This window comes from Dipodomys merriami, unplaced genomic scaffold (assembly GCF_024711535.1).
Source record: "Dipodomys merriami isolate MVZ:Mamm:240054 unplaced genomic scaffold, mDipMer1.0.p SCAF_1067, whole genome shotgun sequence".
Classification (NCBI taxonomy): domain Eukaryota; kingdom Metazoa; phylum Chordata; class Mammalia; order Rodentia; family Heteromyidae; genus Dipodomys; species Dipodomys merriami.
In genome coordinates, this window is record NW_027202346.1 from 8,719 (window position 1) to 80,807 (window position 72,089).

General features: G+C 37.6%; 1 pseudogene; it reads left to right on the plus strand.

Annotated features, from left to right (window-relative positions):
- Positions 1–6,119: 6,119 nt before the first annotated feature.
- LOC138814765 (GATA zinc finger domain-containing protein 1 pseudogene) lies at positions 6,120–58,293 on the plus strand (annotated as a pseudogene).
- Positions 58,294–72,089: the final 13,796 nt, after the last annotated feature.

A 72,089-nucleotide genomic window follows, 5' to 3' on the forward strand; every position in this document is an offset into this window, starting at 1 on the left:
CTTAGCTGTCCCAGTCAGGTCCAGGTGGCCCTGGCTTGTACAAGACTCTGTGAGCCTGGTCCAGGCCAGTCCATATGGGGCTGCCTTAGACAGGGCCCTGTTAGACTGGTCCGGTCCAGTCCAGGAGGAGCTGGCTTAGACAAGTCTCTGTGAGGTTGGTCCATTCCAGTCTAGCAGGAACTGCCTTGGACAGGGCTCTGTGATGGTGGCCCGGGCCAATCCATGTGGCACTGGCTTGGACAATACTCTGTTAGCTTGGCCCGGTCCAGACCAGGTGGTGCTGTCTTGGACAGGATTCTGTGAACCTGGCCTGTGCTGGTCCAAGTGGTGCTGGCTTGGACAGGGCTTTTGCAGCTGGCCCCGGGCTGGTCCAGGAAGAGCTGACTTGGACAGGGCTCTGTGAGGCTGGCCCGGCCCATTCTAGGAGGAGCTGGCTTGGACAGGGATCTTTGAGGCTGGCCCCCATCTGTCCAGGTGGCTCTGGCTGGGACAGGGATTGAAAGGCTGTCCCCAATCTGGTCCAGGCAGTGCTGGCTTGGACAGGGCTCTGTGAGGCTGGTGCAGTCTAGTCTAGTTGACCCTGGCTTTGACAGGGCTCTGTGAGCCTGGCTCAGGCCGGTCAAGGAGCAGCTGGCTTGGACAAGACTCTGTGAGGTTGGCCCCGGCCAGTCTAGGAGGAGCTGTCTTGGACAGGGCTCTGTGAGGCTGGCCCAGGCTGGTGCAGGTGTGGCTGGCTTGGACAGGACATTGAGAGACTGTCCCGCGCCAGTCCAGGCAGTACTGACATGGACAGGGCTTTGTGAGCCTGGCCTGCGTCGGTCCAGTTGGCGCTAGCTCTGTGAGGCTGGTGCAGGCCGGTCCAGGAGGAGCTGGCTTGGACAGGGCTTTGTGAGCCTGTCCTGGGCCACTTCAGGCAGAGCTGGCTTGGACAGGGCTCTGTGAAGCTGGCCCTGGCCACTCCAGTTGGGGCTGCCATGGACAGGGCCCTGTTAGGATGGCCCGGTCAGGTCTAGGAGCAGCTGGCTTAAACAAGTCTCTGTGAGGTTGCTCCATTCCAGTCTAGGAGAAGCTGGCTTGGACAGGGCTCTGTGAGTCTGGCGCAGGATGGTCCAGGTGTCACTGGCTTGGACAGGGCTTGTGAGGCTGGCCTGGTCAGATAGAGGAGCAGCTGGCTTGAACAAGACTCTGTGAGGCTGGCCAGCCCCACTCTAGGAAAAACTGGCTTGGACAGGGATCTGTGAGGCTGATTGGGCCTGTCCAGGCAGTGCTGGATTGGGCAGGACTCTATGAGCCTGGCCTGGGCTGCTTCAGTTGGAGCTGGCTTGGACAGGGCTCTGTGAGTCTGGTGCAGGCTGGTCCAGGTGGCACTGTGTTGGACAGGGCTTGTGGTGCTGGCCTGGACCGGTCACGTAACAGCTGGCTTGGACAAGACTTTGAGGCTGGCACGGCCCAGTCTAGTAGGAGCTGGCTTGGACAGGGCTATTTGAGGCTGGCCTTCATCACTCTAGGCAGTGCTGGCTTGCACAGGGCTCAAAAAGCTGTCACCAGGCTGGTCCAGGTGGCTTTGGCTTGGACAGGGCTCTGTGAGCCTGGCCCGCATTGGTCCATGCAGTGCTGGCTTGGACAGGGCTCAGTGAGTCTGTCCCAGTATGGTCCTGTTGACCCTGGCTTGGACAGTGCTCTGTGAGGCTGGCCTGGTCCGGTCCAGGAGGAGATGGCTTGGACAGGGCTCTGTGAGGTAGGCCCAGTACAGTCCAGGCGGCGCTGGCTTGGACAGGGCTCTGTGATCCTGTACAGGCTAGTTGAATAGGAGCTAGCTTGGACAGGGCTCTGTGAGCCTGGCCTGTGTCAGTTTAGGAGGCGTTGGCTTGGACAGGGCTCTGTGAGTGTGGTGCAGCCTCGTCCAGGTGGCACTGGCTTGGACAGGCTCTGGGAAGCTGGCCCCTTCGGGTATAAGAGCAGCTGGCTTGGACAAGACTCTGTGAGGCTGGCCCAACACAGTCTAGGAGGAGCTGGCTTGGACAGGGCTCTTTGAGGCTGGCCTCCATCAGTCCAGGTGGTGCAGTCTTGGACAGGGCTCGAAAGGCTGTCCTGAGGCTGGTCCAGGCGGCCCTGGCTTGGACAGGGCTCTGTGAGCCTGGCTCTTGTCAGTCCAGGCAGTGCTGGCTTGGACAGGGATCTGTGAACCTGGCACAGGCCAGTCCATGTGGCGCTGGCTTGGACAGGGCTCTTTGAGGCTGGTGCAGTCTGGTCCAGTTGGCACTTGCTTGGACAGGGCTCTGTGAGGCTGGCTCGGTCCATTCCAGGCGGTGCTGGCTTGGACAGGACTCTGTGAGCCTGGCCTGGTCCCGTCCAGGCAGTGCTGGCTTGGACAGGACTTTGTGAGCCAGCCCCAGACCGGTTCAGGCTGTGCTGGCTTGGACAAAGCTCTGTGAGGCTTTACAGGGCCAGTCTAGGAAGAGCTGCCTTGGACAAGGCTCTGTGAGGCTGGACGAGTCCAGTCATTGAGGAGCTGGCTTGGACAAGGCTCTGTGAGCCTGGCACAGGCCAGTGCATGTGGCGCTAGCTTGGACAAGGCTCTGTGAGGCTGGTTTGGTCTGGTCCAGGAGGAGCTGTCTTGGACAAGGCTCTGTGAGCCTGGACCGGGCCAGGCTAGGAGGAGCTGGCTTTGATAGGGATCTGTGAGCCTGGCCCGGGCTGGTCCAGGTGGCGCTGGCTTGGACAGGGCTCTGTGAGTCTGGCACAGGCCAGTCATGGAGGAGCTGGCTTGGACAGGGCTCTGTGAGCCTGGCCTGAGCCAATCCAGGTGTTGCTGGCTTGGACCGGGCTCCTTGAGTCTGGTGCAGGCTGGACCAGGTGGCGCTGGCTTGGACAGAGCTCTATGAGGCTGGCCCGTTTGGTTCCAAGAGCAGCTGGCTTGGACAAGACTCTGTGAGTTTGGCCTGGACCAGTCTAGGAGGAACTGTCTTGGACAGGGCTTTTTGAGGCTGGCCCACATCGGTCCAGGCGGCGCTGGCTTGGACAGGGCTCAAGAAGCTGTCCCCGGGCTGGTCCAGGTGACCCTGGCTTGGACAGGGCTCTGTGAGCCTGGCCCGTACTGGTCCAGGCAGTGATGGCTTGGACAGAGCTCAGTGAGTCTGGCCCGGTAAGGTCCAGGTGATACTGGTTTGGACAGGGCTGGGTGATCCTGGCCCAGGACGGTCCAGGTGGCACTGGCTTGGACAGGGCTCTGTGAGGCTGGTGCAGTCTAGTACTGTTGGCACTGGCTTGGACAGAGCTCTGTGAGGCTGCCTGGTCCAGTCCAGAGGAGTTGGCTTGGACAGGGCTCTGTGAGGCTGGCCCAGGCTGGTCCAGGTGGCCCTGGCTTGTATAGGACTCTGTTAGCCTGCCCCGGGGCCAGTTCATGTGGTGCTGGCTTGGACAAGGCTCATGAGGCTGGCCCCGGGCTGGTCCAGGAGGCTTTGTCTTGGACAGGGCTCTGCGAACCTGGCCCAGGCCGGTCCAGGTGGTGCTGCTTGGACAGGGCTCTGTGAGGTTGGTGTAGGCTGGTCCAGGTGGCGCTGGCTTGGACAAAGCTCTGTGAGGCTTTACCGGGCCAGTCGAGGAGGAGCTGCATTGGACAAGACTCTATGAGGCTGGACAGGGCCAGTCATGGAGGAGCTGGCTTGGACAGGGCTATGTGAGGGTGGTCCAGTCTGGTCTAGGAGGAGCTGGTTTTGACAAGTCTCTGTGAGCCTGGACCAGGACAGTCTAGGAAGAGCTGGCTTCGACAGGGATCTGTGAGGCTGGCCCGGGCTGGTCCACATGGTGCTGGCTTGGACAGGACTCTGTGAGCCTGGCCGGTGCCGGTTTCAGGCGGGGCTGTCCTGGACAGGGCTCCGAGAGCCTGGCCTGGTCCAGTCCAGGAGGAGCTAGCTTGGACAGGGCTCTGTGAGTCTGGCCACATCTGGTCCAGGAGGAGCGGGCTTGGACAGGGCTCTGTGAGGCTGGCCTGTTCCAGTCCAGGAGGACCTGGCTTGGACAGGGCTCGGTGAGGCTGGTGCAGACTAGTACTGTTGGCGCTGGCTTGGACAGAGCTCTGTGAGGCTGCCTGGTCCAGTCCAGAGGAGCTGGCTTGGACAGGGCTCTTGAGGTTGGCCCAGGGCTGGTCCAGGTGGCGCTGGCTTGGACAGGGCTCTGTGAGCCTGGCACAAGCCAGTCTAGGTGGCGCTGGCTCGGACAGGGCCCTGTTAGCCTGGCTGGTCCAGTCCAGGAGGAGCTGGCTTAGACAAGTCTCTGTGAGGCTGGACTGGGCCAATCTAGGAGGTGGTGGATTGGACAGGGTTCTGTGAGGCTAGCCTGTGCCGGTCCTAGTGGTGGTGGCTTGGACAGGAATGGTAGCCTGGCCCATGCCGGCCCAGGAGGAGCTGGGTTAGACAAGTCTCTGTGAGGCTAGACTGGGCCAGTGTAGGAGGAGCTGGCTTGGACAAGGTTGTGTGAGCCTGGCCCATGCTGGTCCAGGTGGGGCTGTCTTGGACAGGGCTCCTGAGGCTGCCCCCAGGCTGGTCCAGGAGGAGCTGGCTTGGACAGGTCTCTGTGAGGCTGGCCCAGGCCAGGCCCATGTCGGTCCAGGCGGTGCTGTCTTGTTCAGGGCTCGTGAGGCTGGACCTGGGCTGGTCCAGTCTGCCCTGTCTTGGACAAGGCTCTGTGAGCCTGGCCTGGGCTGGTCCAGATTGAACCACATATCGAGCTCTGCTTTTTGCTGGCTATTTTGGAGTGCAAGCCCTGTAGAGTTTTCTGCCCCAGCTTGCTTTGAACTGTGATCTTCTGGATCTCAGGCTTTTAAGTAGTTAGGATTCCAAACTGGTTGGATTTAGTTTATTTTAAAGAAAGGGCTCAGTCGGGCACTGGTGGCTCATGGCTATAATCCTAGCTACTCAGGAGGCTGAGATCTGAGGATCACGGTTCAAAGCCAGCCGGGGCAGGAAAGTCCTTGAGACTCATCTCCAATAAACCACTAGAAAGCCAGAAGTGGTGCTGTGGCTCAAGTGGTAGAGCACTGGCCTTGAGCTGAAGGGCACAGGGACAGCCTTGAGCTGAAGAGCACAGGGACAGCGCCCAAGCCCAGAGATCAAGCGCCAGGACCGACCAAAAAAAAAAAAAAAAAAAGAAAGGGTTCTATTTTTTAGATTGAACATGGCCACAGTGTGTGTTGTAAGCAAATGTTTGAGGATGATGGAGGCTGTCATTGCTCTAGGCTGCAAGCGTAAATCACAGATGTGACTTTGTGGTTAATAGCTTGAGTCCACGGACACAGAAATACATAAACACAAATTAGAAAGCTCAGAACAGTCAAATTTACAGCCCTACCTTTGTTGAACAAATATCAAACTAATATTTATGGTGAATTGTATGCATAAAATATATATAGGATATTTTTATTTATAAATATAGTAAACATGCTGAGTTCAACAAACATTCTTGGTATGTGAGGTTTTTTTTTTTCCTCATGGGAATTGTTCCTTGCTTCTTTTTAGAAAAAGATGTTACCATCTTTGAGATTTTTATGAGCTCTTTTTACACGGATAAAATAGCTTTGGGAGGTTGGAGACATGGATGCTTTTGTGTATTGCTATCATTTATCAGGGGTATGTAGCTTGCCTATAAAAACTTGTCTTGCCCAAAGGAAGCTTGATGCATGGACTTGGTTACCAGGTGGTCTGCAAGCCCACGGGCCCTGCCACCTTCCTCTCTGTCTCCCAGAGCACATCCCAGATCTGGGGTGAAGGCCTGGGCAAAGCGGCTTAGAGAGCAAGGGAGGGAGGGAAGAAGGGCTGATGGACAAGTGGGCCATGGAAGCACCGGTACCTATCTGGCAGTTCTGTTGGGCCTGGCTGTCTGGATGTCCCACTCGGCTGCTCCCTGCTCATATGGGGTCTTCTGCAAGTGGCTGACCCGCACGCTGCTCATCTTCTTCCACCTGGATTGGTGACTGAGCATCAACTTCTGCTGCCTGTACATCATGGCTTCCATGATGCTCAACGTTGTGCCTGCAGGTTTATATTGAGATCCACTGAAACCCCCTCTGCCAGACTCTCAGGTGCCCCCACCCCAGGCTCTTTGCAGCAGAGAAAACAAACATGAACGATGGAAAAGTGACCCTGGACACCTGCCTGGCAGAAGCGCAGAGGCTGGGAGGGGATGACTTGGACACACTTTGGTGTAGCCTTAAGAATCAGACACAGAAAGGGAGCCCCAGCTCTGCACATGTGGGGATAAAGCCACGTAGGTTTGATGGCAGTGGAAATTTCCAGGATGAGCAACAGACATGAAGAGGTGTTGGAGCCAGCCTGGCCTCCTGCTTCACTGGGCCAGCAAAGTGTCTCTGGGTCTGAAGGAGCTGATAGGAAAAAGTTCAGCCCCAGCTGCTCTGAGCCAGGCCATGGGGCCATGTGATGCCGTGTGTGTGTGTGTGGGGGGGTGTTTGTGTGTGTGTCCACCATTCCTGCAGAAGATGTTTGCTAGGGAAGCTCTCAGGTGGGACTGGCCAAAAAGATGGCCTGGAGCCCCCAACAGCCACAGAGGATCGCACCGCAAGGGAGAGCTCTGGGTTTCAGGAAGGCCCTCCATGTGTGAAGCCGGAGGTTTTAAAGGGGAACCACGAAGTGCTTTCCCCAGTGGGCTGGACCTACCTGTCCCCTTGTCCCAGCTGTCTGCAAGGCCACCTTACCCGGCCTGAAGGTCTCCCTGAGGGTGAAACCAGATGTGCTTCTCCTGTTTCCAGAGTGAACAATTGGGTACAAGAAGATTCTTCCAAGTGGCAAAAGTACATAAAGTGGTTTGCAGACAGCATTGGGATATTTGCACTATATTTTTCAAATTACAAATCCCTAATGCCATAGTTAAGGTACAGTCATAACAGTAAAAATGCCTAATTTTAAGCATTGTCTTCGAATTAATTATTTTGCATCAGTTTGGATAATGTATGCTGCTGCCTTATGAAACCAGACAAAGCAGGATGGCAAGTTGACCCTCACTCCAAGCCATTCATCTAGGAAGAGGATTTGGAACATGTTTTAAATTTTGCTTGACAGACATTCAGACTTGGGGAAGTCTCTCAGCAGAGGATTACTCGATGGTAGCTTGTCTGATGCCAGCATGATTTACCATGGATTTCTGGATCTCCAGTGTCCACCCTGCAGTCTTCAGTCCCAAGCTCCATCTGTTGTTACTTCAGCTTCTCCCTGATCACCTGATGGGAGTGGAAATGTGCCACATTGGCCCCTATGCTCTGATGAAGACTTGCTGAGTCCATGGCAAACTGTGCATTTTGGAAAATTATTTTGACCTGCAGCAAAATTTGATTTCCTTTCTCAAACCCTCTCCCTTCCAGCTTGAAATGCAGTTTGAAGAGAGGCCTGATGGTGAAAGTTGCAATATTAAATTAGCATAATCTTTTCAAATTAGGAACCTGAGCAGAAATGGAACTCTGACTCAAGTAGTAGAGAGCCAGTCTTGAACACAAGAGCTAAGATAACAGTACCAAGGCCCACTAAATGAAAGTCCAAATGGAGCATAATTTAAGCATTTAGGGAGTGAATGCATTCATAAGTCGGTATACATTTTTATTTATTATGATGCTCATGATTTTGGCAGTCTTTGGGGGTTTTACTCAGGGCCTTATGTTTATAAGACTGCCATGATCCCATAAACCCATAATTATAGCACTGTTCTTTGTTGGATAGTTTTAGGGTCCTATTTTCTGCAAAATATGCACCTGAGCTGCCATCCACCTACTTCTAAGGTTTCTGTAATCTCTAGCTATTCACTACTGTATCCAGCTTCCCTCTATACAAAAAAATCTCTGGACATTTTCGCTCTGGGTTGGCATAGCATTGAGATCTGCCCAATGTCAGCTTCTACATGGGAATGATAGGTGCACATCATTCTGTGTAGCTGTAGTTCAGTTCTTCAATTTTTAGCTTCCTAACTAGCAAGAATTACAAGCATGAATCACCAACACCTAGATTATAAGCATTTTTAAATAGGTTGCCTTCATTTGCTTTTTCATTGTATATCTTTCTCCCCTTGTAGTATTACTTGGTTCAAATGAAGTTTTTACCAGTATGCTGTAACATATGCAAGCCACACATCAGATAGAATCTGATCAAAATCAGAAGTGATAAATGATGGACACAAAGAGACCTGAGAATATTTGAATATTTGAATTTTTATGAAAGTTTATTCTTCTTTTTGAAACCAAGTTTGTCCTACAGTAAAATTCCTTTGAAACAATTCCAAAAGCAAGGTCATTCATAGTAAAAATTTGGAAGTTACTTCAATATTCACATTATGTATCTGTTAAATAAAGGTGCATTATATATCACTTAGTATTTTTTAATGTTTTGACATGTTATTAACTGCAAAAAGCAAATCTGTATACAAATTATGATTGCAACCACACACACACACACACACACACACACACACACACAATATCTATTCAAAAATGTGGAAAGCTAAGCTGGGTGCCAGTGGCTCATGCCTATAATCGTAGCTACTCAGAAGGATGAGATCTGAAGATCATGCCTGAATGGCAGCCCGGGCAGAAAAGTCCATTTGACTTTAATCTCCAATAAACTACTCAGAAAATGCCAGAAATGGTGCTCAAGTAGTAGTGTGCTAACCTTGAGCACATAGAAGCTCAGGGACAGAGCCAAGGCCTTGAGTACAATCCCCATATCTGCCAAAAAAAAAAACCTGAAAGGAATTGGTTATATACTTTATATGTGTGTTACTTTTTCTATATTAATTCATAATTAAAATAACATCTATATTATGTTAAAGTATATACTTTATATATATATACTTAAAGTATATATATATATTATTATATATTACTTTGATTATAGAATAAAATTACGTATATACATCATATTATAAAGTAACATATATATTAATTTAATTACAGAAATCAATTTTATGACATTTAAGTGAAATTAAGCCCAGAAGATAACTAAAATTTGAACAAACCCTGGTGTTGAGTCATAGCTTTCTCTACCCATCTCTAAGTTATCACAGGCTTTTTCTCAATGCTCATATTAGTTTTCACTTATTTTTTGTGTGTTACTTAAAGCTTCCACGTGTTAATATAATTTGTGTGTGTGAAAAAGAGAGAGAGCAAGACCCCAACCACATGATAAGAGCAATGACCTGTCTCTGGAACTCAGAATTCAGAACCATTCCCCAAGTGTCCCACAGGAGTAATTTAACATTTAGATATTCTTTTAAATTATGCTTTTACAATGTAATCAACATGTATAAGAGAGCTACTGCATACTATTTTTCATATAAAATATCAGTGTATGAGAAAAAAACTATTATGCCTTTTTATATATTAGAAATTAGAGGTGGGTCTGTGAAGGTGGCTTAGTGGTAGAGTGCTTACCTTGCATGCATGAGGCCCTGGGTTCGATTCCTCAGCACCACAGAAACAGAAAAGTCCAGAAGTGGTGCTGTGGCTCAAGTGGTAGAGTGCTAGCCTTGAGCTGAAGAGTTCAGAGACAGTGTCCAGCCCTAAACTTCAAGCCCCACTACTGACCAAAACAAAAAACAAAGACAGAAAAAAGAAACTAAGTAAGTAGAGGCACAGAATAAATGACTTCCAAGAGTGCAACAGCTAACTAAAGATGGAATAAGGATATGAACCCAAGCCTAGTTCACAAACTCTCTGAAGCTATGACTTGGCATTTTAGAACTGAGTTTGAACAGAAACTGCTGTTTTCTCCAAGATGCTTTTAGTGGCACTAGTTGAGAATGCAGATGATGGTGGCTCATAGAGAATCCGTTAGCAGTTTGGCATTGCTCAGGAGACATTTAAGTCAACTTCATTCTTGTTTACCTCACGATTAGCCCGTTTTCCAACTATTTCCCATGTGCAGAACACTAGTTTCTACTCATCCTCCATTTGCAAGTCCAACACTGTAGGAATATTTCTTCCTCTAACCAAACTTTTGTCCCTAAATTGCAGGTGGTCAAATAAAATAGCAGTAATAACTAGTTTTCCAAATGCAGACAGAAGTTATTAAGCTATAAACATTGCAAAGTTTTTACCAAATATTCTTTGGGTTTTTAAAAAATAATTTATAAAGTACCACATATAAAAACATGTAACAAATGGTACCATGAGCATCTGATACTCACCATTTAGTTTAAATATTAAGCAACAAGAATTTTTACAGTCTTTGAAGATATGCCTCTAATACCTTCCTAAACCCAACAGCACCCAAACCCCAATCCAGAGATCATCCCTATCCTGAATTGTTTCCCATTCCCTTGCTTTTCTTCATGTCTTTGGAGAGTTTATATAAATAGAATGAAACCAAATATGCTTTTCTGCAACTTGCTTTTATCACTAAACATTGTATCATTATGATTTACCAATAGTGATCTCAATGGCTACAGATTATTTTCTCTGCTATGTAATATTCCACTGTCTAAGTATAAGAATACACCATCATGTATTCATGCATACTATTGTATATTTACATCATTTACTGTTCTTTTATCCTTAGCAATAATGCAGCTACATTGCCCATGTCTTCTTGTATACTTGTTAGGAAGATGGATCTAACATTTAAATGGTTGATTCAAAAGTATGCCCATCTTCAATTTTATTAGTCAATGCTGTTGCTGTTCTAAACAATTATACACCTGTGACTCCCATTGCTGGAAAGCCCTTTCTGGAGTATATATTGTTTAGTTTCTTCAGTCCAACAGGTGCTCTGATTTAATTTGAGATTCTCAGATAAGAAGAAGAAGCTTATTTCTGTTTCTATGTTTCTGTTTCTTAAGTCTGTTTTTATGATAGGACTATTTAAATATATGTCCACTTTTCCACCAGAGTGATGGTTCTGTCCATAGAATGCTGTGATGAAGGATGAAGAATTACTCATGAAACAATATATTGCCCAGAAGAAATGAGTTTAATCAGCAGACATGTTCCAACTGGAGTCTTTTCCACCCCCACATTTTTTAGGGGCTAAAACACTTTCTTGGGAAAGGTCTTGGTTGCAGATCAAAAGTCTCATTCCAAAGGACTGTTAACAGGATATAGGATGTAGTCAGATAAGTACACTCAGCCATTTATCCTATCTTTTGGCAGGATTATTGCAGAAAATCAAATAGGCAGCAGGAATCTTGAGTCTTTACTCAGACACTGGATAAACATTCATACCAACAGTACTTTCCTGCTGGTATCGGGGACACTCCATGTGCATTCATACTTCCTGCTCCCAAGCATAGTTCTCATGAGGATATAGGGTTACACATATCTCCTGTTTTCATTTTGAAAACAGCCATTTGTTGTTGTGAAGAAAGCAGTATTATCATCTTCATTCTATTCTGTTCTGTTCTGTTCAGGATATAGCATCACATATTACTTGAAAGACTGAAACAATAAGAACAATTATTCCCATAGCATATAACCCAAATATGTAAAGATTCAGTTCAGAAAAGAAATTTTCAAGGTTTAGCCAATTAAGACGCTTTTGTGGTTTCTTGAGTACTGATTGATAAATATAGCTTTGAAGCTCATTTACTTTAGGTAATAAGGAATGTAACATTTCCATTTCCTGGTGCAGGGAATCAGAGAAAGCACCATGGAGATAATTTTTGTTTTTTTGATTAACAAATATTTTATTTAGCAATTTTGTATATAATTAGCTTCATACTTTTTAAGTATTTATTTATATTGTGAAAATAATGTACAGACGGGCTACAATTACATGGGCAAGGTAATGAGTACATTTCTTATCAAGCATTGCCTCCTCCTTTGTTTCTCCTTCCCATCTCCCACCTCCCCCCCTCTGCCTTTGCCCCTCCCCCACCAAAGTTGTAATGGCCATTTTTGGACATAACGTCTTGTACATCTCATTGTTGCAATAGGTCCCCCTGTATCCCTATTTAAACAATTTGTTTTTTCCCTTCTGCTCCCTAAATTATACCAACATCAAATATAATGAAAGCAGGGGTTATACCATGGGGGAGCGACATACAAAGCAACAGAGAAATCATCTTATAAATATGTTAGAAACAATCGCAAGAAAGAAAAAAAAAACATTTGAATACTTGTCTTGGGGTTCGTTTCACCTAGTATCAACTTACCTGACCTTTTCTGCTTGTTTCAGACATATAGTAGTTATTGCAAATAAGGGAAACCATGGGACCAAAGTTTCTTTGGGCCTGGCTTACTTCACTTCATATAATTTTTTCCAAGTCTTTCCATTAACTAACAAATGAGGAAATGTCATTCTTTATGATGGAGGCATAGAATTCCATTGTGTATATATACCACATTTTCTTGATCCATTCATCTACTAAGGGGCATCTGGGTTGGTTCCATATTTTAGATATGGCAACAAATAATGCTGCAATAAACATAGTTGTGCTGGTAGCTTTAGTATGGTCTTGTTTGTGATCATTTGGGTAAATGCCCAAAAGTGGGATTGTCGGGTCATAGGGGAGCTCTATGTGGAGCCTTTTGAGGAACCTCCATACTACTTTGCAAAGTGGTTGAACAAGTTTACACTCCCACCATCCTTCCAGCATCTGTTGTTATTAGAGTTCTTGATTGTAGCCATTTTAACTGGGGTAAGGTGGTATCTCAATGTTGTCTCGATTTGCATTTCTTTTATGGTTAGAGAGACCTCACATCTAAGAAAAGCCTAGGACCAGATTGATTTACTGCGGAATTCTACAAGGCCTTCAAAGCAGAGCTCACACCAATACTCCTCCAACTCTTCAATGAAATTGAAAGAGAGAGTTCACTAACGAACTCATTCTATGAAGCCATCATAATCCTCATACTAAAACCAGGTAGGGACTCATCAAAGAAAGAGAACTACAGACCCATTATTTGAAGAACATTGATGCAAACTTCTTAACAAAATTTTGGCTAATCGACTTCAACAATTCATGGAGATGTTTTATCACTAGTTTCCAATCATGTTGGAAGGAATTATAAGGTAAAGGAGCCACACATTGTTTTTCAATAACAGGATCATACTGAGTTGCTGTCTCTCAAATGGAGCCTGCTGCCATTCAATGACTTACACTAAAACATCTAGCCTTGTCAGAATTATTTCGTCTGTATGAGTTTGTCTTACTCCCTGAATTGAGTAATTATCAATAGTGGATAAGTAAGATAAAAACTGATTTTCAGGATTTCAAGGACCTGAACTTGCTGGGTTCTTGCCAGGTCTACTTTCTATTTATGGCTGAGTTAAAGAACTGGTTTTTCCAGCTGTTGATAAATCTTGACACCGCTAGTGGGAACCACTACAGTCCTGTAGAAGAGAGAATACAAGCATATAATAATATGTACTAATACTTATTATAAGGTCCTTACCAGAACCTGCTTTCTTGAAGGTCTTTTGCCAGGACTTTGGGTTCAAGTTACTTAAACATGTATTTCAGCTGCTGCAAAACCATATTGGTCACAGTTAAAAATTTTTTAGGGTAAATGAGATTTTAGTTAATTGATCTCTAGGGGATGTATCCTTTTTTCCTAGCAACTCTACCACTTGAGCCCTATCTTCACTTCTGTTTTGATTTTGGGTTGATTCAAGATAAGAATTCTTGTTCTTCCCAGAGTGGCTTTGACCTGTGATCCTCAGATCCACAGCTCCCTAACTAGAGAGGATTACAAGCATGAGCCACTGCAGCCTGGTCATTATTACATTTTAATAGTTGTGGAATTCCCATGTGACTAAAAGTTTCTAAGAAGTGAAATCTGAAATGTTTAGTTGCTTCTCCACTTGATGGAATGGCATGGAATGAGAAATGAGAAAAGTATCAATGAAAACAAAAACATAACATTGTCTCCAAAGGAAGGGGACATGAGTAATATCAGTCTGCCAAATGGTATTGGAAATTGCAGAGTTTACTTGATTTAATTCTAAGTGCTTTCTCTTTTTTTAAAGTTTACATGACATGCCTTTTATATTTTTCCTGATATTTGGAAAGACAACTGACTATTAGTTATCAAATTTTTGGTTTGACATCCATGCTTTTTATCGGTTTATATGTTCATTGCTTTGTGCTTTTTGTATTTCTCTAATAATTATATCATTGACATAGTATTTTTTCTTTATCAGTAAATGTAATATTTTTTGCTTTCCTAACTTTATTATACCAGCCAGCAATTCAGAAATCATGGTTAAACAAATAGGAGTAGACATCTTTGCTTTCTTTCTGTCTCTAACGTGGATTCGTTTAATATTTCACTACTAATTATTAAGTTTAACATTGGCAATTCCTCTACATCCTTTATTACTTTATCAATGTCTATATCTATATATAAATTTATAAACATTATCTTAAATGAATATTAGTTTTTCTTTTATCATATGATTACAATTTTTTTAATTGTGAAAATACCATATAGAGGGGTTACAATTACATGAGCAAGGTAATCAGTACATTTCTTATCAAGCATTGTTGCCTCCTCCTTTTTTCCCCTTACTATCCTTGCCCTCCCATCTCCCCCACCTCTATCCCCCTCCCCAAGTTGTAAAGTTCGTTTTTTGACATAATGTTTTGTACATCTCATTGTTGCAATGAGTCCACCTGGATTCCTATTTAAACAATTTGTTTTTTTCCTTCCCCTCCCCAAATTATACCAATATCAAATACAGTGAAAACAGGGGTTATACTGTGGGGGAGGGACATATAAAACAACAAAGAAATCATCTTATAAATACATTAGTGTATATAAATGTTACATAAACAAAAATTAAGCAAAGACAGTACATTTCTAGGATAGGGTATCATTAATTTCATTATAATATATTTCATTTCTACATATTGTTACTTTTTCAAGTACATATTATACTTTTTCAAAAATTTTCATTCATGTTTACAATTGAGGTTGGCCTATAAGTCTATACTACATTTTTCTCTGACTCAATTTTGTCATCAAAATTTGATAACTTCACAGAGTTGTCAGATAGCATTCTGCCTTTCATCTTATACTCTGGAATGATTGGCAAAATTATTTTTTTAGTTTTTTCAAAAAAAATTAACTTTTGAAGCTGGTCATGATAATATGCATTTGTAATCCCAGTGATTCAGGAGACAGAGATCAGGGAAATTGTGATTAAATTCTAGCCTAGTAAAAAGTTAAGACACCATTTCAGAGAATGCACTGTGTGGCATGTCTTAATCCCAGCTAAGTGGGAGGCCGAGATGAGAGTACTATGGATCATGGATAAAATCAGGAGACCCTATCCAGAAAATAACTAAATCACAAGAATTCTGGGAGTATTGATAGATGGAAGAGCACTTGCTTAGCTGAATCAAATACCAATGTTACAAAAAAAAAATAAACCTTCTGACATCATAAACTTTTAGTATCATTATTTTCTATTTCATTTATTCATACACTCTGTTCATCTTTTCATGAATTCTTTAGTTGGCTGCCTTGTCCATTGATTTTCAGGTTTTATTTTCTCATATAAGCATTTAAAGGTATATATAATCAATCACACCCACCAGTTGTTCTATAATCATTTTCATATCATTCAGATCTAACACATCTTAATGTCTACCAGACTATAAGTTATGATCCATGAGTTCCTTGTTTTTATTTCTGTATATGGTAACTTCATAGTTACTTTTCTTATTTATTTCTACCATTATTACACTAGGCTACATAATGTAAATATCGGTTAACGTTTACAAAGGCCCGTTAGGTTTTAAAAATCCCTTACTTTTTTGAATGATTCACCTTATTTTCTATTTCTTTCTACATTTTTGAAGAAAAATTCTTATAAAAACTAAAATGTTAAGCCAGGCGCCAGTGTCTCACACCTGTAATCCTAGCTCTGAGGATTGCAGTTCAAAGGCAGCCCAGGCAGGAAAGTCCCTGAGAATCTTATCTCACATAAACCACCAGAAAACCAGAAATGGTGCTGAGGCTCAAATGGTACAACCCTATCATGGAGCTAAAGAGCTGAGGGAAAGCACCAATGCCCAGAATTCAAACCCCATTACCAACAAAAAATAAATAAATTAACATGTTAGTAGCTTACATAAAAATAAGAAATTAAAATATTAGATCACTGGAAAAATGTATGATCTCAGAAAACAAAGGACAATGAAAGAAAAATAACTCCTGTTTCTGTTTTTTTAATGAGGTTTCTCTTACCTTTAATCATTTATCCATAATACATGTTTCTGGAAAGTCCCTGGAAAAGTTGATAATAATAATGTGTTCATGGGCATAAGCCCTGTAACCATGCTATATACACTGTCATTTGTTACCAAACTCAAAAATACTATGTTCATAAGGCAATGTGAAAAGAGTGAAGGGTAATTAAGCTAATCTGAATTGCATCTTAAAATATATAAATACCAGTTCAAGAAAAATGTATGAAATATGGAAGAAGATGAAAACACACATGCAATGGCATACAGGCCAAAAATGTGGAAAGGTTTAGTGTGAAGAATGAAGAATTACATTCTTTCTTCAGTGCACCACTGCCCTATGAGATGAGGGGTCTCCTGGGGCAAACATGTATTGTACCTGCCATCTGATTATCTCTGAAGGAATTCACTAGCCCACTGCCCAAAAGTTCACTCTCAGTAGATCTAACAGAAGAGCATTTTTATTTGAGGTTCTCAGTGCCTGAAAGGTTTGATTCTGCCCCTCCCCCCCAATAGCAATAAATTTGCTATCCAATAAATTTGCAATCCAATGACTACTGATTGGAATAAAAAGCCAAAAGCTGTTCAAGCCATGGTTCCTGATTTATCTGATTTTAATTGACCATTAAGCCTCTATATGGACAGCTCACATCTATGCTTATCACTGCTATTTTCAGCCCAGAGGAAAACATTTTATGAACATAATAAGTACAAGAGACTGAGCTTACAAAGATAAATATGGTGACTCTAATTCTTGGGTAACTCAGTGTTCACAAATCACAAATTTTAAGTCTTACAAGCCAAGTGATTTCAGATACACATAATTTTTCACATCTAATTTGTATCTTCACAACTTCTCTTTCCTATACCTTATCTCTCTGACAGTGTCAGGACCCAAAATATGTTTCTCTTTTCCTAGTGTCCAACCTATTTTTGTTTCTGTAAATAGTCTCATTGTATTGGAGTTATTTCACAATCAATTTATTTGCTTTCACATATAAATCTTACTAAAGAAATAACCACATGGATACAAATGATCTTTCTAAAGCACAAATCTAATCACTGAGTTCGCTTAAATTCTAACTTTAAAACTCCTCTCAGAGGCACATGGATCCTTTCTCTATCCCCTGACTAACCAGCTAATTATTGGTTCTGCTCCACCTAACAAATACTGTATCCAATCATACTAAAATATGTTAATCTCAATTTAGTCCTACAAACCTTGGACTTGATTAATCTATCCATAGGCAATTGACCATCGTACTTATATCAACTTATGCCTCCAAAATCAACACTACCTTTGTACTTACATGTCAAAGTCATGAGAAAATATACCTACCATTGATGGCTTTTCTGTATGCCAACATTGAGAAGAGTGCAGCTGAAATCAGGAAAGCAACTCCATTCATAATAGCCCCACAAAAAAAACTACCTAGAAATTAACTTAACCACAGAAGTGAAGGACCTCTATGATGAAAACTTTTAAAACCTGAAAAAGGAAACAAAAACAGAACTTAGAAAGTGGAAAAACCTTCCATGCTCCTGGATTGGAAGGATCAACATTGTGAAAATGGCAGTACTTCCCAAGGCTATCTACAAATTCAATGTGATACCCATCAATATTCCAACCCCATTTTTCATGGAAGTAGAAGAGGCAATCCAAAAATTTATATGGAACAATAAACGACCCTGAATAGTAAAAACGATCCTTAACAGAAAGAATAGTGCTGGAGGAATGCCAATACCAAATTTCAAACTCTAATACAAAGGCATAGTTATCAAAACAGCTTGATACTGGCACAAGAAGAGACCTCAGGACCAATGGAATAGAATTGAAAACCCAGAAATGATCCCACATATCTATAACAACGTAATGTTCGATAAGGGAGAAAGACAGCCTATTCAGTAAATAGTACTGGCAACATTGTCTAATCACCTGTACAAAATGAAAGCTAGATACTTAAACATTACTCTGCATCAGAATCAACTCCAAACGGATCAAAGTCTTCAAAGTCAAAGTAGACACCCTGAAATTATTATAGGAAGGGATAGAAGAAACTCTAGGGCTCCTTGGCACAGGCTTAAATTTCCTTAATAGAGACCCAGAAAAACAACAAATCAAAGAAAAGTTGGAAAAATGGGCTTCCATGAAACTGCAGAGCCTCTGCATGGCAAAGGACATAGCTACCAAGATCAATAGAAAGCCCATGGATTGGGAGAAGATCTTCACTAGCCATACAATGGATAAGGGTCTGGGAAAATATACTTGGAACTCAAAAAAGTAAATTCTCCAACAACAAATCCTCAAAGAAACAACTGCCCAATAAATAAGTGGGCTATAGGCTTATAGAGAAACTTCTCTGAAGAGGAAAGAAGGATGGCCAATACACACATGAAAAATGCTCAACCTCTCTAGCCATAAATGAAATGCAAAACAAAATAACATTGCGATACCACCTCACCCCAGTTAGATTGGCTAAAATCAAGAACTCTTATAACAACAAATGCTGGAAGGGATATGGCCAGAAAGGAACCCTACTGCATTGTTGGTGTGAATATAAACTTGTTCAATCTCTTTGGAAAGTAGTATGGGTGTTCCTCAAAAGACTCCCCACAGAGCTCCCGTATGATCCAGCAATCCCCCTTTTGGGCATTTACCCAAAGGATCACAAACAAGACCATAATAAAGCTACTAGCACGACTATGTTTATTGCAGCATTATTTACCACAGCTAAGAAAGATATGGAACCAACCCAGATACCCCTCAGTAGATGAATGGATTAAGAAAATGGTATATATACACAATGGAATTCTATGCTTCCAACAGAATGACATTGCCCCATTTGTTAGGAAATGGAAAGACTTGGAAAAAATTATCCTAAGTGAAGTAAGCCAGATCCAAAAAACATAAGGTCCCATGGTTTCTCTTATTTGCAATAACTAGTATATATCTGAGAGAAACAGAAAAAGTCAGATAAGATAATGTTAAGTGAAACGAACCCCAAGATAAGGACACAAGTGGTTTTTTCTTTCTTGCTATTGCTATTATAAGGTACCACATGTTTTCTTTGTTGCTTTGTATGTCCCTCCCTCATGGTATGACCACCTATTTTCACTGTATTTGACGTTGGCATAATTTGGGGAGCAGCAGGAAACAAACCACTTGTTTTAATAGGGAAACAGGTTGACCCATTGCAACAATGAGATGTACAAGATTCTATTTTGAAAAACGAACTTTACAATTTAGGCAGGAGGGTGGAGGAGAGTGTAGGTTTGGAGATGGGAGGGAAGGAATTGTAGGGAAAAAAACAAAGGAGGAGGCAACAATGCTTGATAAGAAATGTACTCATTACCTTGGTCATGTAACGGTAACCCCTTTATGCAGTGTTTTCACAATAAAAAACTTAATGAAAAATATATCTGCCATTGATCCTACCAATGGACATACAATATTGTTATGTCCAATTTTCCTGAAGGCCTTTGTTTGCCAGTCATTTTGGTGACCTTCTTAAAATTGTCTACGTATGAAATTGTAGTATGATTATTACAAACCTATCATAATACATATTTAGTTGGATTGTATAACTAGGAAGGCTCAAAATTGGAGACTCTCAACTCTTCCCTCTTGTTCTCAGTCATCCAAGCATTGTCTCTACCTATTTCCCTACTTTTTCCTCTCTCTATCCAAGACACTCTATATTTCCTGCATCCTCTTCTCTTGGTCTCCTGCTCCTCTCTTAGTCCCTTCCTTGACAATGTCCTCTTTCTCTACCTGCTTAGTCTGCTGCTCTGTTACCTAAGTGCTCTCTTGCTGTTTGCATTTTCTCTTCAATATTCACTAGCGGGATGTTTCACCATTCCTATCCAGAGCCCCTCTATTTCAATAACAGCACCAGAGAAGAGACAAATTAAGCTTTTAGTTAAACCATGTTACATAACAAAATAAAAACTGGTCAAGTAAAAAAGTCACTGATTTTTCAAAATGCTGTTACCAATTTTCATTCAAAACCAATTACTATAACTGTGGTTATACAAAACAAACAAGTCTTAGTTAATTAAAAAATTGACAAATATGTCAAATTGGTTATAATGTGAAATTCAAAAATGAATTTCAATGATGTCAAAATATTAGCAAAACAGCAAATGACTCTAAAGATGATTTGAAAAAGTATACACTGAATAACTTCTATAAGAAATAGTGTTAGTATATATTAGAAGAATATATTTACATACAAACTCAAGAAAGATGTACCTATAAGCATATGACTGAGTCTCACTATGAAACTTAGCTTTAAAAAGAATTGAACCAAAGGCTGTGGACATGACCTCAATGCTATGCATAAAGAAAAGGATATTCACTCACTTAGCAAGACGTCATGTTTGCTTGACTCTGTGTCAAAAACATTATGTTCTTATTAAGAAGACTAAATTATGACATCTAGTTGAGGTATATGATTTTTATTCTAGGACTAAGAAGGCTGAGGCTGGAGGATTATGAGTTCAAGGCCAACCTATGCTACATTCTAAGACCCTCTCAGAAAAAAGAAAAACCTTAAATATGTTGCCAAATAAATTTACAAATGAATTCATAAGTGATAGTTAGTTACCTATCTTAATCTGAAGTATTTTCTCCCTGTTGGATATATACCAAGGGAATCTAAATTTAAGTCAATGATGGCCAGAGAGAAAATCTTCCTTGCACTTGTACATTTTTACATACACATTCTCATAAATAATTTAGCTGAGTCCTAAAAGCAGATTTAAAGGAAATTTTCCAATGTTGGGCAAAATAAAATTGTACTATGTTGATTGCTTGGAGTGAAAATGAAACTTGGTTGAAAATGAAAATATTTTTGTTTATAATTATTACAAAGTCTTTAGCTATTCTTGGATTTATCCTGTAAACTTAGTATAACACCAAAAGGATTTTGAGGATTCTAGAAAAGGTTTTGAAGAAAATGTTCCCTGTGTCTATAGCAAATATATATGTATATGTGTTTGTATATGTGTGTACGTATGCATATATAATATATGCATATATACATATAGTAATAAATTTGTAAATATGCATTAATTGTATGTATGTATATATGCATATATTATATATTCATATGTATTTTTAAATATGAATTATTTGTACTGACTTTTGTTCTCTTATTTCTCCCACCACATACCCTACCCCTCACTCTTTTCAGGTAGCTTTATTAAAATATATAAATCAGGAATCAACTAAAAGCTGAAATACTAGCTAAGTAAGCCGCAAGGTACAAATATTTCTATTACAAATGATTATGCTTAGAACTGAGCACAAAATAATGGCATCTTGCTTTTTCCACCTATTATTGAAGGTAACTGAGGGTAGAAGGGAAGATACCACTTGATTAACCCATTTACAGACTGTAACCCATCCAGAATGGAAACACACTTTTCCACAGCTTTTTAGCGGGCCATAGGAAATACAAAGGCAATTATAATAGGACTATTTTTAAGTGCGTCACATAAAGGCAGTAACTTAAAAATTCAACCAAAAGATGTTCATCACCTACTGATTTCCTGGCTTTGTTTTCCACGTGAACTCAATATACTAAGTTTGTAGGAAGCAAGTCATGAATATATAACCACCTCTTCTCCTTAGCTACAATGCTCACCAAAAGTCCTCTCTTTCAAACATGAAAGTGAGAGAAAAAAGGGGACTTTGTCTCTCAAGCATTTCTTTAAACATCCAAGCTAAGCGCCAAGACATAAATATAAACTACAATCTAAAATTTATCTCCTAAGGTTTTCTCTCTATATCCTTTTTATCTTTCTATTCTGCCTTGAGCTCAGATGTAGCCCATATTATCCTCTCCTAAATCAACATGTCTTCCTATTTCTATCTCTGATGTAAGTTTTCTCCCATTTTTAATGTACTAGCCACACAGCAACTACAGTGATCATTCTGTAATTCAGTTGTGATCCTGTCACTCCCTAGTTCTCATTAACTACAGGATAAAGGCCACATTCTATAGAATGATTTATGAAATACTTCAAACTTTTCCAAACCTACCTCTTCTTCTACAACACACTCTACCGATTATCATTAACATGTTTTTATTGTAAAAATACTGTACAAAGGGGTTACAGTGACATGAGTAAGGTCATGAGTACATTTCCTATTGAGCATTGTTACCGCCTCCGTTGTTTTTCCTCTACTATGCCTTTCTTCCCCACCCCCAAAGTTGTAAAGTCCGTTTTCAACATAGTGTCTTGTACAACTCATTTTTACAATGGATCAACCTGTATTATTTAAGCATTTTTATAATGTCTGATATCATAAATTTTCAAGTCTCCATTCATGTGACTCTTCCTATCAAACTATCTTCAATTCTTCATCTCATTTTGTTAACTCTGAATCAACCTTGAAGATTTCCATTTAAGACAATATTCATCAAGGAAGCCTTGTCTAACATCAATCCAAATCATGCTGGGATGCTACTTGCCTCCTGTAATCTCAGGAATCTTTAATTTAATTTCCCACTTTTTGTGGATATTTTTTCTTCTATTATTTTGGTGAAGGTACTGGAGCTTGAACTCTAGGCCTGGGTGCTGTCCCTGGGTTTCTTTGGTTTTCTTTTCACTTCTGGCTTTTTTTTCTTGTTAACTGAAGATAGTTTCACAGATATTCCTACTTAGGATGACATCCTACTCAACATCCTGAGTAGCTAGGATTATAAATTTAAGCCACCAGAACACTGATATCTACTTTCTACCTTTTTTTAATTGGGCAGGGACCATAACCCCAACCATAAGAATTTATCAGAACTCTTTTTCTCCCAGATTATTAGTCCCTTTATTAACTACATCAATTCAGTAATCACTAAGTGAACTCCATGGGTATAACTCACCTGCTTACCACTTACATTTTGCTAAGTAATATCTTGATTTACCAAAGGTCCATTGGCTATATAGAAATCAATTATTTTTTGCTCCTTTTTTTTTAGCATTGGAGAATATGAAGACTATTTGTTAACTATTCTCAATTTCAAGTGTGAACTGATGGCCATGGCCTGAGCACTGTCTTTGAGCTTTTATGCTCAAGGCTAGAGCTCTATCACCTGAGCTACAGTTCCACTTCTGGCTTTTTAAATGTTTACTTTATTAAATCTTTTAGTAAATGTCTACTCCTTTGTACAACTACCTAAATATATATTTAAAGTCTCACAGACTTTCCTGCCCAGGCTGACTTCAAACCACCACTCTAAGATTTCAGCCTCCTGAGTAGGTAGGATTATAGGTGTGAGCCACCAGTGCTAGTTGTGATTTGTTTTTAAATCACCCATTTGAATCATTGTATACTTTTTATTCTTGTGATGTATCTGGCTGATTATGCTTCATCTCTTCTGTGGATATGGAGTAATATAAATGACTTGTGGGACAGCCTAATACTCCAGGCCAATGCTCATCCTTTCCTGCTGTCCAACTGCAAGAAATGCAAATCTTAATGACAGTCATCATAGCTGAATACATGTTGGTAGATAATATTAGCAAAACAATAACATGTAATTGTTTCATTTCACAGAAGGTATTTGAAGCTATTTGGCCTCAGCCTTGTCTTCCTACTTCAGAAGATTTCTTGCCTACTGTTCTTATCTTCTAATGGTAACAATTTATTTTCAAGTTTGTAAAGGATCAAGTTTAAAGAGCTTTTATATAAATCCTATATCCAAATAAAATCTCAAAATGTATTGCAGAAATTTAGAGGGTGAGTGATTGCAGTCTGTGGAAATTAAAAGCAGAAAAGGATAGGTAATCCAAGAACACTTTTCTTGGGAGCTGGAAAATAATTTAAAATATGATTTTTATGCCTCTGATCATTGGCAATGAGTATCCAGTTGTGCATGAGGGGGGGAGGGGGGAAAACCTGGCAGTTCTTGGGCCATAAAAATGCAACTAATTTAGATATGCACTGAGGCTAACATCTGTAATGCTAGCCAGTCAGGAGACTATCTTGGGCAGAAAGGTCTGTGAGACTCTTATTTCCAATTAACCAATAAATAACAATAAATGAAGGTATGGCTCAAGTGCCAAATTTGAGAAAAACAACACAAGAGAAAGCTTATCACATTGAGTTCAACCTCACTATTGGCACAAAAAAAAATTAGAAAAAAAAGATAATTTAGCTGTGATTCTCCACCTGCAATGGGACTCTTTCCACTCATTGAAGAAAGAGTATGATATACATAAGCTACCTCACAAGTAAACTCTAAGCAGTAACAATAAGCTAATTACCTAAGTGTGTACACTGGTAACCAAACTAATCAACAGTTTCCCCAGAAACTTCTGTAACTAAATATAGATCCAAACTCATATATTAATTTAACAATGATCCCATATTCTACCACCCAATTAGAACAGAGTTTAAGGTGCCATAAGCACGAGAAAGTGCACTGGAGCACAAAGCTACTTATATACAGGTGTGCAAACAATGAACATCTTGTTCATTGCCTACAAAGTTGAATGCTAGATTCTACTCATTTCTTCCTCCAAAAAATATGAGTAATTAGGAATAAAAATCTCAAAGGAAACTGATTGCTTTGGTTTAAAGCTGAAAAAAATGACAAAGGGCTTTTCTATCCATTTTGGGGGCATTCATTTTTTTTTCTCCTGTTTTCTACACACAAGGCCAGAAACATTTCCTCTACCAATGTCCTGATGTCCAAAAACATCCTTATCTAAGTAGAAATCAAGAGAGTGGACTTACCAGGCACTGGTGGTTCCTCTACTCAGGAGATTGAGATATGTGGATCAAGGGTAGAAGTCAGCCCTGGAAGAGTTCATAAGACTCTTATCTCCAATTAACCACCAAAAAGCTGGAAGCTTTTGGCTCAAGGGTCCAATGTCAGCTTTGAGCAATAAAGCTAAGGGTACAGTACAGGCCCTGAGTTGAAGCACACAAAAAAGAGAGATTAGACTTTTAACTTGATGACCAGTCTTTCTGGAATTCTTGAGCATTGCCTTCCAATTCCACACTTGTATACAACACTCTGAACAACCAACACAACACCCCAGAATTTCTCATGTTTTTATACTATCTTTTCCAATCCAATCCCTCATTACTAAGAATTAAGTGATATTCATTTTCTTGCCATTTTGTATTTTAGAAATCCTTTGGAAAATGATAGTAGTGTTAAGATGTTATAACATGCATGACTACCCATTGCTCTCCATTCCATTTTCTAATAAAAAGACTTATTAAATACTTACATGTCAGTTATTCTTGGATAATTGACCTCTGTTGTCTTATGCAGCAATAGGTCATTGAAACATTAATTCAACTCTGTAGAAAACTGGGGATCAGAAATATTAAGGAACTTGTTATTGATACACAGACAGTAGATGGTAAAATTAGGACTCCAACCTCATTTATTCATCTTATCCTTTTGCTCCAAAACAAACAACAAAAACAAAAGTATGGTTATAAATCTCAAGTCAATAGAGCCCAAAGCTATCATAAGTTTGAGACAAATATTAACCATAATAACTTCTATCTCTACTGAGGAAACATAAGGATTAAGTTAATAGATTCATAATATATGTTGCCATTTATTTGAATTCATGATTAAGTAGATAAAATTCTAAAATCTATCTATCATAATCACCTTGATAGATGGTAAAACCAATTAATCCAAGATATTATTTTCAGAGTAAAAGGGATTGCTTTCTCTAGAATTGGAAAGAAGTAAATTTAATGGACTGTTAATATATGAGCCCCAAGGTAAAGACAGAATGGTAAGCTCCCATTCAGTTGGTGTGTTTATGTGTGGTTATGTGTGTGTGCTTACATGTGAGAGTATACATATATGTATGTGGGTATATAAGAATTCATATATTCATATGCTTTGGGAAGCAATTGCCACCCATTGGGATTATACTTAGGCTGTTTTTAGAGAGTGCCTCTACATCTATCAGCCCTAGAAATGCAATGGCAGAAACTTTCCTGTAAGGGAAGAGTATGCTGATTAACAAACCTTCATGTAAGAGTCTATTGTTTTCAACTTCAGAAATGTCTAACAAAAAAATCAGGGATCATGACCTCCTGGACAAAAGTAAAACAGTCACAGCACTTACAGCTGGAGAAGACCGGGCCTTTCTCTTGAAACTAGCCATGATGGTTTGCTCCATCATGATGTACTTTCTATTGAGAATCACACTCCTATGCTCATACAATGCAGAGGTAAGTTTGGTGGCTGGAACAGGAGGTTTCCCTATCCTCTCCCCTCTTCCTTTGTTCTATCAACCCTAAGGTCACTTTTCTCACCTTCTTTCCTTTTTGCAAAAAATTTCTGGTGTATGTGTACTTGGTGTTACCTAATAATAAAAGTAAGGATGACTTATGTTTAAATTGCTTACAATGTGCCAGAGACTTTTCATCTATGATTTGTTTTATTCTCATAGGCACTCCATAAAATATTTAAGTATTAATATAATCATAAAATGGCAAAACCAAGGTTCAAAAGAGAGATGTTATTTGATGTAACACAGCTCTGGATGTGGTAGACCTACCTAAGATTCAAACCCATATTCTACAAGTTCCAGAGTCAATATTCATGGCACATCATGCCTTTGTCTGCATTCCCCCTCATTCTTTTTCCACCCCACCCCAGCTCTCTCCTCTCCTTCATCACCCTTCAGGTCAGAAGTTCTCAATTTTTCATTCTAACTTCCTCAGAAACTTTGAAAATATTAACACCTAAGTCCTCCATTACTCACAATGGTCACATGAAATTGATTAAAATAGCAATCCAGTCAGACATAGCTTTCAAAGTTTTCCATATGATTCTAATATATTCTCAAGGTTGAAAAGCACTGTTAGGCATCAGATTTTTAAAATACCAGATTTTGGAACCCTTTTGAATATTTGCTCTACATTTGCTGAATATATAGGGATGTATACAATTAGGGATGTAAACAATTTCCTACTGAATGAAGTGTGTAAGTGCCAGCAGCATCTCTGGCTCTCTAATGGTCATAAATTTACCCCTTAGAGCATAGATGTACCTGGCATTTATTAAGTCTGACAGTTGTTCAACTTAAGGAAACAAGATCCTTTCACATAAAAAATTGAAGATTCATTCAAAAACAAAACCAGTTTTCCATGTCATTCATTTCACTATCAAATTAATACTTTCATTTGAGAAGCAAAATCTAGCTGAAATACAGTAATTTGCTAAAATTAAGACCTCATCTTTTCACATTCCTGGCTACTCTGCTAATTTTCCAACAGCCTTCAGCTGTACACTTTCTCTATGAGAGCACTCATGCCTTTAGCTCATTCCAAAACCTCTTTCAGAGTCAAACATCCACTTACAAACAAATAACACATTCTCATCTTTATATTAGTAAAATCGGATGAGATGACCCTGAAAAATACAATTTGCCACAACAAAGTGAGTTGGGTACAGGAGGCCTACTTGTGGCATAAATCCTCACAAATATAATAGCCATCAATTCATGTTCATCAAAAGAGAGTGTATTAATATGCACAAAATCTTCTTGGTTTCCAGCCTCTATGGTAAATAGTGTATATCCAGAAGCAAAACAGTGATTACCTGTGATACTTCCTAATTAGAACTATTCATCCTCATCAAAAAATTAAAGGTATCTTACAATGTACTTTTACCAGTGAACAGCAGGAATCCTCCAGTTGCAAGGCCCTAGGGGAATAGTAGTTTATTAGTCTAATATGAGGCTTTATTTCCCATTGCATTCCTGAGGAGTCATCACTCAATAGAAGAATGATCCAAAGCCTTACAGAAATATTGCATTGGAAGAAATCACAGTATCTTTCAGTGACCAGAAATACATTTTTGTGTATGTTACCCCAAATCTCTCTCTCATTCTGAATCCACTCACCTTTGTAAAGAATGAATATACTGCTTGTTAAGAAGACTACATAAGATATGTTTGGTAAAATACCAATTAGAGTTAAAATAGACATAATTATTGCTATTACTACAAAGTTTGGTGGTATTGAATAGTGTAGAAATACAGTTTAAGGACAAGTTATTTTAAAACATGCTTTGTGCTTTTCGGTGGATTTTATAAGTAAATAAAATAAGTCGAGCGTGAGTAAATATCATAATCTATTGATGTCATTGAGAAAATTCTCAGAAGCCCAAGTCTGTCTATGGTATGTTGAGTTTGCCTAAAGCTGCTCTTCTCTAGGATCTAAACTTTACACAAAATTGGAAAGGATTTCTCTGGTCCTGGAAATGAACAATGATTCCCACCCCCATGACTACTCCCTTCCTTGTATGTAGCCCTTAGATTTGTGCTTATTCCTCTCTTTTCTCTATAGTGTGTGAACTGAAGAGTCTCAATGCACCTTGCTAAATATGTCCATTACAGAAACCTTTAATTGATACTTCAACTGTGGTCCACACTGTTGGAAACTGTCTCAGTACCCTTGCCTCCAAGTATATGTGAACCTGACTTCCTTTGGGAAAAACTCATCCTCGACCATACTGAAGAGACAATGAAAATGAATCAGAAGGTAGGAGTGCATTCTAGTAATCCCTATAATTCTCTATGCCAACTCCTCTCTCCCTTCCACTACCCCAAGTTCCTTTTGTCAGCATTTCAAAGAAAATTCCACCAGGAAGCAGATTCAGCCTGTTCTATTCATAAAATTTGTTCATTTTACAGGAAATTTTTATTTCCTGTAAAAGCTGTAAGTCATTCCAGTATTTGTGGTAGAGTAGATTTGGTTCTAACTTCCATTTGTGAAGATAACATTTACTTATTTATACACAAATAGATTGATTCTTCAAAGAAACACCTGAGCTTAAAGATGGATGTACATGCCCACACCTGATATTTCAGCAAAGCATAGAATAAATTTCTATTTTACTATTTACAGTTAGTTCTTTTTTTTCGGGGGGTCCAGTCATGGGGCCTGAACTCTGGGCCTGGGCGCTGTCCCTCAGCTCTTCAGCTCAAGGCTAGCGCTCTACCACTTGAGCCACAGTGCCACTTCCGGCTTTTTTCTTTTTGCTTATGTGGTGCTTAGGAATCGAACCCAGGTCCTCTGGAATGCAAGGCAAGTGCTCTACCACTGAGTCACCTTCCCAGCCCTTACAGTTAGTTCTTAAACTTTGGGAATGTATCTTAACCTTTCTACAAAAAGATAAAAACAAATGCCTCTTTGCAGGTCATTAATAAGAATTAGAGAAGAGTATGTAGTACTTGGCACAGAAGGGAACATCAACCTATGGCCACAGTGTGTGTGTGTGTTTGTATGTGTGTTTATGTGTGTGTGTTTCTTAATGTATACTACATTCATAAATGCTGAATTCCCCAGCACTGATATATTTGTCAACATGGTTGAGGTTAACACATATATACTGTGCTAACACTATACATAAAATTTACCACACTTATTACCAGATTTACCAGACTTATGGCTTATTACCAGATTTACCATTTATAAATTTGAAAGCTTCTATTAAGTTTTAAATGAACAATAATTACAAAATGTATAAGGTTTAGGATAATCAGTAGTGTTACATTCAACCTGCCATTATCAATTAATTATCAATTAAGTTAATCAAGTTTAAGTATATTGAGCTTTGGATTTATAGTAGCAATTTATATATCCATAATACTGTGTAAGATCAAGGTAATGTGATACCAATCTGTTATCCCTATGAAATAATCTTTATAAACCCTAGTATTAAATATCAGTGGTGGCTCAGTCTGTAATTGTAGCTTTTCATAAGGCTGACATCTGAGGATTACAGTTTGAAGCAAGCCAGGGCAGGAAACTCCAAGAGACTCTTAAAACTACTGAAAAAGAAGTGATGCTGTAGATCAAGTGCGGAGCAATAGGCCATGAGCAAAAAGAAGCTCAGGAACAATGACCAGGCCCTGGGTTCAAGTACCAGAACTGGCAACAAACAAACCTTTCATTACAATTGCCAGCACTTAAAAGATGTAACTTACTGAAGGAAAATATAGTAGTTTAGCACTATACTAGAATATAGGGTGTGAGAACATTTGTTTTGGATACACTGACACCAGGAATAAAACCCATCTTTCACATTCATTACAATAACTTGAAAGACTTATTGGAAATATATCTGAAGATTCACCTTAATGAATATTTTAGAAAGTGTTATTTGAAATCATTTTGTTCCAAATTTCTTTTATTTTTACTAGGCATAAACAACTGTCCTATTTCTGTGATGCATACTTATAAAGCATGGTTCCTTTACAAAATGTTTGGTTTTCAAAAGCGCTTCCCTCAAGGCAGAGTTTTAAGTCAAAGCCTTCTGATAACAATGAATGTCTTATACAAATACGAACTCTCCAAGGAACTGAAAAGTTGCTACAGTTAAGTAGGCCTTCAAAATATTTGATCACTACAGCCCTGTGAATGTATTATTTAAGCTATGAGCAGTTTATTTAACTTAACAGTTGAACACTTATTTATTAATTGTAGTTAGCTACACTTAACAGTTTACTTATTTAAGCTTTATACCAAGTTAAATGTTTAGGACAAGTGTCTTGTCCTAGGTCACCATATGGTTTTCTCCCACTATCTTCTCTGTAAATATAACCTATAGCTCACATATAGGAACATACACACAATGAAAAAGTTTAGCTCAAGCATATATTATAAAGAAAATTTCCCATGTAGTCACTACAAAGTAAAACATTTCTTATAAGTAAAAGACATGTCATGCCTAATTTTTAAAAATGTAGGCTATGCCCCTTGCCAAAAATGATTATTCACCTAACTATTATGACAACATTTTCTCATTTTCTTTTCTACTTTTGTCACTTATACATACATATTTGCATTTTTTGCCAATACTGGGACTTTAACACAGGCCCTAAGCACTATTCCTTACCTTTTATCATACAAGGCTGGTGTTCTGTCACTTGAGCCACAGATTACTTCTGAAATTTTGGTTGTTAATTGAGGTAAGAGTCTCATCGACTTTCTTACACAGGATAGCTTTGAACATCAATCCTAAAATCTCAGCTTCCTGAGTAGCTGGAATTACAGTCTCAAGCCACCAGCACCCAACGTCTTAAGCACACACTTTTAAGCAGTGTATTTTAGTTTTGTCTCATTAAAAATTACATAAATGGAAGCACATAGGATGTTTTTGCTTATCTGGCTTATTCCATGCAACATGTTTATCAGACCTCATCCATTTGGTTGTAGTTCACTTGTGCACATTACTGTACCATATTCTATTGTATGGGCCTATTATTGACAAGCATTTTGTGCATTATCTTTGCTTTGGATTGATATTCTTGTGTATTTCTCTTGGTACAGAAGCATACACATTTCTGTCAGGTATAAACCTGAAAATAAATTACCTGAATCATAGGATATGCCTACATTAATACAATTCCAAATGTTTTTCCAAGTGCCTATACCATTTACTTTCCCACCAGCCCTGTGAGTTCTTACTGCTCTGAATCTACAGAACTTGCATACGTCTATAATGAAACTAGTTGCTTATGTATGGCATACATATATGCTTTTATATATGATTATATAAATATATCTACCTTTGAATTACATTTTTACTCTCTTGATCAAAATTTTAATGAAACCATATCTTGTCAGGAGGATTGTGAATTCAACACCAATTCAAGCTAAATATTAAAGCCACCTTTCAAAAAACAAAACGATTTTCAAGTGTTACCAAACAAATGCAAGATTTAGATTAATCTAGGTATTGTCTTATACCAAGAAATCTATACAGTTTCTATCTTGTTAGTGGATTACCCTCTCCCAGTCCTTTAAACTTCTTTTCTGACAGAAATAGCACATATGTAAACAAATGTAGAGACAGCCAACTCTTCCTTAAAAGAACTTCATCACAATACTGAGAGAAATGTTCATATATAGATTATAAATTTCTTTCTTTTTCACAAACACTTGTTTAAGACCTTGATTACACAAATTAAGCAAACACCAATGCAAACTAAAGAAATCTGAATTAAATTTGAGAGTATTTACCATTTTTAAAGTGATAAAAACATGAAAACTATGTCCCAATTTACTTTCCCAATTACACTGACCATCATTAATTTAAAGAATATTAAAAATGTAATGTATACAAAGTATTCACATTAACCCAAGGTATGCATTGTTTATTTCTACAGTCTTTTGGCATAGATATGTTTTAATTTCTAACCCAGAAAATGAAATCTGGCCTATTGTATATACTTAATATGTGATTATATAGTCACTCTTCAAAATGCTAGAAAATGTTTTGTCTGCTTTTGGGACAAAGAATGTTTCCTATGGGCAATTTTACTTGTTTGTCTCTTGGATATTGTAGATTAAGAGAGACTGTGTAATGGGGAGGTTTTAGAGTAATTGTAATTATTCATTGATCATATGGGCTTTGCTAAAATGCTTTGGAGACTTACTATGCCATCTTATTACTTTAACTCAAACTTGGTTTGTTTTTTTGTATGGCTCACTCTCTTGTATTGGTTATGTTTTAATTCAAAGACTTGTGCCTGCCAGGCAGGCAGTCTAACACTTGAGCCAGAACTCAGTGCTTTTTTCTTTAAACTTTCAGATAAGGTCCCATGCCTTCACCCACGTGACCTGAAATTGCAATCCTGAATGGCTGGGTTAAGATGTGTACCATATTTGGCTTGTTCTTGGTGTACCATATTGTGTACCATATTTGGCTTGTTAATGAGAAAGAATCTCACTAAATTTTTATGGCCAGAATAGCCCCAAATCACAATTCTTCTATTTCCAACTCATACGAATCTGGGATTGCAGGTCTGTACTTAGTTATGTTTTTTGACATCTCCATCCAGTATGCTAGCTGGCATAATGGCACAATATTTTTTGGCACACAGTAAATATTTGGCTTTTATTAAACTTCTAACCTCTTCCTGATGAGAAACTACCTTTTTTTTTTTTTTACAAAAGAATAAAATTAAGAACAAACTCCACTTTTGAAAGGGTCCTGAGCAGCCAATAGCTCACTTCTCACTATCACAAGAAAGAAAGAGGCTGTCAGTAAGGTTCTTCAACCAGATCCTGATCCCACTGCTACCTCCTCTCTCCACATCTTTAATTTGTAGGATGAAGGCTTGTCACCCTGCTTCAAACATGACTAGTGGATGAAGCATGCCTAAGAAAACCCCAACAGGTATTTTCTCAAAATTTCCTGTCCATCATGAAAGTAAAAATAACTCAATCTTACAGGTTTTGTAAGTAAGGCTAAAAGAAGAAATAGTAGTCACATTCCAGAGAAAGTGTAATCGATGTATCTTCATTGACCATGTTAAAAAAATATTCAAGAAATTCTAAGGAGCCACCTTTCTACAGCTGGGATATAAATGTCATGCAGTTTTAAATACTAAATAGAAGTTTCTTTCCTTCAACTGTTTAAAGGCTGGGAAAACAGCAAAGTCTACTAACAAAACTGAAGATTTAGAAAGTTGTAACTTTTTACATTTTTGGTACCATAATTGTTTCTAAGAAAGAGTATAGTGAGTTTTTCATCATATATTCTTTATTAAAATTTCTCAATTCTTAATATTCCAAATGCAATTCTACTGTAAAATTTCCATCAAGGGGGGAGAATTCAGTCATAAAATTCAAAGCATATACAAAATTAAGAAAACAGAAAGGATGGGATTGGGAAGGATGGGGAGAATGATGACAGGGGTAATACTGATCAAGATGCATTGTATTCAACATCTTTGTTGAATAGCAACTCCTTTGTACACTACTTAAAGATTATTTAAAAATGTTTCCATGCACTTGTAGCTTATGCTTATGACCCACCTACTCAGGAGGCTAAGATCTGAGAATTTCAGTTGCAAGGAAGCCTGGGCAGGAAAGTTCATGAGACTCTTATCTCCAATAAACTAACCCCCCAAGAGCTGGAAATGGAGCTGTGGCTTATGTGGTAGAGCACTAGCCTTGAGCTAAAGAAGGTCAAGGACAATGCCCAAGCCTTGAGTTTAAGCCCAACACTGGGGCTTAATGTCTCATGATTGAAAAAAGTTTTAAAAATGAACAATAATTTTTAGTGTTTTTAAAATTTTTCCATCATGGATAGGAGAACAGAAATTTTGTCTAGATTTTGTAAAGTAAACAACTATCCTGAAATATGAGTGAGATGAGAGAGAGAGACAAAGAGAAGAGAGACAGAGAGAGAATGACAGAGAGTACTTTAAATCTTCTGCTGACCACCTATCTATATCAATAGTTTGGTTAACAGTAACCAAAAAATAATTACTTGCAAGCATAATAACTATCAATTAAATTTGACTGGTACCTAAATATATTTTGTTTTTAAAATAAAACTACTATATCCCTTACAACACCAGAACTACAAATCTAAAACTTAAGTGTTAGCCAGGTATGGTAATCTCATTAATTGGGGGCTGATAAAGGAAGGAGATGAGTAAAAGGCCAGCCTGGGCTATGTAGAGAAACTCTGCTTCAATAAATAAATAAATAAATACTAAATCTAATATCATACCTCCCACTAAATTAATAATTATCTAAAAATGCTGTTATTTTAGCTCTCCAGCTACACTACATTTTTTCAACTAAGTATAGATCAGATCATATAATTTCATTTGATGAAATTTGTGGTGTGTGTTTGTGTGTGTGTGTGTGTGTGTGTGTGTGTGTGTGTGTGTGTGTGTGCATGTGTGTGCTGTGTGTGTGCCACACGCGTTTGTGTATGTGTGTGCTTGAACTTAGCAGCTAGTTCCTCCCCCCGAGTTTCTTTTGCTTAAGGCTAGGCTGGCTGCTAACTGCAATCCTCAGATCTCAGCATGAGTATTTTATGTAGCTAGGATTAGAGTCATGAGCCCCCAGCACCCAACTTGAAACACATCTCATATCTCTCTCTCTTTTCTTTTTGTCCATCTTGGAGCTTGAACTCAGGGCTTGGCTGCTGTCCCTAAGGTCTTTTGATTAAGGCTAGTGCTTTACTAGTTTGAACCTTTCAATTCTACTTCAGGTTATCTGGTAGTTAATGAGATAAAGTCTTGGAAACTTTATTGCCCAGGCTAGGATTACAGGCATAACTCATTAGCACTCAGCTTGAAACACATTTTTGACATTCAAAACCAATCATAAAATTATTCATTAAACACATGATAAAATCATAAAACAACTATATCTTCATTTTAAATTCACACCAGTCTCAGAAACATTTCCATAGCTACAATTTGAGCCAAAGAAAAAGCAGAATCCTAATGTGGAATTCAGCACTGAGAGCAAATCTAGATAAATAGATACAAGAGTGTAAGTTATCAGAAACCTTTTATCAGGAAGCTGACAAATGATTTGGCTGTGGAGGAACAGGAAAGAAGTGTAAACAAATAGAGGCTTATATTCGATGTGAAGTAAGTAAAAGACTGAACTATGTCACCTGAGAGTATGGATGGGTAGGGAAACATAAGGGAGAACAATGAAATAGTTGGCATTGATCAATATGCATTATACTCATAATTTTTTGTGAAGATACGTTGCTGCCTTTTTTGTGGTTTTGAACCAGTAACTTTCTGGTGTTCTGTTACAGAAGCAATAGGAACTAACATTCTTATCCACATAATCATGTATAAGAAATAATTACAAAAATATTTTTCATTGGAAAGAACCATTGTTTTGTGTATCTAGTTTTCCATATGTGCAGCTTTAGTTCCATATGGTTCTATAAGATTAGACACATTTAAAAATAGCTTAATTTCCTGACTTCTTTGAAAGGCATTTGGCTCACAAAATGGATTGACCTCTGATACACTCCACTTTTTACCAGAAGTGAAAAGACACAAAGTTTATTTCTTTTCCTATTGAAAGTAGAAAGCCTCATTCAAGAAGCTTATGTCTTTCAAACTTCATGCAAATTATAGTATGTGAACTCAATAAAGATGGAGTAGATATACCTTACAATATCTACCTGTTCTTAGCTATCCATTCCTTGTCTTTGGCCAGTATTATTATTTAGCTCATTACCAGCCTGGACTTCATAATTCAGCTCTGCTCTCCTGAAGCCCTCCTCCTTTTTTGTCACTTGTGGGGCTTGAACTCTGAGCCTGGGAGTTGTCCTTCAGCTTGTCAGCTCAAGCCAAACACTCTACCACTTGAGCCTGACACGCTTTCCTTGCCCAGGCTGGCTTTGAACAGCAATCTTCAGATCTCAGCCTCCTGAGTAGCCAGGACTACCACCAGTAGAAGGAACCACCAGTGCTTGGCTGGACCTCATTTCTTTTCTTTTTTCTTTTTCTTTTTTTTTTTTTTTTTGGTCGGTCCTGGTCTTTATTAAGTTCTTAAATCATGTTTCGCTCCGCCAACATCTATATTAAATTAAAATTGGAATGTAATAAATACAGGCCTCCACTTCTAGTAACATACTTATTGTTAGGATTCTTGTGGTTCATGAACTATGCAAATACCTCCAATTTCAGCTTTTTAGGTTTTGCTGGTTAATCAGAGATGAGTGTTGCACATGTTTTTCAGCACAGGGTATAATCTTATAGACCAAGGCCCCTGCCACTTCCACCTCACTTCACCCAATCCCCACACTCCTGGATCCTTCTTCAGTAGACCCTCACTCCTGAACTTTGTTGTTGGTCTCAACTCATGGAAGCCTCCTGCAGCCATATATGTACCTTTTCTCTGACTAAGAAGCTTTATCAATGAGCATAGGAACCCTAAAATTAAACTGCTATCAGTCTGGACCACAGAGTTTGCTATTTAACTGAATCTCTGCTCATAAACTAAGTTTCCATAACAGGTACATTCCTAAATATTCCTACAATTCCAATTCTTTCAGCACACAAATTTTCTTCTGTATTTTCACTTGAAACAATCATCAAGAAATCACTTCAACTTCCTTATACTCTTCCCGAAAAAGCACACTGATGAACAGTTTCTGTTTCATCATTCGCCACTATTTTTTCTCCTTTTGCAACCATGTTTCATTTTATGCCTACAATAATTAGCCTGTATCAACCTTTTCCTATTTTTCATTCATTCTTTTCCTCCACTAAAAATGTCATATTAAATTAAAATAAAAAAGTAATACATATATCACCCCCAATTTATTTTCCCAATAATAATTATTGTTGCATTTTTATGTGCTTTGTGAAGGCCATTTTCTTCCTCTTTTATTATTCTTTCCTTCTGTTCTCTCATCTCTTCTCTCTTCTACCTCTGTCTTCTCTTCTCTCTACTCTTTCCTACATCTTCTATCTTCTCTCTCTTCCCTTCTCCCATCTCTCTCTCTTATCACTTCCAAGGTATACTTGAAGCTCCCAAATTCTCTTATTGCTTTTTGAGCTAGAACTAAAAACACAAACTATACCACCAGTCAAGTTCCTTTTTTGTTCTTCCTTAGTTTTTAGATTATTGGAGATAGATTCTTATGCATTTTTCTGAACAGGCCTGCTTTGAGTTCTGTTCCTCCAGTCTCCATCTCAAGGCCTCCTAGAATGACAGACATCATTTACCAGGGCCCAGCTTGTGCTAATTATCTACCACAACCTCTTATGGGCTGATACAATTTTTCTGTTCTTTTCACACGTGGAGCCTTGAAGGGTATTCATAAATGCTTCATTCCAAAATCTAGTGGATTTTGTGAGGTTCTCACTGGAATGGTCTTTTGGCCATTACTGAATTCACTAATGTTGCCCTGAACAATTTCTACATTCTCTGACTTATCTCATTTTCACCTTCACTTATAACCCTTCTGATTTTATCTGTTCTTAAGTTTTCCTTACAATGATTCTAGGAAGTGTGAATGACAGAAGTTTCCAGTAGGGTATACTTTACTGTGCTTACTAAAAATAGAAAGAAGAAAGTTAAGACTATCTTGTGAAAATTTTAAAAACTCAAAATCTTATGTTGGCATAAAAGAAAATTCTTGACCTTCTGAAAAAGTTTAGTTTTCTCCATAAGAAGAATGCTTCTAAAGAAAGACATCATGAAGCAAGGTGATGATGGCTCATGTTTGTAAACCTAGCTGGCATTCCAAGAATCTTAGATCTGAAGATTATAGTTCACAGTCAGCCCAGAGTAGAAAGACTGTAACCATCAAAAATCTGGAATTGCAATGTGGTTTCAAGTAGTAGAAGTGGTAGGGCACTTGTCTTGAGCAAAAAAGCTCATAGAGACAACAGTGAGTCAAGACTAGGCACAGGCTTAAAGCTACTTGCAAACACTACAATAACTAAGAGAAGACCCATACTTTTCAAGTGGAAACAAGAAGAATTCAGGAAGAATTCCAGAATCAGGAACAGATACCTGAATATGGTCACACTGTAATTTTATCTCAATAGCAATCTATTATGCTTTAATTCTGTAAGTTTTTTTATTGTGAAAATACTGTACATAGGGGTTACAATTACATGGGCAAAATAATGAGTACATTTCTTATCAAGCGTTGTAGCCTCCTCCTTTGTTTCCCCTTCCCATCCCTTCCCATCCTCCCCTCGCCCCCAATCCTCCCCGCTCCGCCGCCCACCTGCACCAAAATTGTAAAGTTCATTTTTCGACATAACGACTTGTACATCTCATTGTTGCAAGGAGTCCACCTGTATCCCTATTTGAAAGATTTGTTTTTCCCCTTCCCTTCCACAAATTATACCGACATCAAATACAGTGGAAGCAGGGGTTATACTGTGGAGGAGGGACATACAAAGCAACAAAGAAATAATCTTATAAATGTGTTTGAAACAATCGCATGAAAGAAAAAAACATTTGAATACATATCTTAGGGTTAAATTCTGTAAGGTTTTTTTGTTTTTTGTTTTTTTGTTTTTTGGGTCTGGTCATGGTGCCTGAACTCTGTTCTGGGCGCTGTCCCTCAGTTCTTCAGCTCAAGGCTAGCGCTCTACTACTTGTGAGCCAGAGTGCCACTTTCGGCTTTTTTTTTTTTTTCCTGCTTATGTGGTGCTGAGGAATCGAACTCAGGGCCTCATGCATGTAAGGCAAGCGCTCTACCACTGAGCCACCTTCCCAGCCCCAATTCTGTAAGTTTTAAGAAGATAATTTTTCCTTTTTTTCTCTCTTCTCTTCTCTCTCCTCTCTTTCTCATACTTTCTCTGCCCCTACGCTTATCCTCCCCTTCACCTCATCCCACACACAATGCTCCATGTGAACGACTTCAGGATTGTCTTTAAAACTCCCAGAAAAAAATCCTTATTTTACTGATCTTTGCAATAAAAGAACATATAGCACAACAAGGAATTAAACCGTAGATAATAATGCCTGCCTGGCTTGCACATTACAAAATAAGGGTAACCCAGAGCAAGATGATTAATACATAAATGGTATGTTAAATTTTAATTTTTTCATAAAAACATTTAAAAATTACAAATTTGTTTCCATTATTACCAGACACATTTAGTTCAGGGGAATAAATTTCTGGGTATCAAAGATTGAAACATATGAGCCTGTGAGTTAACTACATTAACTGCAATGTGCTATCCTTGGTTTCCAATATCTCTTGGCCATTTCATATCACAAACTGTATTTCATACACACTTCCAAATTTACGAAAATTTCATTTGTTTTATCATTGTTAAAATTAACACCAAAGCCTTTAATAGACTTTTGTAGTATCCAAATCTCCCTAGACTATGAATACAGTGGCCTCTAAGTGTTTGGGCAGGTACAACCAGAAAAATACAGCTGAAGATATTCTTCTAGAGCAATTTCCAATACAATCCTTCTTCCATCTGAAACGTATCCATATTTCTGTCTGTAGGCTGATTTCCTTCAATCTCAACAGATTTGCCCATTAATCTCTGGGGACATTATTTTAGTGCATCTTTAGCCAACATCTCAAAACTATTCAAAATACTTTCTGTAAAACAATTCCAAAGACTTCTCAACTACATCATCAAGAATCACTACAACAACACAACAACTATATTTTGGACACCAACTTCCTTCATTAACTACTTCTCTATTCACTGTTACAAAACGCATCATAAAACCACTTAAGAAACAAATTATATTGGCTTCCAATTTTCATTTAACATCTATTGAAAAGAATGGTAAAGTAAAGCAATTCATACCACAGTGGCCAGGAATCAAAGAAAAGGGAATACAAAAATGGGTTAGGCATAGTATATCTTAAGAAGATATTTCTTGGTGAACTACTTCTAGCTATGACCCACAAGCAACAATTTTGAGGGAGAGAAAAACCTGTTAGGTAAAAGATTTTTTTTAAAGTTGTGAATTGACATGGTAGGAGATAACATGTGTGCTCTCCCATGTTTCCTGATGGCTACCTATGGGGCCCCTTGAAACAAAGATTTCCAGAGCATAATATAAAAATCTTTTATACTTAAGTTTGGCCACATATCCCCTGGAGGAAAAAGACAAACCACTAGTGGGACTTTCTTGCCTGAAAATAATATTGTGTATGTCGTCCTCCTCACCCTCCTCTTCCCACTCCTCTTCCCCCTCCTCCTCCTCCCTTCTCCTCCAGCCTCTTCCTTCCTCCTTCTTCTTCTAAAACAGAACACTGTTAATTTCATTGTTGGGGCAAAAGCTCAGACACCTTGAATGCAGTGGTTTAATGAACACATAAGGAACCAACATCCCCGTCTCCTTCAAAAACTCCTTTTTTAAAATTTTGTTAGCCAGAAGCCTGTAGCTTACTCCTGTAATCCTAGCTACATGGGAGGCTGAGATCTGAGGCTCGAGGTTCAATGCCAGCCTGGGAAGAAAAGTTCGTGAGAATCTTATATCCAATAAACCACTAGAAAACCGGAAATGGTGCTGTGACTCAGGGGTAGCGCACTTGCCTTGATCTGAAAAGTACAGGGACAGCACCCAACCCGAGTTCAAGCTGACTAATAAATAAATAAGTAAACAAGTAAGTAAGTAAGTGAATAAATGTTATTGTAAATATGATGTACAGAGGAGTTACAGTTACTCAGGTAATGTGCACATGTTCTTTTGAATTGTGTTACCCACCCCCTCCTTCATTCTCTTCTGAAAGACCAAGGCCTAAGCCAGAGTATACTTCCCTTCCTACCCAAGGAAACAATGTCTGAATGAAGAAAAGAATCCTATTTCAGTGTACCACATACTCTCTGTCATTTAAAAAAATCAGAAAATGATCATAATCTTTCCCTAGAGATATTTTCTTCATGGTTAAGTGTCCACAGAGGCCATGTATCCATCTTTCTGAGAAATTAATCATGTTCTATTGCTCTAACTCTGGATAGACTTTGTGGTTCCATGGATTGACAAAAGTTAAAGCACAGGCAAATCAGTCATATCTTGGGTATTCAACAAGCTAATTCTCCCTAATTCCAAAGAACCCTTTGTCTAAAGAATAGTCCTTTATCTTCCATGCTCAGGCCTAAATTTTTAAAAAAATAGTAATCATCTTTTGATGACCAAAAGGTCTATCTAATAATACCCTCAATTAATATTTACATGTATCATTCTTGTACACTGGTCAATCAGGGAGTAACTGTGAAAAAGGCTTTCTTTGCCACCAGAATTATAGAAAGCAATTGACAAGTTGTTATGGACAGCTCCAATTTGGAGCTCAACATTTATGCATGCTTAATGCAGTTAGACCCACACTTACTATGCACACTTATATTTTAATATGAAATGGCCTTATCATAAAGGTCATTATCAATTTAAAGGTTGGACACCATATCTCAATCAGGTCTAATAAAAATATTGACCTTTTAAAACTAACTCTGGGCACTGGTTGCTCACACCTATTATCCTAATTATTCAGGAGACTGAGATCTGAAGATCACAGTTCAAAGCTAGCCTGGGCTAGAAAGTCCCCATAACTCTTATTTCCAATTAACCACCAGAAAACCAGAAGTGGTTCTGTGGCTCAAAGTGGTAGAGTGCTGCCTTGAGCAAAAGAGCTCAGAGACAGCACCCTGCCCCTGTATTCAAGCCAAACAACTCAAAACAACAACAACAAAACATAAGTCTGGCCAAACCAAGGGGAAAATAGGGGACAATTTTAAGTTCAAGTATCAAACAAAGTTTTGAGATTTGGTTAGTTATAGTTTATGGATTTTGATAAATATGTTTTCTAACTTTTACAATAAACATACCAGTAATATTGCTTTTCATTCTAGATATAGGGTTCTTTTATTTTCTCTAAAACTGTCATCTGATCCAGGAGCCAGTGGCTCATGACTGTAATACTAGCTACTCAGGAGGCTGAGATCTGAGGATCACAGTTCAAATCCATCCTGAGTACAAAAGTTTCTGAAACTCTTATCTCCAATAAACCGCCAGAAAACCGGAAGTGTCACTTTAGCTCAATGGTATAGTGCTCGCTTTGAGCTGAAGAGCTGAGGGACAGCACTCAGGCCCAGAGTTCAAGCCCCACGACCGACAAAAAATAAAACAAAACAAAAACAAAAAAACTGTCATCTGAGTTCAAGTTTTAAAATACAAGCTTTACAAAGTATAAAGTTTTAAGAATACAAACTAAAGAAAGAAAAAGATCGTGAAGAGGAGATGAAGACATATGATGGAGAACATTTTTAGAAAAGGTTTCATGATTTTGTATAAGAAAAAAATCCTGGGAAGTGGCACTGTGCTCAAGTGGTAGAGTGTGACCCTGGAGCTGAAGAGCTGAGGGACAGTTCCCAGGCCCAGAGTTCAGGCCCCATGACTGACAAAAAGAAAAAAGATAAAATCACGAAAGAGTAAGGTTACTATAAGAATTAAGACAAACCCCAGAAAGTTCAAGGAGATAATAAAGGGTAGGGGAGTATGTTTTCAAATATAGGTAAATAGATAGATAGAACTTACAAAATAATTACATGTGATTAGATTGGCTATAATTCAAATAATTGTCCACGGGTCTTACTTAGGTCATATTATTATGAAGCAAATGAGTTCTTACAAATATTCCAAAGTGACTTAGAAAATATTATCAAAGTAATTTCTTGTGTACTATTGAGTGATATCAATCTTTTGACTACTTGAAAAACTGTATCCTAAGTCAATATTCAATCAAGTGACATCTATCTCAGGATCTTTTATTGATCATCATACAACTAAGTATGTAAAAACTGTTGTTATGGGGCTGGGAAGGTGGCTCAGTGGTAGAGCACTTGCCTTGCATGCTCGAGGCCCTGGGTTCGATTCCTCAGCACCACAAAAGAAAAAAGAAACAAAGCCAGAAGGGGCGCTATGGTTCAAGTGATAGAGCGCTAGCGTTGAGTTGAAGAGCTGAGGGACAGCGCCCAGGCCCAGAGTTCAGGCCCCATGACTGGACCAAAAAAACAAAACAAAACCAAAAATATTGTTAATTGTTGCTGTCTTTATATTTTAGTTCCTCTATATGAACCCATTTTAGGATACAAAGCTGACAAGATAGGATACCAAGCAGGTACCCTTATACCACACCAATCAAGCTTTTGTCCATGAGTCCCTATTGCAGTGATAGCTTTTCAAACTTAATGGGTTCAAGGTAATCCCTGTTTGGGAGTCATTTCTATTTATCATACTGTTGCTGCAATTTGGCCAGTTTTATTGACAGATTCTCTCCTTCCTGGCCTGTTAGTATTCTGACTGAAATGTAGAATATTACATGAACTGAGATATCTCATCACAGCACTGAACAAAATCACTTTCTGGATACTTTCTCAGCAACAAGAAAGATCAAAGTTTATCATGGGACAAAGTTTATCAAGGGAACAAAGTTTATCAAAGGCCAACACAGAGCCACTTGAAAGAAATAACTGCTCAGGTAAGAAGTGATACTCCAAGTGAAGTCACTTGTGCTTGTAATTTCAAAATTAACTAAAGGTCGAGAAAAATATTTATAAGCATAGTACCTGATGCTGATGCCTGTCTACGCCCCAAGAAGATGGGAATTTGTACCCTTGTATTTCTTTTTTTTTTGTATGTAATATATTTTTATTGTGAAAACACTGTACAGAGGGGTTACAATTACATGGGCAAGATAATGAGTACATTTCTTATCAAGCATTATAGCCTCCTCCTTGGTTTCCCCTTCCTATTCCTTCCCATCCTCCCCCCCACCCAATCCTCCCCACTCCCACCCCTCTCACCAAAGTTGTAAAGCTTGTTTTCGACATAACGACTTGCAAATCTCCTTGTTGCAATGGGTCTACCTGTATCGCTATTTAAACAATTTGTTTTTCCCCTTACCCTCCACAAATTATACCGACATCAAATACAGTAAAAGCAGGGGTTATACTCTGGGGGAGGGACATACAAAGCAACAAAGAAATAATCTTATAAATGCGTTAGAAACAATCGTATGAAAGAAAGAAAATTTGAATATATATCTTAGGGTTCATTTACCTAACATCACATTATCTAATCTTTTCTGCTTCACTCACACATATATTAAATATTGCAAATAAGGGAAACCATGGGACCTATGTTTCTTTGGGCCTGTCTTACTTCACTTAATATAATTTTTTCCAAGCCTTTCCATTTCCTAACAAATGGGGCAATGCCATTCTTTCTGATGGAGGCATAGAATTCCTTGTCTTTCTTTCACCAGCTATTAATAAGGCTCCACAAAAAAAAAAAAAAAAAAAACAACTGAGATATTCCTTTCCATATACGGTGCTAACAACTTGAAATACCATGAAGCCTAGATTAAGAAATAGAAGACATTTTTCATGTGATCTAGTCAACAATAATTTGTAACTAATTACTTAGTCCAAATGTTTATAGATCTACAGTAACAAACTGACTTCCTAGCAGCTATGATTTCATTTTTAAAAATTCTCAAATACAGATATGTGGATACAGGCAAAGGGCATGTCAAAGGGATGTCAGAACAAATCTTGTTCAAACTAACATCTAGAATAATCCCCACAACACATATCAACTTAGACAGTAAGATCCTCAACATGGGTCTCAGGAAAGATACCTGGTTTGGGTTGCCTTGACTATTACCTTTCCTGAGACCTCTATCTAATACAATAATTCTGGTATTTGGTCCCTCTAGTTTCAACCTGATTGTTAAGCTTGAGATTGGAGCCTATCAAGCTACAAATTGCCATTAAAAGAAACTTAATATAAATTGTCCTTTGCAGTTTTAATGTATTCCAAAAGGACAACACACAAACTATATGCTATCTGCCTAAAAGACCCTTCCTTCTAGGAGGATGACAAACAAACTTGCTGCACTCTCCTCTCAGAAAAAGTGGCCTGGAGAAATCATTGCCAAGAGAGGCAGCATTATAGGGCAGGTCTCTAACAACCTGAATCTAATGGTTAACAAAAATAACAGCTTCCAATATTTTTCCAAACTTCAGTTTACCTGCACAAAAATAACAGCTTTAAAATTTCCCAAACTTCATTTTTATCCTGTGGAACTTTATCCACATGAATATCTTAGCAATAGAACGTGGTTTCATAAGAGCCACAAAACTTCCTCTCCACCAGAGGAAATACACTCATCGAAGCCCAACTATAGAATGAATCCTGTCACTGAAGTACAGATTATATAAAACAAAGAATTTAGCCAACCTACAGAAGCCCGAAGAAGATAGAGCACACCAAAAGATAAGAAAAAGGCACATCTTGTTGAAAAGAGATTCACTATGTCAGATATTATTTAACAAAGAAAAAAAGGTACAGTTGCAGATTGAGAAAACACTATCCAAGGTCTGCAGGCTTGGGAATACCTGCCTGAGAGGAAAGACCAGAGGGCTGTGAATCTTTATCACTAGGGCGCTCTAGGAAATCTGTGTCTATGAGAAAAACAGCTCAAATAAATCAAAGAAATGGAATCATTTGAATGAGAATGAAGCTGGTTTCTGCCAAACAGGCTTGGAACTCCCTGCTGAATCAAAGAATAGACACATAGCACCAGCCAGCAGCAAAATCTCAGAGGTCCTTTCCTCCACCTAAAGTTTCAATTAAAGTTTATAATACACACAGAGGGCAATATTGCCAGAACCACAACATCAAAATTACTGTGTTTTATTTATTGACTCAATTGTTCAACTCTGGTTTTTCCAAATTGTAATTTATAATAAGGCCGTTTAACTTCACCAATCATTTAATCCATTTAATATTTGATTTCTCTCTTCTTTAGTCTCTATTTTGTTTATTTTTAAACTGAATCTATCACATCTGAATCACATCCTAACAATCCTTTCTTTGAAATATATTTCCATCCCTTCATTGCCACTTCTCCTCATCTATACTACCCATACCTCATCATCCAAGATATAAACAAATTCAGAGAGGATGGATGAAAAAAGACCTTACAAACAAAACTCATCAGGAATTAAGGAGTAACTATACTTATAACGAAATCAATTGCAGGTCAAAATCAGTAAGAAGAGACTAAAATATTATCACCTCATATAATAAATGGAATGAATGTTCCATGAAGAAGAAATTATGGGGGTCAACATGTATTCACTTAATAGAGGAATACCAATTCAACAAACAATCCTGGACTTACCAGTACTGACAAAATCCAAAATAAATAAAAAATAATAATAAAACCCATTTTGTTTTATTATTATTCACATCTAAGGTGAATCTCTTCTTTAGTTAACTGGTTTTTTGGTGAGAGTGAAATATGGATATGAATCTAAGTAACTTGACTGCCATCTTGGCATCTTGCTATTAATTATACATGGGGACTTTCCAAACTCTAGAGGTTATAGAGGACACTCTTTGGACTGTAATAATTGTCATGGGCTCCAGGAAACTACCACTTCATCTAGGTAATTGGGGTCCTGATTGTCCTTTATTTTCCCTATGAATCATCACTTTATTAAAATTAAGTATCCCCACCAAAACATTTAACCTATATATTATCACTTTGTTAGAGTTAACTATCCCCACCTATTTTGCCTATGTATAACCATTTTATTAAGAATAAGTATATTCAATTTGCCTTTGTATAACCACTATTATTAGGAATAATATCCTCATTTAGCTTGTTTTGTTTTATGAATGACACTTTTGTTAGATTGTTAAGATTTGGTCTTCACCTCAAGTACACGTCCTTGTCTTTAGAAACTATGTGCTAGCTCTGTTCTGGGCTTCTGGTCTTTCAGACAGGAGTCCACCATGCAGTCGCTGGCTTTTTAATAAATACTCCAAATTCGACCTTCTAAATTGTGGCATCTCTGAATCCCAATAATTGAGAATACCTTACAACAAGAGTACATAAAGTCTTCCATTAACAAACACATTTTACAAACATATATACATATAGATATACCTATATATCTATATGCATATATACTTATATATCTGAATGTATATATATATATATATATATTTCCTCTAATATCAGGAAAAAGACAGGATATTCATTTTCTCTACTAATTTCCAATAAAGTGCTGAAATTCCTAACCTCAGCAATAAAAGGAAATGATACAAAAGGAACCCAAAGAGGGAAAGAAGTAAGGAAATTATCCTCATAAACAGATAAAAACTTACTTCTGAAGTACCTAGATAAACCCCTCATTCTCAGGTGCTGAAGCCAATGAATACTTACAGCAAATGAGCAGGAAAAGAAAGGAAAAGTAAAGGAAGGAAAGAGAAAAAAATCCATTCTTTCCCATATATGAAAAAAATGAAGTTGAGGATTAAATTGGGAAAGAAATGCTCTTTGTAATAGTCTGAAAAAAGTAAATTAAAATACCAAGTAATCAATATATATATATATATATTGATTACTTGGTATATATATATTATATATATAATATATTATATATAATATATATACATATATTATATATATATATATATATATATTATATATATATATATATATATTAACAGCTGAAGGACCACTACAACTAAAACTATAAAATATTGAAGAAATAAACTGAAGAAATGATTAGGAGTGAAAATACCTCCAAGTTCTCAGATTTGCAAAATTAGTATTGTGAAAATGGACATACTGCCAAAGGAAATCTACAAATTCAGTACAACATACATAAAATCCCAATGTCATTGTTGACTGAGATAAAGACAATATAAAAATTCTAATGAAAGTTCTAGAACAACAGAAGGAATTTTGGGTAAATTAGCAATAATGAACGAAGGTATGACATTCCAAAACTTTAACTTTACAATGAGCTACAGTAGCAAGTAAGATTGGTACTGGCACAAAAATAGGTTTGAAGCCCAGTAGTATAAACTAGAAGTCGCATTAATAAACCCATATACTTGCATGCATCTGGGATTTGATAAAGTAGTAAAAAGTACATGTTGGAAAAAATGGCAATCTTTAACCAATGGTGTTAGGAAAATTGGATATTTGAATATGGCTGGCACCTTATTGGTTACAAGGTTGGGTGGCAGGACCTAGCATCTTGTCTTCTTGCTGGGGGAAGGAAATGCCCCCACCCATCACCTACCTCCCAGGTGATGGGCATGCCTGGAACCATGGAGGCTGTAGCCAGCACTTGGCTGAGAGGTTAATGAATCTGTCAGTCCATTGCCTGGGACTGGGAATTTCCTGTGGCCCTGCCCTGGGCTTGGGCCCTATTTAGGCCCAGACCAGCCTAGCTGCCTCTACCATCATGTCTCCATGATCCTGTCCTCTGTCCTGTCTTCTGGCTTGTCTCTGGTCATCATAACATCCCAAATTTTGTTCTCCATCAGAGCTGAATTAGCTTGCTGGTATTGTTTTTGTTCTTTTCTTCCTCTCTCTCGTTTTTCATAATTCTGTTTTGTGTAGTTGAGTGCAGCAGGCCTTTGTAACCAAGGTCTGCCTGTAGCCTGCTAATTGTATAATAAAGACTCCAATATTTTATATTCGAAAATGTGGCTTCTGGGATGATTCACCTTATAACACATCCATATGTAAAAAAACCAAAGCTGGATCTCTTGACTGTCACACTGTCTACTCAAAATGGAACAAACACTTCAATTTAAGACCTAAAATCTTGAAACAAATACAAGACTGGTTAGGAGGAACACTAAAACTACTGGCATATTAGGAAGGAACTTTCTGAATACAAACCAGGGGTTCAGCTTATTGATAATTGAGAAATCATTTTGTAACAAGGCAAAAAATGTCTGTACAGCAAAGTTTGTATTTAATCAAGAAAAAAAAATCAATGTACTGATAGCCAAAGTACAGCCATTCTGGACTTTTGAAGGCCTTTACTGAAAGTATCCATTGTAAAGGCCTTTACTGAAAGTATCCAATGTGAGGACTTTTACTGAAAGTATGAACTCAGGTTCCTGGAAAAACTGCAAAATGTCCTAATAACATTCTGCCCTAGCTACAGCCTAGCAATAGCCATCAGTGGATGACAGGAAGGTACCTAAAGCTCCAGATGTTTCTTAAGATAACATAGTTAACATAGTTTGCTGCTTAACAACTTAGCTCATGCACGCCAGCCAATAAGATTGTTACAAGATTCACTCACTAAATTTCAACCAATCATATAACCCTTAAGTTGGAAACCCCCTACCCTTGCTAAACTGGGAAGTCAGGGCTCTCAACTCTGACCTGCTCCACAGGTGCCCGTTGTGAGTCCAGGCTGGAGCTTGCAATAAATGACTCTCGTGTGCTTGCATCAGAATCAGTTCCTTGGTGGTCTTTGGGAATCCTTATCTGGGCATAAGATCTCAAAATAGAACATCTTTATCAGCTATACATCTGACAAGGGCATAATATCCACAATAGACAAGGCACTCCCAAACTAAGCTGTCCTAAATTCAGTAAACCAATGAGTGGACAAAGAAATCACAGAATTTCTCACAAAAAGAAGAAAGAATTACCAATAAAGACATGAGGAAATGCTCAAAATTCTCATTTTAATATGAATCAAAGTAATATTGCGATTTCATCTTACCCCTGTGAAAGCATCCTATATCAAGTATACAAAAAATAAATGCTGGTTGTGAGTTGAGGAAAAAGGAGCTTTATTATACTGTTAGTGGGAATGAATGTAGTGTAATATTCAGGAAGACAGATTAAATATTCCTAAAAACTCAACATAAAACTAGCTTGTGATCAAGCAATACCATTTTTGGTCATCTATGCTGAATATTACAAGTCAGTTTGCAGTAAAGACTCTTGAACATCTATGTTTCTTTTTTCACAGTTTTCTATAACCAAGGAAATCAAACCGCCCAATGCTTTCTGAACGGATAATGAAAATGTTGTGTGTATTATATATGTGTGTGTGTATATATATATATATATATATATATATATATAAACACTTTTAAATCAAATGTATAGCATAAATTATTACTCCTTTTAAATTCTTTAATAACTGATTAATAAGAAAAGTCAAAGGAATAAAATTGGTCTCTTGCTTTCCCTTATCTAGTTTTCCTGAATCATGTCTCTCTACTTTGTGTGATCACCTCCAACCATAGGCTACAGAGAATTACTAAACCTGGAAACTTGCTACTCTCTTCTTGAAAGGTTCTTCAGTTGTTCCACTCAGTATGATTATATCATCTTCTGCCATCAAAATAAATATAACACAATGGCTACCACTCAGAGTGCTATTTATTCATTCATTAGTTAACAGATTTAGCTGAGAGTAAAGCACACCTGTTCTCCTATGTCAGTTGAGGCCTCATTATCAACCAAAATAAAACCTTAAGTTCTATGACAAACAGCTGCTTGTCTCAAAACATGGCAATTGGTTCTGAGAAAGCAAATATTTTTAAGCGGTACACTTAAGAGGACTTCTTAGGGTAACAAAACTAAACATGTTGCAATGTACAGAGAAGAAATTATAAAATCAACTAAGACTTCACAATTGCTGTATGAAAGACAATCAGTCATTGACACTTTATTGGTTCAAACGTATTGTGTGGTCTATTTGTTCGTTGCCAGACTTATCAATCACACCAATCAACCATCTATGTAGTATTCTTGACTTCCATATTGCACCCTCCCTCTCTGTTTTCTTTCTCTTTTTCTTTTTAAAATGGAAACCATCACATCTGAACCATAGTTTCTACAAGTTAATCCTCTTTCAAATTGGGCTGTAGATCCCAACTGTGTAAAAAGTTAAGGGATCCCAGAAACCTAAAGAGGAGAATGGGCAGCCATCTTACAACAGCCTGAAAAGACCACTGACAGCAACTACTATAGGAAAATTATTTTGGAGAACGACAGTACACTATCTTCTAGAGTCTGGTTTAACAAGGAAAGCTACAGCTAAAGATTCTTAAAATTACTCTTTGTAAGCCTAATAGCTATTAATCTGTATAAGATTATCTCTGGTTTCTCCAAGTTGTAAATCAGAAGGAGGTGATTCAACTTTCAATCATACCACACTTATCCCCATTTTTTCTTCCTTGCTCTTCTTAAGGGAAATGATTGTATCTGAAATATAATAGCCACCAATTATTCCTTTCTTCCTTTCTTTTTCTTTCTTTCTTTCTTTTTTTTTTTTTTTTTTTTTTTGCAGTCACATGTTTTAAACTCTGGTCTTCGGCACTGTCTCTGACCTCTTTTGTTCATGGATAATGCTCTACTACTTCGAGCCACAGCTCTAATTCTGGTTTTCTGGTGGTTTTAGAGATAAGAATCTTACCAATCAACCTTCTCCATTTAATCCTTGAGCTTCATATCACCACACTTTTCCCCCTTTTTTTCTTTTTCACACTTCTTTAATGGAAATCATCTTATCAGAACCATATTTCCCAACAATTATTGCTATCATATCTGAGTTTCAATCCCTGTATACAGTAATATATATTACTCATGTATCTCCCACCTCCATTCTCTAATTTTTATCAATAACAAACCACCTCCTAATAATCTGCTCAAAATATGATCATTTGTTTTTCTGTTCTATTTCCTTTGCTGTGTTTTTTATTTCAGCCATCTATTTCCTGTTTCTGAATGTCCTATTGGCTAATGTACTTCTTTCTCTTCTTCTATTATCCTTTCTCTTTTTTCCTTGTCATTCCTCAGACTCCTTATTACTGAAGTTTGCACCTAAACATCTGTGTATGCATTTATTCTTTTCTCCACAGTTACACAATACGGGGTCAATACAACATTAGATACCTTTCCCCTCCCCTGAATAACTCATTTCATCTCCCCACTAACCTGTGCTGTAAATACCAACTCTCAATACTTCCCAACCTATATTGTAAAATACTTCCAATTATTCCAACAGAACTTCCCCTTCATCTCTGAACTACTCCGACTCTGTGAATTATAACCTTCCAGAACAGGAAGTCTCTCAGGAAAATTCATATATTTATACTAATTACTTATTTTTTTTCAAAAGTCAAGGGTACAGGATAGATTCTATTAGTGTTACAGGGTACAGGAGAAATCATGAACAAATTTCATGTACTTGAGTTAAAGTAAATTGAATATTGAGTGATGTAATGACAATAAAAGTAAGAAGATTTGTACATATATTTAAGAGATGATCCATGACACACACACACAGAAAATGAATTCAAACAACACTAAAGTTCTAAAAATGTCATATCCTGTATTTTAAAAAGTCCTTGATTCTAACACAATAGAATGATGTGTACAAAAATTGGTAAATAAGTACACAACAAGCATGAAAATAAAAAATACAAATAAGAAACCACTATGCATGGTGACAAATGCTTCTTATTTTCAACATGCTGGGTGCTAAGGCAGAACAATTGAGTGTTTATGGACAGCCTGTGCTAAAATAATAAAATTCTGTGGGAAAACAAAACCAAACAAACATAAGAATAAAAAAGTTTGTATGTGATCAACTCAAAGAAAAAATAAAAGTAATAACTCAGGGACACATAACATAGCAACAGATTCTCAAGGGGAATAAGGGAAGATTAAATTTGGCATATAACCAAAAAAACCACACAGAAGAAAGTCAAAGTAGAAAAGTACATAGAGGGGGAAGAATAATAACAGTTCTCTGGACCAGGAGAGGGAATAAGAAGTCAGCAAGACTATTGATTTTTATCAATTTTTATCAAGTTATCCATCCTAGGGATCCGTAAACTCAGTGGTAGGAAAAATAAACCAAAATAAAGAGAAAATAAGTGAAATGAGGCAAAGCCCTCAATCAATTTTCCTATTTTTTAAAATATGTGGTTTCAACTGGAGAGAAAATAATGCTAATAACAATACCTAACTGCTAGCCAGCTACTGGAGGTTCACACATGCAATCCTAATAACTCAGGAGACAGAGATATGAGGACTGCAGTTCAAAGACAGCCAGAAGGTCAATCAGACCTCTTACTCCAATTGCACAGCAAAAAACTGAAGTTGTGATGCAAGTGGTAGAACTCCAGATTTGAACAAAGAAGCTGAGGAAATGAGATCCTACATTGAGCTCCAGTTCTAACATAAAGCACACCCCAACAAATAACTAGTATGTTGCTGGCAATAATAGGAAAGGTACTACATTTAAATCTGTATTTCATAGCTAAAATATAAATAAATTCATACATAGTTTAAATGAAGTCATGAAAGCATTTTAAGTAAACAGACATCAAGTTTTCTAACTGTGGTGTCAGGGAAAAATCTAAAAGCAAAACACAAAAATAAAAAGTAAGAAAACACCAAAAAATATTTGAAAAAATCGTTTTTATATGCATGATAGGGTGACCTCTACAGTGATTGGTTAGTTCCTTTTCCTCCCCTTTTATGCCATGCAGGTTTTTTTGCTTTAAAAATGTTTGTTGTGTGATAATAAATTCCTGCTTGACTTGACTCCCTGCTGCATCTGTCTGTCTCTGAGGCTAAGGGAGGCTGGGGAATGGGCAAGTGGCCCACTTACCTTTCCTCAGACCCTGTCCATCTTCCATGAGATGGACAAAAACCCAACAGATATGTTTATGGTTTACAAAAATTAATTTGCAATACATTTGATAGTTAATATCATAAACTTTTTAAAAGGTTTTAAAGCCTTTATATACAAGTGTGCAGGCAGCAAAATGAATACTACAACTTTTTTTAGTTGTTTTTCAAAACTCACTAAAATGAAATCTTTCTATTCTACAGTAGTGGCTCACACTTTTAATCATAGCATCTCAGAAGGCTGAGGGTCTTAGCTCAAAGACAGCCCAAGCAAGAATGTCCTTAAGACTCTCATTTCTAATTATACACCAAAAAGCTACAAGTAGAGTTTATAGAACAAGTTGTAGAGGACAATAAACTACAAAGCACCAGTAAGGCCCTGAGTTTCCTCCCCAGTACTGGCACAAAAGACAAAATAAAACATATTTGTAATCAAATGAAATAAATTCATGTATTACTGAGAGTAATATAAATTGTCATAAATTTTCTAGAAGGCCCATTGAAAATATGTATAAAAAGTACTATGCACAAATGTTCTTTAATCAGTTGGCCTTTTACTCAGTGTAGCAAACATTAAATTTAAGGCAGCTTGGTAAGATAAAGTAATACTTATCTTAACTTAAAAGTACTATTATAAGATATTAAAAGTTGCCGCCAGTATTTCTCATTCTCAGTTCTTGCTTCCTACCTCAACATATAAGATTAATAAACTAATATTATTAAATAACCAATATTATCTACTGGTTAGCAAGAACTTATCCAGCGACTGAAGGAAAATAAACTCCTCCAACAGCTCACTCAAAAAGTTCACTTCATCTTCTACCACAAAGTACATCTATTCACTTTCAATTCACCTATTGCCTTTATAAATATAATCCCTTTCCTGCTTCTAGTGACTAAAAATCCAAATGGTCATCTTCTTCATAAACAACCTCAGTAAAGATATAGCACAATTGCATCCTTGGACTCACATGACTTAACCAAAAGAAAACTTCAATTAAAGAGGTAGCAAGACATTTGTGAATGGAATATATAAATTAATCTATTCCATTACCATTTGCTCTATACCTGCTGCATGAAAGCAGGACACATTTTCTAGAGCTAGGATTAGAACTCAGAAATCAAGACTCAAGTTCAAGAATAAATATAACAAGCACTTTGGAAAAACGAGGAGTGGAAGGGTATCAATTCGTTATCATCACAGTGATTGAGAATTGTATCCTCCCTTCCCTCCCTGAGTCTCACTGAAGATTATGTGACAGGGAATTAGTTCTTTGCAAAGAGCACAGAGTTCATTTTTGAGATTCCAGCCAGCAACATTTTCTGGATTATGAGGGAGATAGGTAGCTTAGGTGCTACCTATCATCTGTACCTAGATACTGAATCCCCTTACATAAAATCCTCTGTATTTTTTCAACATTTTCAATGGCATGCTAATTTCTTTTATTGTTTCAGTGTTCATTTTTTGGTTTTTGATTGTAAAAATACTGAACAGAGGAGTTACAGTTACATGAATATGGTAATGAATACATTTCATATCAAGCATTATTAGCTGCTATGTTTTTAATATCTTAAATTTCTTGATTATTTTATTCGTGCCTTAAGAGGACTAGAATGGAAAAAATAATATTTTTCCACCATGAGCTCATATTTACTCTAAGATACCAAAACTGCTTATAATTGTATATATTTCTCCAAACTCATTTTTCTGCTTTGGCTCCATGGATTGTATATCTTTATATGCCAATTAAATTTGGTATGCCACACATGCAATAACTGACCTAGGGTATGAGGTTGCCATGTTTCTATTTCTCACTGTATATGTATAAACATATGTATGTTTATACAGAAGCCAATTTCTTTTCATTCTAATTTATATGAATTGGACTTTTGTCCAATTTCGTCCAAGTTTTCTGGTGTCAAGTAATTTTTTATACTTTGAACACAGTGTGAATCACATGTCATACACTCAACTTTTATGGAGAAATTTTTGCCAACTGTGATGTGGTTTATCTACCAGATTCCATCCATGCGGGAACCATATGGCAAAGGTGCTTTCTATCTATGCTACATTTCGTTTTGTTAGTCACTGAAGAGTTAGTGACTGCATTTTAGGTACAGGTTCAATAGTAACAGTGGGGCAATAAGATGCCTTAGAGAATAAGACTATTAACATGTGATAGTTATACTGGCATAAATTTGTGTGCATATGACATCACAAGGCTGATAGCTCATCACAATTTTATCACAGCTTAGTGTTCAGACAAACATGAACGCTAGAGTTGTACTAAAAACTGCAGATGCTAATCTTACTGAATTCTGTTCAGGTTGTGACACAGCGGCTTGCTATTATAGCTACAGTAATCCAGACGGCAGTGGATTTCAGTATGGCCAAAGATTACTTCACTTGTGAATCTAGTCATTTGGGTTGAAATCATTGACTATTTTTTGTTTTAATGCTCATTTTGATAATGCTGCTCCATAGCTATTTTCACCACTTGGACCACCAAGACTTACTGAGTTAATCTATTTTCATTGAGAAGCACCATATAAGGTACTGTATTATTTTGTTTCTGATTATTTCTATTTATTCATTTATTTAAAAAGCTGCCAGAAAGAAAGTTTCCACTAAAGGAAAAGGGTGAAGACATATTTTTATTTTTATTTTTTATTTTATTTTATTTTATTTTATTTGTGAACATACTGTACAGAGGGGTTACAATTACATGGGCAGGATAATACATACATTTCTTAACAAGCATTGCAGCCTCCTCCTTTGTTTACCCTTCACTTCCTTTCCCAACCTCCCCGCTCTCCCCCACCCAATCCTTCCCCCCTTTCCCCCAACCAACATTGTAAAGCTCTTTTTTGACATGACAATTTGTACTTCTCATTGTTGCAACAGGTCCACCTGAATCCTTAAACGACTTGTTTTTCCCCATCTCCTCCACAAGTTATACTGACATCAAATATAATGAAAGCGGGGGTAATACTGTGGGGGAGGGACATACAAAGCAAAAAAGAAATAATCTTATAAATGCGTTAGAAACACATGCATGAAAGAAACGAAAACATTAAAATACATATCTAAGGGTTCATTTTCCTACCATCACATTATCTGACCTTTTTCGCTTGACTCATACATATACTAGATATTGAAAATAAGGGAAACCATGGGACCTATGCTTCTTTGGGCCTGGCTTACTTCCCTTAATATAATTTTTTCCAAGTTTTTCCATTTCCTAACAAATGGGGCAATGTCATTCTTTCTGATGGAGGCATAGAATTCCATTGGGTATATATACCACTTTTTCTTGATCCATTCATCTACTGAGGGGCATCTGGGTTGGTTCCATATCTTAACTATGGTAAATAATGCTGCAATAAACATAGTTGTGCTGGTAGCTTTAGTGTGGTCTTGTTTGTAAACATTTGGGTAAATGCCCAAAAGTGGGATTGCTGGATCATAGGGGAGATCTATGTGAAGTCTTTTGAAGAACCTCCATACTGCTTTCCAAAGTGGTTGAACAAGTTTACATTCCCACCAACAATGAAGTAAGGTTCCCTTCTGTCCACATCACCTCCAGCATCTGTTGTTGTTAGAGTTCTTGATTTTTGCCATTCTAACTGGAGTGAGGTGATATCTCAATGTTGTTTTGATTTGCATTTCTTTTATGGCTAGGGATTTTGAGCATTTCTTCATGTGTCTATTGGCCATCCTTCTTTCTTCTTCAGAGAAGCTTCTCTTTAAGTCTTTCGCTCACTTATTTATTGGGCAGTTGTTTATTTGAGAATTTGTTGTTTGGGGATTTAATTTTTTGAGTTCCAAGTATATTTTAGATATGAGACCCTTGTCGGTTGTATGGCTAGTAAAGATTGAAGACATATTTTTAAATTAAAAAATCCCATCATAGCTCCTGAGTCTGTTTCCACCATCATCACTGCAAAATCAATGTTCTACAACGGAGTATATTACCAAAATTGTGATGATGTTTCTGTGATTGATAATCAACATGGAAAGCTCTACTATGCTCAGATCAGGGGTTTTATCTACGACCAGTATTGAGAGAAGAGCGCAGCACTGATGTAGCTCATTCCCACTCTCTCTAACCCCACAGATTAGTTTGATCCTTTGTCTCATATCATATGGCCAGAGGAAGACCTTCCCAGGAAGATGGAATACTTGGAATTTGTTTGTCATGCACCGTCTGAGTGTTTCAAGTCAAGGTCACCACCATTTCCCACTGTCTCCACCAGACCAGAAAAGGGCTATATATGGACTCATGTTGGACCTACTCCTGCAATAATGATTAGGAGACAGTTACCAAACACTTGTAGTTACAACTAAAACCGAGGCTGGGAAACTCAGTAATATATCCCTTACCCAGCATGCCTAAGACCCTGGGTTCAAAACAAACAAAAAAACCCCAAAAGTGGATTTTTCATTTTCTTATATTTATACAACTCTGAAGAAGATAACTTCTTCCATGAATTGCTTCTTTTGGTCGGTCGTGGGGCTTGAACATGAGGCCTAGGTGCTGTCTCTGAGCTCTTTTTGCTCAAGGCTAGTACTCTCCCACTTTGAGCCACAGCTCCACTTCCAGTTTTCTAGTGGTTAATTGGAGATAAGAATCTCATGGACTTTTTTCCCTGGCATGGCTTTGAACCATGATCCTCAGCTGCTAAGTAGCTAGGATTACAGGAGCCACCAGAGCTCAGCCCATAAAATTCTTATATGGGAAACTAAAAAGTGTGTTCCCAATGACCTAGTAATTGTTAACAAATTCTGCCAAGTCTCACATGGGGCAGATTCAGCTCAACCAGTCATGATGGAGTTTCTTTGATCAGGCAGGACCCCATTTCCCTGTTTGGGGTGGATATGTTCTGCCCTCAGAACAATTTCCAACAAGTCTCTCTCCATCTTCTGTATCATCTTTATGAGGAGCCCTGGTTGTCCCTTTCAAGCTAGCATCCCGTCTTTGTGTCTACTATTTCCACGCAGACATTTCTTTGTCAGTACATGGGCTTGAACCTCACACTTGGCATTGTACTGCTTGATTCATGCCTCAAAAAGTCATGACTTAGAGAAAACAAAATGTATTTGAAGGTGAATGTTAGCTTTCTGTTTGTGTATCTTCCCAGGCAAAGGATGCAATTTCTGAGAGACCATTAGGAGTAGGCACGATCTGTTTTTCTTCATAATTTACTTCCAGAAACTCAAAAAATGGATTATATTTTTATATAACCACAAAATATTCAGTTTTAGACTTCTCCTCAAAGGTTTAATCAAATAAAATGTTGCCTTGATCAACAATAAAAAAAAGTAGTGTGGGCTTCCTTTAATGGTTTTTTCTAATTCAGATTAAAATAGGCCTGAAGAAAGTTTACCTGTAAAGCTGGAAATTCTGATAATTACTCTAATTCCCTTATAAATAAAATATTAAAGCTTTCTATACATGTTCCTAATAATTAAATGTACCTGATTTGTATGTAAAGTTCTTCTTTTGAAATTTAATTCTATACAATGTTTTCTATATGTGACATACATATTTTATATCTATTATACTATTTTATTATTGAATTAGATGTGTACACCTATTATGTTATGTTTTTATGACTTTATTCTATTTAAATTTCAATTTTATCAGTAAGATTTTGTCTTCCTCACATCCTTACTTCTGATCTTATGCCAGCTACTCTTCTTATTCTTACTGTCCTCCACAGGTGCTCATACGTACTATGTATAGTTGAAATCTCCTATGGTGTGATCCTACCTTATGGTCCTTATTCATTGTCCCTTTGCTTTCTTTCCTTTGTATTTTAATACTTGGCAGGTTAGGAATTTTACTTGTGCCATCTTCCCCTTTTTGTGTGTTCTAGATGAAAGTGTATATCTGTGATTATTTGTGTCACTGTAGGTTTTAATATTTGGCTCTCTACCTTAATATTTTGTGTTAATATAACTAACTGGTTGCTGTAGTTATTTTCTGAATTATAAATTTGTTAGGCCAATTTGAATATGATCATTATGCTACATATTGTGAGCTTCTTCTAATTCTAAATTCTTCTAATTCTAAAGATCTTTGCCACTGATTTCATAAATATTATGTGTCCATTTGTGTGATCACAAGGCTTCACCATCTGTGACAGCCTGTAAATACATACCGCCTGTTGCTCAATTACATACTGAGTGCAAGTACCACAGCAATGATTTCTGCATGTCGTGCAGACAGTGAGGTGCCTTACTCCATGAGGCATGTGCCGTCCTGAGGTTTGGGGCATGCTGCTTTCCTTGGGCCATGGGGGCTAACCCGTCTCAAACAGGGATTAGGGAGGTTATTTGACCAGGCAGGACTCCATTTCCCAGTTTAGGGGTGGAGTTGTTCTGCCCTCAGAACGAATTCTGGCAAGTCTCACTCCCGGCTGATACAGCTCAATCAGCCATGATGGGGGATCTTTGACCAGGCAGCACCCCATTTCCCAGTTTTGGGGTGGATATGTTCTGCCCTCGGAACAATTTCCGGCAAGTCTCTCTTCATCTTGTGTATCTTCTCCTCTATGAGGAGCCCTGGCTGGCCCTTTGAAGCTAGCATCCCATCTTTGTGTCCACCATTTCCAGGCAGACACTTCTTTGTCAGTATATGAGCTTGAACTCACACTTGGCATTGTACCACTTGAATCCTGCCTTTACTTTTGACATTTTGCTGGTAAATTGGAGATAAGAGTCTCTGGGATTTGTCTGCCCATGTTGGCTTCAAACCAAGATTCTCGGATCTCAGCCTCCTCGGTAGCTAGGATTACAAGCATGAGCCACCAGTGCCCAGCTTTTTAGCTAACCAGGTTTTGATCAATCTGGATACTAGCGAACTCTTCAGGACACAGCTCTATGTACTGGAGCAAAGGTACCATACATCATATGGTAATAAGTCTCGCTTGTTTTTATCTTGATCAGCATGGGGTTTCAGCTCAGGGCATGGGCACTATGCTTGAGCATTTTCCAAGGCTAGGGCTCTACCACATTGAGCCACAGCTACACTTCTAGTTTTCAGGCAATTAATTGCAGATACATGTCTAATGGTCTTTCCTGCCCTGGGCTGGCTTTGAACCTAGATCCTCAAATCTCATCAACTTGAGTTGCTAAGACTATAAGCATCAAGCATCAACACTCAGCATCCATATTGTTTAATAACTCAAAGCTAGCCAAATATATTTTTCAAAAATATGTACTTTTTGATGCATGTGGAAATTCTCTTCTGTGTAACCCTTCTGGAAGAAATTATTTTCTTGGTCCTTAATGACCTGGGGCCATAATCTTGTGTCATAATGATATCTAATTTCAATTGAGCCATAAGTGTTGCATAATGTAGAGTTCTGTTTGGAAGGAAAAGATATATGTTCTTACTGCATATTGTTATTTTGCTCTCCCTGTGAAGTACTGTGACTTCTTTGCAGTTTTATATGTAGTAGTTTGTCTGGCTTTTGTTTCCTGGTTAGATATAGTGCCTCTATTGCCATAGATTTGTCAGTCACTGTCTTTGGTGTATCTCTGAAATATGATGACCATGTAACTACTAAAAATTTGCAAGTGGTATCTTGTCTGATTTTCATTCCCTCAATAATTCACATTCACTTTCTAAATTCCTCGATAACATGCATTTTTATGCTGCTAATATTTCCCTGTCTTGCTCATTATTATATTATCTATCTATGATAAGATGAATTAGTTTTGGAAGAATACTATTGAATACGCTATTGTTAAATAGCTAGTGGGAGTATTATAAGTAATATTGTTTATCATATGGAAATTTGATTCACTATAAGAATTACAAAGCACTTCCCAATTTTTTGACAATTGTTTAATTAAACTTATTGTACAATAAGATGGAATTCTAATTATACCAATCTATCCTGAACAAACCATGTGAGAAGCATTGATGGATCTTTCTACAATGTCAGTGTTAAGTATTACTTTCTAGCATTTAAAAAAATTATGAATGAATTATTCTATATGAAGAAAGACACATGGGAGTTTTCTGCCTTGTTTAGTTTTCTCCACTGTACTGTTAATATTTATCATCTATTAGTTTGCAAAACTTTTTTTAATGTGTTACACTTCCAGGTATTTATTTTTCCAAGGGCTCCCATAATCTATACATAAATAATTTCACAGGAGTAGGAAATGTGATAGGTACTATATTTTTGTTAATCTACATTAAACAATTTTACATATTTTATTGGCCATCTTTTTTAATACTATTAGTACAAATTTAATGTATATTTCTACCTTCGATGATATTGGGTCACTATTACAGCAAATTTTCCTATTTTTGTTGGACTATGGATTTTCTTAGTGATACTATGGCTTTTATCAGAGATACTGTACACTAAAAATATGTGTGTGCTTATTTTTTCTTCTGAATTTCTATTGCGAATTATATGTCAGGCCTATTATTCACTGACATTATGAAGCTATTTCTGAACTGCATCTCATTTGGCTTTTGAAATTTTTTTCATGTTTCTATAGCTCTCATTTTGCATATTTCTTTGTTGGTTACTCTAAGAAAGGAACTTTTTCTCTGAAAATTATCTCTATTTTCCTGAATATGATTTCACATGTAGTTATTTAAGGTCCAGTTTGCCTTGGTTTTAGGTTGTGCCTCATAGTGTTTTCTCTGTTGAGACTTAGTAGTAAATGTGAAGAGTATAGGACCTGATTTGGGTGTAAGTTTCTCCTAAAATATGATCTGGTGTTGTGTAGAGACTTGTGATAATAATTTAAAGGCTTGTAATATATCATAAATCATCTGGCATGGCCAATTGTTTTAAATTTTTTTGAACAGTTGAATTAATTCTACATGGATAAAATTCTTAGTTCACCAATCTATTCTGAGCAAATGATGTCAGAAACATTAATGGATCTTTCCACAATGTCAGAACCTATCAGGTAACAAACATATTCAAAAGCTGTATCAGGGGCTGGGAAGGTGGTTCAGTTGTAGAGTGCTTGGCTTGCATGCATGAGGCCCTGGGTTTGATTCCACAGTACTACAGAAAATGCTGGAAGTGGGGCTGGGAAGGTGACTCAGTGGTAGAGCACTTGTCTTGCATGCCTGAGGGCCTGGGTTCAATTCCTCAGCACCACATAAGCAAAAAGAAAAATGCTGTAAGTGGCGGTGTGGTTCAAGTTGTAGAGCACTAGCCTTGAGCTAAAGAGCTGAGGGACAGCGCCCAGGCCCAGAGTTCAGGCCCCACGACCGGACCCAAAAATATAAATTCTGGAAGTGGCATTGAGGTTCAAGTGGTAGAGTAGTAGCCTTGAGTTGAAGAGCTGAGGGACAGTGCTCAGGCCTGCGTCCAGACCCCACGATTGACAAAAAAAAAAAAAAAAAAAAAAAAAAAAAAAAAGCTACATCCATTAACTTTGGAATAACTTAAATTTCCAAGCATGACTGAGGTTACATGATAGTCAAGATATTGCCAATACAAAGCTCTTATTTCCCCAAACTTAATTGCTAATATTAACTCTCAGATCATACAGTAAAATTCACCTTTATATGGTCACTGCTATAATTTTAGCAAACTGTTATATTGTTCTTTCATAATTCTTAAAAATATAATTTTCCTCTTTATCTCCCTGTCCCATCCTTCATATTCAAGATTGTCTTTAAAACTCCTTATTTTACTGAACTTGGAAGTAAAAGAACACTCGGTACAACAAAGAATTAAACTATAAAGATTGTTTAGCCTTCATATCACAAAATAAGGTCACTCTGATCAAAATTACACATAAATAAACATGTTAATAATGAAGTTTGTTGTACAAATGTGTGAGGATTGAAATTAATGTGAAATGATCAATAAAATTCTAAAACCTTCACAAAAGTAAAAGGATATTCTATTTTAAAAATGTCCTTTAACTCCCAACCCACTAGACTGTGCTTGGGGACAGCCCATGGGTCCACATTTTGCCTGGAAATAATTAGTACACATTTATTTCTTTATTTATGAAACCCAGATCTCATTACTAGTACAATTTTGTTGAGTTAGGGGGACTGAATTTCAGGGTTTCAAAACTCTTAACATATGAGTATGTGATTAACCATTTATATTCATTGTAATACACTACCCCATAATTTTTGCTCCCAAAATCTCTTGGCCATTTCACATCCCAAACTGTATTTCATCCACACTTTCAAAGTTTCCCAGAATCTCATCAATTTGATTATTGTTAAAATTAACACCAAGATCTTTATCATAATCTTATAGTATCCAGATCTGCCTGACTATCAATACAGTAGGCAGTAAGTGTTTGGGCAGGTGGAAAAAGGAAACTATTGTTTAAGATGATGTTAAAATACAATTTCTAATAGTGTCCTTTTACATATGAAACAGATGAGTTTTTACTATCTACATTTCTATCTGTAGTCTGATTTGTTTAGATCCTAACAGATTTACCCACTAAGTTTGGCTGGCAGCAATATAAAGGAGACTCTAGCTAACCACTCAAAACTATTTATAATACCTTCTGCAAAACAATTCCAAAGATTTCTGAAGCACATCATCAGTTAGACCTGCAGCAACAACCCCACTTTTGCTACCAATTTGCTATATTAACTACTTGTCTCTTCACTGTGACCAAATGCATCATACAATCACTTAAGATGGAAAAATATTATATTGGTTCCTAATTTTGGAGATGTTAATTAATCAACCAGGGAAATAAATGGTAAGTTAAAGGAGTTCACATCACAGTGGCCAGGAATCACAGAAAAGGGAACACAGGAATTGGGTCAGGCAAGATATACCTTAAGAAGATATCCCTTGGTCAATGGCTTCTTCTAATTATGACACAATACCAAAAATTTTGAGAGAAGGAAAAACATTTGCTAGGCAAATAAAGAAAAAAAGAAGCAAATATAACATGAAACACGGGGAAAGTTAAGATTTCCAGAGCATAAAATAAAACCTTTTGCTGAGGAATTGGCCATAATATCCCTTAAAGCCTGAAAAAAATTAAAAGAAGACCCCCCAGAAGGAAGGTCCTGGCAGCACTGGCTTTCTTGCTTTGAAAAATAATCTCTTCTTAAAGGCCATGGCCTACGTTAGAATATACTTCCCTTCCAATCCTGAGGAAACAAAGTCTGAATGAGCACAAAAATCAGATTTGAGTATACCACATACACTCTTTACAAGATCTTAGGCAGATTAAGGCTCACCTAGAGAATGCTCAAAGATCAATTTAATATTCTAATATAAAGGCTCAGTTCTCTATCAAATCAGTCCTTTTAATAATCTATTCATGGTTAACAGCATTTGTTTTTAGGATTTCTCTCATAGGTACATATGACCTTTTTCCAGACGATGTACAATGATGTCCAGCTCTTTTCTGATCCTTTATGGTGTAAAATATAGTTTCTTGTCCTTTGTCCTTTTAGCAAAGGACATGTGGTTTCTCTCATCCACCTTATGGTACTAACCTGTCAATCAAAAATCAAAAAGTGACTTAAGATCTTTTCCTAGAGAGAGGTTTTTGATGGTAAAGTCTCTAGTGGATCCTCTTTTTTAAAAAATTAACCATGTTTTCTTTCTCTAACTCTGGACAAACTTTGTGGTTCAATGTTCCCAGAAAGGTATTCACTCCATCTTTGTGATACTAGTTAAAGCACAAACAAATCTGTCTAATCTTGTTCCTCAAAAGGCATTTTCTCTCTAATTTTAGAGAGGCTCTTATCTTGATTCCATTCTCAGACCTTAATTTTTTAAATAGTAATTATTTTATGATTAAAGAATTTTTCTAATAATACCCTAAACTAATATTTACACATATTTATTTTTGTTTTTTCACCAATCAAGCAGTGTGTAAAGCCTTTGTCACTAGAATTAATAGAAAACAAATACTTTGACCGTTTTTCATTTTTGAGCCAAATATTTATGCATAATTCAAGTACACATATATGTAAGCATTTTTAAATGGCTTATTTTTAATACATAATGCTATTAGAAGAGTTGGACATCATATCTTAATCAGGTTTAATCAAAATACAGTCTTTCAGAAATTAATAATGGGGAGATAGGGGACAAAGGGTACAATTTTAAACTCAAGTGTCAAACAAGGTTTTGAGATTTGGTTTTTGACAGCGTATAGAGATTTTAACAATAACTTTTGCATTAAAAATACCAGTATAAGATTACTTTTCTTTCTAGATACAGAGCATTTTATTTTCTTTAATAGCAATATAGTATAATTTAAAGGTTGTTTCAAAGACATTTTAAACTACTAACATGACATGACAGTGAAGAGTACATATAGAGGATATGCTTTTTAAAAGACTGCTAATTTTGTATAAGGAAAAAACTTGAAAAGAGAGAAATTTATCTTAACTAGTTATCTAACAAAATTAAAAGATATATCCAAATGTTAATAATAATAGAAGGTCTGATAATAATAGATAATAATAGAAGGTCTGAGTATGTTTCCAAATAGAGATTAGATAGAACTTACAAAATTTTTGCATGTGATTAGATTGGTTGTAATTTAAATGATTATGTATAAATCAAGGTTAATATAATGAAGCTAAACTAGCCACCAATTCTTGTCTATAATGGTGGTATGTCTTAAGAATATTGTAAAACTGACAGAAAATATTACTTATCAAAGTAATTCCCTCTGTACTATTAATTAGTGTGTCAAGCTACTGACAACCTGAAATCTGTCTTATGTAAAATTCAATCAAGTGTCTGTATATCTCGAGGCCTTTTAGTGGTCAGCTTACAACTAAGTATATAAAATTATAATGTTAATTGTTGCTGTCTGTATATTTCAGTTCTCCAAGTAGGAAACTTTTGTAGGATACAAAACTGGCAAAGACAGGATACCAAGCAGATACCCTTTAAATTATACCACACAAATCAAACTTTGTGCATGTATCCCTAATTGTACTCCAAAAATTTACTGGCAACTAAAATGATGTCAATCAGAATGAATATTCTAAAATACTATATACAATGAAAATAATTAAACTGTGTATTCTGTTGCTCTTTTAAATTTTAGCCACAGCTACTCTTGTATCTTTTGCTATTGCAGATTAAGTCTTATTCATATTTGCAGTCAGGACTACATAGGAATGTTTCTTACAAGGAATTATTTGTCAAAATTAGCTTTTCAAACTTAATGGGTTCAAGGTAATTTTGGCTTGAAAGTTAATTCTATTAACTCACTGTTACTGAAATTTGGCCAATTTTCTTGACACAGACTCCTTCGCAATTTACCTGTGTGAATCCTTGCTCCAACAATGGATTACACTAACTGGAATATCTCATCAAAACAATGAACAAAAACACTGACTCGGACAGTACCTCAGAAACAAAAGGGACCAGTTATAATAAAACTTGTCCTGCTATATACTGACCTCACAGAGTCAGCTGAAAACACAACTGTTCAGGTAAGAAGGGATGCTCTAAGATTGTACAAGTGACTACTTGTAATAGCCCTTTCAGAGTTAACTAAGGTTGATTGTCAAGAACAAGAATTCATAAGCACTGCCACCTGATCTTTATGCTTATCTATGCTCCCAGGATAGGGAACTTGTGCCCTTGCCTTTCTGTTACTTACTATTTCTACAGCTCCAGGAAAAACCCAGATTCTCCTTGCCCTATATATGCTTTCAACTTGAAATAACATCAAACCTCTAGTAAAAAAATTTTTTTTCCTTTGGCTCTAGCCTACAATGTGTTGCTAGAATAGCCAATGACTTATTCTAAACCATTATAAATCTACAGGAACAGATTGACTCCCTAGCAGTTGTGATTCACAAAACAAAGAAGTTTTTAAATATAGAAAGGGGAACACAGGGGAAAGGCTTGGGATGTCAGAACCGATGGAGTTCAAACCAATAAACAATAATTCACAAGGCCTGTCAACTTAAATAAGCTACATAAAGATGGCTCTCAGTGGAGATTCCTGGTACAGGTTGTCTTGAATACTACCTTTCTTGACATCCTCGCTTTGTTCAGTAATTCTGACAACATTTGTCACCTCTATTACCTATCTGATTGTCAAATTTGATTCTTCTAGATCAGAAGTCCACCAAGTGGCAAATTGTCATAAAAAAGTAGCTTCATAGAAACTGCCCTTCACAATTTTACTCTAGTCCATAGGAACAACACATATACTGCATGCTATATGCCTAAAAGACCCTTCTTCCTGGAAGGTCTCAGACTGCCTTACTCCACTCTCCCCTCACAACAGAAAGTAGCCTGGAACAGTCATTCATTGTCCCTATTCCTTAAGAGCAAGTTAAGTTTTCCATCAGAGAGGGAGAATTAGCGACCAAGGGAAACAGGAATTTAAGGATAAAAGGTGAAGAGTGTAACATAGTGGCAGGTAATGCATCCAGTTATGGTACTTCTTATTCCCATAGTATTTCTTTTTTCCATAATACTGTTAGCTCCTGCTTAAATGCTTCTCATGATGCCCTGGGTGAACACACAACCAGTGACAAAGTAGGGACAGGCTATCTACAAGCCTTCAACAAATCTGTACAAAGCTAAGAAGAGGAAATAAAAGAGAAACCCAATAATATAAAAGCCGCTCTCTGAGAGGGCTCCACTGGCCTCCTCTGAGTCCCCTCTTTGGATGAAAAGGCTCTATTTTCCATTCATACCTTTCCTTTCATTTTCAAATAAACTCACTCAGTTTATCTCAATTCTATAATATGTGGAGGGGAATAATCTGTTCCCTTAGATAACATCTCAAAACAATGCTACCAGATAGGAACCTATCTCTGGTAGACATTTTGTAGTAAAACTATAACAGTATGTTTAAAGCTAGTGAACTGAATCCACAGCTCCCAATTTGTTTTTTTTATTATCTTCTCTTGAATGCTTACTCCAATATAATAATTTATCTTCTATTGCATGATTAAATCTTGTTTCTTCATTCTAAATCTTCTAACCTTTCCAACAATGCATTTTACCTTTTTCTAAATCACAATGGCCTCTCATATTTTGATTTTTATAGCTATCTATGGAAGGATGTTGAACCTCAAGACATAGGCTATGTATGTGTATGAATCTTTTTGGTTTGCTATCTTTTGTGTTGCCTAGCATTTATTCCTATTTTTCTCCCCATGTGAAGTTATTTATTTGTAATTTTATATGTAGATGTTGATATATTAAAATAAAGAATGTGATCTGTCTGGTAAGTAATTCTATATTTTTGTTGACTAGTGTCAATCATTTGACCACTTAAAAAATTGAGGATTAATTAAATCAGGACTCATCTAAGTTTCTATTTCAAGGTCTTTTAAATGGTCATTATATAACTAAATATGTAACACTATAATGCTAATTGTGACTGTCCATATATTTCTGTTCTGCAAAAGACTTCTAAGATACAATGCTGAAGAAGACAGTATACCAAGCTGGTACTCCCTAATTTAATGACACTACAGCAAGCAAACATGTACCGATGCATTCCTAATTGTAATGACATAAGCTTAGCAGCACCTACAGTGATGTCAGTCTTAATATACTAAAATGCTGTATGCAATAGATATAACTTGATAGTTTAGTCTCTTGCTGCTTTCAAACTTTAACCATGGTTACTCAAGTTATTTCCCATGGAAGATTTAATCATCTGATGGATTTTCAGTCAGTACCACAGAGGGATGGCTCTTCCTGTAGTAGCAAAAGAAAGACTACATGACAGGGATCAACTCTCCCTTTTTGCTACATTTTTGCAAGCACAGTCCATAGAGGGCTTCACCTACAACCGTACTAACTATTCACTATGCTCCCACAATAATCAACATACCTGTTTCAACCGTAACTACCAACCTCAAGAACAATGATTAAATGTCCATAGTTTTTTTAGTGACCCAAACAAGCCTGGGTATAATATCTAAAAACATTTCTGTTTGGGACTTCTCACATGCCTAACCTGAAAAATTACCTATAAGCTAGATGAAAATATATGTATGAAGAGCATACTAGTTCTTAGCTCGGCTGTGCATACTATGAAGGTATCTTCTGCCCATACTAAAATTATAGGAAATGGACAAATTGGCAGGGAAAACAAAACTACTGCCCTTTACCAGAAAAAAAAAAAAAGGAACTTCTGACTGCACACTAAGCACGTGAAAATTTCACCCAAGCAGGGGACAGGAAACTCAATTGGCATTCAAACTGATTTTTTTAAGGGTGGGGGTAAGACCTAATATGAGGATCCTGCAGCTCAGGTCTGTAATCACAGCTACTCAGAAGGCTGAGATCCTCAGATCTCAAGTCAAAGTCAATGTGGGCTTTGAGAGTCCTTGAGATTCATCTCCAATTAACCGCCAAAAAAAATGCTGGCAATAGAACTGTGGCTCAACAGGTAGAGTGCTAGCCTTGAGAGCTCAAGGGCAGTGCCCAGGCCCTGAGTTCCAGCCTCAGGACCAGAACACACACACACACACACACACACACACACACACACACACACACACACACACGTAACACACACACACACACACACACACACACACACACACACACACACACACACACGTAAAGGTATAATGACCTTACTATATTTCAAACTTCTCACAATCACCCATGTGAATTCCTAATACAAAATCTTTCTGTCATTATATGAAAAATTGTGGTGTGAGTTTCTTATCTGTATAAAGGTTAAAGAACTGCTCTTCTAACTAGCTAAGTCTATAACCAGACTGAAGGTCACTATATGCTATTTTTGTGAGGATACCAACCTGGAAGACTATTGGCCATGGACAGAGAAAGAGCTGGATCATAGCACTCCTTTAATAATCACTTGCCCCAACCAGGAAAAAAGTGTCTGATTTAAAAACTTCTATTATCAGAAATTATTGTACCTCTTCCGCAAAAGGCCAGTTCACTAATTCAGTGTGAGGTTTAACTTGGGTAAGACAAAAGTTTTATAACACTGCCCAAAAGACTCAATTATGGAGAATTCCAAATCACACAGAAAACCCCAATCTCACCCTCTAGTCAATTTCCCCAACCTCCAGCTGGCACCCAGGTGAACACCCAAGGGATGCACTCTTACATACTGTGACTCAGCAGCTGATTTCTTGCATACTATTCACAATCAGGCTGTCCTTCTACTTGATTCCGTCAGACAGTGTAAGAAGTTGGAAGTTCTCATATATAAACAAAGAGTAAAAGAACACAAGTGGGGTTCCCATAAAATTAAACAAAATATAATGAGCACATCATTCAGTATTATGGTTCTGCCTCTTGGGCAGAACAGTTGTGGGACTATTATGCCCTGATTTGTATGCTGAATCACATTATTTGGCTCCACATGGAAACTGTGATTATAACTACAAGCCCATAACACATAGGCAAAAAAATAGCAAAACAAAGCAGGCAAGGTAGTATATCAAAACCCCTTAGCATTATACTATTTACTTGCCTCTGAGGAGGTGTAGGTAAGAAATTCAACTGAAGTAACTATTATTTACAAATTAGTAATAAGGTAAAGGTTATAAAAAATCACAGACAGGATGATGAAGACTGCCCATGAATACATCCCAATTCAGAAAGTATGAAATCCAAATTATCGGCATGGAGGGTAGTTCTCTGCCGTGGATAGATTAAATAACCTGATACAGGCAAAGATCCTTGTCTTGGGAGCAGGTATATTATTACCCTGCTCAGTTCTCTTGATAGTGTGATCTATCAAAAACCATTATGAAGGTCATTTTAAAAAGACAATAACCCATGTAATGAAGCTACGAAAATACAAGCCTCTAAATCAGGATGATGAACTTTGATACTGGTTAGGTTGAGGCACGAAGAAAGAAATGTAATAGGGTATAGAAAGTCTAAGGGACAGGGAACAAGTTTTACCTTGTCAAGACTAGCCACTATTATAAATTGTCTTTTGTCCTGCTAGAGCTACCCACCACTTAACACCACCAACTCACTCCTTCAGGACTTATTTGCTGCATTTGTGAGTTAGAAATTTTCCATTGCTAGCCCTTCTATTCTTTGATAATCACAATAGATAATGCTGTCTTTCTTCAGTAACTGCCTTACAAAAGCATTTAATTTAGCCAAGTATCCTTTGTTCCAAGCCTCAGCATTTGGGCACAAGTCAGCTTGGGCCTCTGGAACACC